Raw genomic sequence first — 72,089 nt, 5'->3', positions numbered from 1 at the left:
ATCCAAAAATTTACAAAGTAAAAAATAAATTTACAATTAATAAATATGGGAAGTAAATCATTTAAATTATATGATAACAGACATGCATCCCAGGTGTATCTGGCTTCAAAATAAGTTATCTTTCCATTTTTCAGTTCTGCAAGGTCCTGGAACAAGGTCAGAGTCCTGTTGAATGTGTAAAATAAACTGATGCTAAGAAATTCATCATACAAATTGGAAGTCAGATTACCAGAGATCTAAGCCCAGGATACTCTTGCCATTGGCAAGAAAAATTTACAGAAGTAGCTAAAGCTTTCTAAAGCATTATATACTCATTTATAACGTGGGGATAGTAATCCAATTTTTAACAGTTATAAGAGAAGTAAATGTAAACTATTTGATAAACACATGGTGGAAATAGATTGATATTAATTTAATCAATGATGTGGGAAAATAAGCAGAGCAGGGGTCTCTTAATTATCTGAGTGCTGTAAACCAGAACTTGGATTGGTAAACATACTTTGATTGCATGGTAGTTGATTAAAAGGAGGGAAAAAGCAATTCAAAGAAGGAAGAGACTGTTGAGATCATCCCACATTACCTATTCTTGTTGTTGATCAGAAATCTGAGATCCAGAGTGGAGGCACGACTTTTCTAAATCTCAGTAAGTGCCAGGGGGGAAGATGCATCTCTCTTATTTAATACCCCACCAAGTTTTCTTCAACTCCATCATGTGCTTTTTTAACTTAAACATTTAATGTAAATAGACCAAAATCTATGCCTTTTTAAGTCTGAGTACATTCTTGACGTTTCTCCTCAGATAGAAATGCACTGGAAGTAAGTGTGCTATCACTTTAAGACTTTTCAAGGTAGCCCAGAATTTTAGACAAGTTCCTGTTCTGCCTTCCCATCATAATCACTAAATACTTAGTATTCAGATAACCACTGCCTGAGGGTCTTCAGTTTCCAGCAGTAGATTTTACCTTCCTGGTGTGCAGATGCTTTTCCAAACATATGGATCACATGAATAGTAGAGTGTGCCCCTTCTCTACCCAAAAGCAAATGCAAATTCTATATAATTTCATTTTTACATTTGGATATTTTTATCTTTAAAGATTTGTATTTTATAGCATCATATATAAAATTAGTTTACGAAGGTTTATTACAATCACAAAATAAATGACACATGAGAAAACGGAATAAAGAATCTAGATATCAGAATTGAAAATGTTAGCTTTGTTTTCTGACAAGTCTGTTGCTGTCTAAATGATTGAACAGACGTGTGATCTTGAGGTAGAGGAAGGGGAGAATCGGAAAGATACTGATTTAAATGCCTGATTCCTCATTTGGGGAATTTATGTTTTTGAGTCAGTTGCTTAATATATCTGAACCTCAGATTCTACACTTATACATTTAATACAATATCTGACCTACTTAAATCTCATGTTAAATTAGAGACTCAAATTAAATACTGGATTAAAAGATACCTAATATTTTTGAGACCTAAAACTGTATATTTATTACTTAAGTCATTCCACTTCTGTATACTTTAGTTTTTCAGCAACTAATTTAAGAATAGCACATTCTGTTTATAGAAAAGACAAAGAAAAATGACGTACTCTGTGTGAGAGAGACAGTCAATGTAGATCCAGGATTTCACCTTGAATCACTCTCAGAGTACAATAGAACTGAGGCTGCAATAGCAGTAAAAGATCGTCTGGGTGGGGGGTGGTGGGGAGGTCTGGTGTGCAAATCTTTAGAGACTGTTTTAAATGAGAACTTTGGGCAATTAAACACAGTTTCAGACAAGGTCAAATTTTTCTTTGTTAATTGCAAAATTAAAAGACGTCAAGCAGAATTTCCCTTAGAGGTTGCAATAATGAATAAGGTTAAAGCTCTAGTTGTTTATCATTTTGGTTTAACTCTCATTATAGAATATGGAAAAGAGGAAAACTGACAAGAAAGAAAGATTCTCCTCTACTCTTTCTATCTCCCTAATGTGAATAAGGAGAAAAAGACAATTTACCCATTTGCCCTTGCAAAATAGAAGCAGTTAAAGACATCTTAACTTAGCAGTTACCAGAATAGTTTTACAAACTTTTCTCTCTTAATAATTTGCGATTAATAGAACACTCTGAGAGTTAAATTATAAAACCAGTGTGAAATGAATCAAAGAAAAGATATTAAGGCCACCAAAAATTGCCTCTTAAGCCTTTAAAATTAGAACTGGATCATAACTTGATGTTGATATTTAAATATCTAAAAAGAATACTATGTTGGAAATGTATAAAATAGAGAATAATCACAAATTCTTATATTACCTACTGAAAAATTGTCTAAGAAAAAATGGGTTCTGATCCAAAGGTTAGACTCTTCTGGTTCCAAATGTATCTCTACTATGGAGAAATTAATATCAAGATATCTTAGGCAGCTGAAAATAAAATTGTCAAATCATACTTCCTTTTAAGAAAGGCAATGTAACATGTTGCATATTAGTAGCGATTCCCAAACCAGATTACTGGAATTCAAATTCTGGCTCCTCCAATTATCTAGCTATTTTACTGGAAATTAACCTCTCTGACTTTTAGTTTCCTCATCTGTGAAATGAGGTTACCAAGAATATCTTCCTCATGAGATTACTGGGAGAGTTAAATTAGATAATGCCAGGTGAAGCACTTAAAACAATACTTTACATGTAAATGTATGTACATAGTAGGTGTAATTTGACTTGCCTGTAGAATTTCTGTGGGGAAAGATGAGCTTAGTCATAGAAAATCCCTCTTGTCCTGATGTCAGCCATATTTCTCACACTAAAGGAAATATTTCCACTTTCTGTGTGCTTACCTAACCTGAATGCATCTCTCACAGACAGATTCACACTCCAGGGCCAATTGCTGGCAAAGCAGATTTCTTAGCCTTTAAACTAAGGGCTAGTTTTAGACTGTGTTGAATTGAACAAGGTAACAGTATTCTGGGAGATCAGCCAGGATTCTCTGTGAAGTTCCTCTTCATTTCAAATGTAAGCTTTCTTTGAACTACATTAGGCCACCTGAGTCTCCTTTTACAGATACCTAGTCAGAGAGAAATAAGAAATAGATTCTTATGCCAGTTTACTTTCTGTTGACACAGATAATGTCCAGTAAAACCTGCTTCACAATCAGAAGTAAACACGATAAATACTCAATTCCAAAAGACATCTGACAACATCAGAATTTTTCCCTTGTAGTACTTGGTTTCTACCTTTGCTTTATTTCTGTTGCCAGATTACATATTACTTTTAATTTCTTTTTACAGTGACTTTGATTCACATTGAAATAAGTGAATCAGCAAAAAGGAATTCCTTTTATTTTTAAGTATTAGAAATCTCATTATTGGAAATCAAAATATGTAGATAGATAGATTTAAACATTCTCAACAGGCATCATTTTATTAGTTTTTTTCATCCACTGTCAAATTGGATTTATTTTGCTATATTTCATAATCATAATATTTATCACTAATTTGTTTATCTGTGTATTTATCTACCATTTATTTATCACCTCTCTTCCTCCCTCCATCCATTATCTAACTGGTATCAAAATAGCTGATATAATTACAACAAAAACAAGAAAATAAAGTATATACAGATTCATTATAGCTTAATAAAAGTACCACTTGGTTTTTGAAACACTAAAAGTAGCTACCTTCCTGGTTTTCATGAGGACAGGGATTTTGGAATCTGGGAAAACAGTGTGTTAAATTTATGATGTGCATTTTTTCTCCACTTTTCAGCATTATTCTTTGCTTCTGTTTGCCTTAAGATAGAGGAGATATTTTTATGTTTGATAATATTGATATTATTATTTAACTAATAGTTACCAAAAAACAGCAAAATACTCTGTAAAAAATGATTTTGTATGATAGTTTATTCAAAGAATGGCAGAAAGTATCATATCAGCCATCCACAGTATTTACAGACTGAAGCCATATTACTTTTTTTTCAAATGTTAGAAAATACATCAGTGAATCAGTATATAAATAATCCAAAACAAACTATATTTTCAAGATATCTTATTTTGGTGAGTGAATATATCAAGTTTTTATTTATTCTTTTTTTATCCAACAGGTTCCCCTGGATATAGTGATTGAATGTCAGTTATGTTCTACAATGTGCATGCATACTGAGGAATAAGCCATGGTCACTACCCTAAAGAGGCTCATATTCTAATAGGAGAAAGAATGAGGTAATGAATAGCTCAATGGCAAGTGCATTACACAGGCTTATAAAAGTAATACAGTGTTGTCTCAGAGGAGTAAAGCATCAGTTACTCTGAAGTTAGGGTCAAAATTAATAATAGAGAATTGAAAGTGGATCAAGCTGAGATATAATTTTTTTTCTGTTTTAAAAACTCTTCAACCAAAATATGTCCATATGTCTTCTCTTAATATTCTATCCAAATACTGATTTTTTTTTCCTCTCCTTATGGCTTGCTTTTGGTATATTCACTCCTACATTTACCTTTTTTTTGGTACAGTTTCCCAATAATGTTTGTCTTCATGGCTGTAGCAATTCCAGGATTTTTATCTGCACATGACCACATCCAAAAGAAAAGTGTTCTCTGACTCTCTTTGAAGAGTGAGATGACTTCTTCTCCAAAAATATCCATCAAAGTTCTCCTCACTTCTGATTTTTAAGATTTGGATCATTTTTATGAGCCAATCTGTTTTGCAAGCACTATGCCACGCAACAATCTGCCAGACCTGTGTGCAGAGTGAGTGAAATTAACTTTATTGGGTTCAGATAACCATGGCTCCTTTCAGCAGCTGAGAATGGGAACATATTTCAAACAGACTTGGAGTATTGGAAGCAATGTCAGAAAGACAGTCATAATATCTATCACAGAGGACAGGTAGGTAGATTTGGTGTAATCTGTTGCTTAATGGTAATTGATAAGGCCCATGGTGACTTCAGGGAGCACAATTTCTGTAAAATAGTATGTTTTTAGACATGCAGAAAAAAGGAATGTGAGAAATTGGAAATAATTATTTCACAAAGCTAGTCTGTAAAGAGGGAAGAAAAAGCAATAACATACATGAACATCAAAAAATGCTAAATAAAAAAGATGACAAAGAAAATGTCTTTGTTAAGTGAAAAAAAGAAATAAATAATTTTCTATGTCTGACATTATATATGATCACCAGGACAAAAGCATAATATTGAAATAAAATAGCAACAAATGAATTAGCATATTTTATTCTGCTATAAGTTTAAAATGTAATTTGATAAACATTATTTTAATTATATATTAGAAATATCTACAATCTGTCATTCTGACTTAAGCTATCTTGATTCAATAACTGAAAAACTTCAAGTTAGTTTTGCACTCTTCTCATGACCTTTACATTGTACAAAATTATTCCTTTGACCAGCATTTAAAAAGGATAAAAATGTATCAAGATAAAGTGAATATTAAGGAGATTATTTCATTATGTAATGAACAAGCTACACTATGCCAACCATTGTAAAGAATAGTGATGGACAAGCTAGATAAGGCCCCTCCTCACATGAAACTCATTTCATTTAATGATGATTTGCTTCTGAGAATGTTCACTGATATGGAGATAAATTTTAGGCCATCTCAAGATTAAAATGAGTGCTAAATGGATTGGTCTTTAAAATGTAAAAGCTTGCATAGGCCTCAGAAAAGATCTTAGGCACTTACAAGTTATTAATAGAATACATTTTTAATAAACAATTATCAAAAAAATGTATGTATGAATTTTAAATGTATGTATATTATATGTAGATATGTACATATGTGTGTATGTGTTTATATTTTTAAAAATGGCAAAAGTATATTTTTTGTTTTAGGAAGAAGACATACTTAATATTCTGAAAAAGAATTGAGGTTAACCCAACACAGCATTTAAAATTTCTAATTGTTAAAACACGTTTCAGACACCCCAAATTTTTTCAATTGTATCAGTCAAACGTATGAAACATACATTATTGAGTGTAATTATGAGGTGTAAAATGTATATTCTCTAATAATCAGCCTCATGATTTTTTAGAACCAAATGTAACAAAGAAGATAAATAAAACTTGCTCTTTGACCTCTCTAAGGATCAGAGAAGTGCTATGTAGGAATGATATCAGTATGCAAGTAGAACAGGCTTCATTAGTTTGCCATCTGTCATTGTAGATAGATGCTAAAATGTTGCCATTGTGAGGTTCATTGAGTGGTAAAATTATAATTAAAAATCATACATAGATTTAAAGTCAAAACCCCCAGAAACAAACCAGCTGCCAAATGTTGACAGAGATTCTGTGTCCCTTTCAAAAGATTAGATGAAGGAAATATTTACATGAGGGTGTATATGTGTACATACATACATATGTATGTGTGACGAAGAAATTATATACACACACAATCACAACTCTATGTTTCCTTATAAATCAAGATCAGCATGGCTGGTCTTTGGGATTAATTAAAAACAGATAAGAGAACAATATCTAATATTTTTCACAAGGCCTAGGAAATTAAACATATATTAAAGAAAACAAATGATTGTAGACAATTTTCTTATGATAGCTGCATTTAGTGCTCAACAGACATTTTAAAAAATAAAAGACGTGGGGCAATATAATACATCAAATCATACCAATAGGAGCTAATTTTTCAAAAGTGTAATTAACCAAGAATTTATTTAGAACAATTTAGAATATTTTAGAATAATTTAGAATGGTTATTTCACTAACAATGTGTGCATATGAGTGTGTATTTTATAGGGTTTAAAAGGAATTATTAAAAATATAATAGAAACTGTGAAGAGCTTGGATACTGGGATCTTGGATAAACCAAAAATTTGCTTTTTTATTCTGCATCTCTTCAAACAGGATTTGGCTTCCAGTGGGTTGTATATATAAAGCCCATTTAATTATTACACTTATTTTTCATAAGTATAAAAAGGCTTGGTATAGCCAGTAGGAAAAAGTTATATGTCTATACACTAACAATGAATAATGCATAAATGTATTTAAGAAAGTATTTTTATTTACAATAACGTGAAAAATAATAAAACATACATAAATTTAACAAAATGAGCACAATAATTATACACTGAAAAATACAAAACATAACTGAAAACAATTTAAAGACCTAAATAAATTGAAAGACACTTCATATTCCTAGATCAGAAGATTGTTAAGAAATCAATACTTCCCACATTGATATAAAGATTCAATAAAATATCTGTAAAAATCCCAGCTAGAATTTTCTCAGAAAATGAAAAGCTGATCCCAAAATTTATATGGAAATGCAAAGGGCTTAAGATTATCAAATCAGGCCTGGCGCTGTGGCTCACGCCTGTAATCCCAGCACTTTGGGAGGTCGAGGCTGGTGGATCACGAGGTCAGGAGATCGAGACCATCCTGGCTAACATGGTGAAACCCCGTCTCTACTAAAATACAAAAAATTAGCCAGGCGTGGTGGTGGGAGGTGCCTGTAGTCCCAGCCACTCGGGAAGCTGAGGCAGGAGAATGGCGTGAACCCGGGAGGCGGAGCTTGCAGTGAGCCGATATCGTGCCACTGCACTCCAGCCTGAGCGACAGAGCAAGACTCTGTCTCACAAAAAAAAAAAAAAAAAAAAAAATTATCAAATCAATCCTAAAAAGGAAGGACAAAGTTGGAAAGGTCACAGTTCCTGATATCAAAACCAACTACAAATCTATAGAAATACAGACTATGATAAGGATGAACATGTACATAAATGGAATAGAAGTGGGAATCCAGTAATCATCCTTCTCATTTATGGTCAATTGAGTTTGATGAGAGTGCCAAGACCATTCAATAGAATAATCACCTTTACAACAATTGATACCGGGAAAATGGGACATCTACATGTAAAAGAATTGAAAGGAGAGTTCCCTGACCTCCCTTGCAGGATATGTGACAGGGGTGGAGCTCATCTGCTCAGCCTCCGCCACTGCTCAAACTCCTCACAGGAAGGGGAGCAGACAGATGGACAGGGGCGGGAGTGGGGACGAGTAGTTCTGGGCTCTGGCCCCACGTTGACGTCTAGGGGTGTGTGCCTGTGACTCTTCAAGCCCCAGCAGGCTTGCTACAGTGCTCTTTTAGCTCTGCCATCCACAAGCAGCTTAAGTGTTAACCAGCTCAGTGCCCTCTTGGTACCCGGGTTCTTGTCTGGTGTCCAGGAAGAATCAGGTCACATACGGACTTGAAGGATGGTGAATGTGGGATTTTATTGGGTGATGGAAGTGGCTCTCAATGGGATGGATGGGGAAATGGAAAGAGGATGCAGCGGGAAGATGATCTTCACCTGGAGTTCAGTTGTCCCATGGCTGATCTCCTCTCTGACCCTCCCTAGCCGAACTCCTCTCAATATTCAGAGGTTCCTTTTCTTCTCACCTTCTCTGCTACACCACCCTTCTGCTCCTCTGCCCTTCTGTTAGTCTGCTCCTCAACTCGTCTCTGCTCATGGCGCCTGGGGTTTGGGGTTTATATGTGTATAGGATGGAGGGTGGGGGGCGCAAAAGGCTACATCTGGGGGCAAAAATAGGAATGCCTATTTTCATTTAGGGCCGCAGGTTTCCAGGCTTGGTGATGGGGCCTTTTCCAGGTAACTGCCCTCTTCCATCCAGTATTTCCCTGTTTTTGTCCATATCAGAATGCAACTGGAAACTTTGTAATATATATATTTGTATAAATTTATACATGAAATTCATAGCAGTATTATTCACAATGGCCAAAAAGTGAAAACAACTCAAAAGTATATAAACTAATGAATGAATAAACAAAATGTTGTATTTCTATATAATGAAATATTATTCACCAGTAAAAATAAATTAGGTATTGATACATGCTACAAAGTGTAAGAACCTTGAAAACACCTCAAAGAGGGAAAGCAATCAGTAACAAAAGAGCAAGTATTGAATGATTTCATTTATATGAAATGTCTAGAAATCTACAGAAACAGTAGGTACATTAGTGGTTGTCAAGATTTGAAAAAGAGGGGTTAGGATGGGAAGTGACAGCTAATGGGTATAAGGTTTCTTTTTCAGATAATAAAAATATTTTAAAATTTATTGTGGGGAAGATTTTGCAACTTTATGAATATATGAAAAACCACTGACTTTATAATCAATGTAATGTTTAAAAACATTGTATTGTATAGTTTAAGTAATATGCTATGGGAATTGCAAGTAATTGTATGATATGCAAATTTTATCTCAACAAACCAATTTTAAAAACCTATTTGAGAACTTTTTACCTTAAGAACTTATTTAAATTGTTTTGTTAAGATTTTGTTTTCTGAATTAAAGTTCAATGCAATTATAAAGTTAAAAATATTTTACAGCTCAAATTTGTTTAAAAATCAAAGATTTGATTTAAAAATTTTAACCTTATAATTAAATTATTTGAATATATATTTTGTCATTAAGTGTTGAATATATAGTCATTGGTTTGTTACAATACATTGAAAATGACAACTGTTTATTTTTTATTTACATACATTTAGTTGAATAGATGTCATATGTAATTGTGATTCTAAAATAATGATTATATACTAAAACATTTGTGTTTTAATGAGTGTATGAAAGAGATAAACAAGCAATTTATTATCTCAAATTTGTTAATCATGAGAAAATTTTGTAAATACACTAAGTTTATGTAATACTAAAAATGCCAATTAAAGTCCGCTTGTCATTGATTAGATCAAGCTAATTTTAGAATATAAAAACATGAAAGTGTTATAAAATTTAATTAATATTTTAAAATTTGTCTCCAATTTAATATTATTTATTCATTAATTTATGAATTTGCACCTTTCTTACACATATCTATTCTTTAAAGCTTTGAAGTCAGCAAGACATTTTTGAAATAATTTTTTTAAGAAAGCTGAGGTAACAAATGCTTTGCAAAAGAAAAGAAAATAGATTATGGGATGATAAATCTTTAGTATAGTATAGGATGGGCCACCAGGTCCATCCATGTTGCTGCAAAAGACGTGATCTCATTCTGTATAGGGCTGCATAGTATTCCATGGTGTATATATACTACATTTTCTTTATTCAGTCTACTATTGATTGACATTCAGGCTGTTTTCATTATCCTAAGCAAACTAAAGGAGGAACAGAAAACTACATACCACACGCTCTCACTTAAAAGTGGAAACTAAACATTGAGTACACATGGACACAAAGAAGTGAATAACAGACACTGGTGCCTACTTGAGGGCGGAGGGTGGGAGGAGGGTGAGGGCCGAAAAACTACCTATTGGGTACCATGCTTATTACCTGGGTGGTGAAATAATTTGTACATCAAACACCCACAGCACTCAATTTGCCTATATAGCCAACCTGCATGTGTACCCCTGAACCTAAAATAAAGTTAAAAAATAAAAAGAATAGGATGGGAAAGTAGAATAAAATAGAATAGAATGTGAGGCATCTCATTTGAATTGTTTGTAAACCTCTTTAAAAGTTTAAAAATTTTTAAGGCTATAACTGGTTTTTCAATCAGAACATCTGAATCCAGACCCTATATTCTTAATCCCGTTACCTTGGCAAGCTCTTCTTTTGATATACGAGAAGGAATACCAACTCAACTCTTCTTACATAGAAAGAAGGCATTCTTACATTTTCTAAGTTTATAGATGGAAATATCCTAAAATTATACCCTCTTTAAATTCTCTTTTATCAGCAGTCGTCAAAGTCTCACCAGCCTCCTTCATCATGTACCTCCATCATGAAAAAAGCCCACTGGGAACACTGTATATAGATTTATAGAGGTTCATAAATATTCTAAAGGAAGTAATTCAATGCTACAGCTTCCCCATTATTGTTCAGGTCAGATTCCCTTTGTCAATAGAACATTCTATGGTCTGGGTGATCACTGAAGAGTAATTTCTCGTAATGAAAGAGTGATGGGAGATAGAGAGTCCACCAAAGAAGGAAATGTGTCTCAAATATTCCTTAGACTCAGAAAATTAATTAAAATCAACAACAAAAAGCCCCAAGACTTATCCACATTCTCTCAATGCAGACAATCCTCTTCCTCCAATCATCTTCCCAGTGCCCAATCATTCTAATTTCCTTTCCAAGTCAGAAACTTTACTGAGACAATGTACCTAATCTTACATTGCTTTAATAGTATTTTAGAGGAGATTGTGCAAACACTTTACAGAACCATGAAGGCCAGAACAGTTCTTTAACCTGATATTTATTAGTTGACTAATTCTGTAAATATTTACTGAGGATTCATTAGTAGATAAGGCTAAGCATAGTGAATCTGGAACATGCTAGGTACAGGTACACCGCCTAAGTGAATCAAACATAGATTCCTTTTCTTTTCTTTTCTGTCTTTCGAGATGGAGTTTCGCTCTTGTTGCCCAGGCTGGAGCACAATGGCATGATCTCAGCTCACTACAATGTCCACCTCCCGGTTTCAAGTGATTCTCCTGCCTCAGCATTCCGAGTAGCTGGGATTACAGGCATGCATCACCACACCCGGCTAATTTTATATTTTTAGTAGAGACAGGGTTTCTCCATGTTGATCTGGCTGGTCTCAAACTCCCCACCTCAGGTGATCTGCCCGCCTCGGCCTCCCAAAATGCTGGGATTACCGGCGTGAGCCAACGCACCCAGCCAAAACATAGAGTCTTATAAAAGAGGCCAAAGAATCAAATAAACACAAAAACAAATACGGTACTACACATATGCAACGATCAGGAGTTATAATAACCTATAATTGTGGGGTCACTCATTCAAAAAGTTGAAGTAAAACTAATTTCCTTGAGGAAATGATACTTGAATTAACATCAGAACTGTGAGTAAGAGTTAAGTGAATGGAGGAAGAAAGAACATTCCCAGGAGGGAGAACAGCATGTAGAAACACCTTTTGACTGGAGGGAATGGGCATCAAAAATATGATGGCGGCCAGTGTGGAATGAGACAAGGGAGAGGGAATGTTGTAAAGCTGAACGGGGTATAGTGACCCATTATTAAAGGGCTTAAGGAAAAATTGGAGGTTAAATTGTCTATTTTTTCATGGCATAAATCTGGAAAACACACATACCATTTTTGAGAAAACTTTGTATAGTTGATGATCAGAGTTTGTATGAAATAGCTTATGGAAAGACTAAGGTGTGAGCAGGAGAACATCCTCCAAGAACTCCAACATTTGAGAGACTTATAAAGTAGCATGATATTTTACAGAAAATGAAGAAGAATCTATTAGTCATGCAGAAGTAAAATAAATCAATACTGTGTCATACACGTCAAGAAAAGACCATGCTTCAAAAAGCAGGGAGAGGTAAGCAGTATTTAATGCTGCTACAAACCTTAAAAGTAGGACTGAATTCCTTCCCATGGATGTAGGGCCATGGAGGTCATCTGTCACTACAGCAAGATTGAGCCTGTATTTGGACTCAACAGGGCTGAAGAGTGAGTAGGAGAAAGAAATATAAATACTTCCAATATTTAAGAAAAAAACTCTATTGATAGTACACGTCTAGGTTTGGAAATAAAGTATATTCTTCTACAACGTATGGTTCTTTAATGTACGTTAACTCACTGTTGACACAAAATGAAATATTAGATGTTTCATTTATAATTTATATTCATTCATATGTAATTTTTATAGCTCTTTAGTATTTTGCAGTGTTCAGGGGTAGCTTTTTCCCACAATTAAAACAAAAACCTTACAAATACATACAGGCCTTTAAAAAAAGATGAAAATCCTGCAAAATTGTGGGTTTTTTTTAAATGTAATTTGGTGACTTACAAGATCAGTTTCAGTTTCTGCTATATTAAATTATCTGCTGTATCTAAGAGTGATTTGTTTTCCTGTACATGTATCTAGAGTTAAGTTTAAAAATAGATTTTTAATTTTATTGGAACTGTTTTTTATAAGAAACAAATGCATGCTTAAAGAAATAAGCAAGAGCTCTGGGATTCAAGATTGCAACAGTCCACTGATTAGAATGCTATGTACAAATACCAGTGGAGATTTTAACTGTGCTATTATTGGCATTGATATTATTTTGGTTACTAAGTCTAAATGTATTGAATTGTTCAACACTAATCCCATTTTTCCTATCTGCTGTATTATTTTTGGCATGTGATTTCACATAATATATTCCAGGAATGCATATATGATCATGTAACAATAACTGTATACAGATGATCTGACAGCATAATAGCTAAAAATTATTTAGTATTTATTATGTACCCATCATTGTTCTAAGCAGTTTACATGTAACAGCTTATTTACCCTTCGTGGCAATCATCTTAGGTACTGTCACTACTACCTTTTTATAGGTGAGGAAACTGAGGCACAAACATGTAATGTGTTTCTTTAACGTTTACATATTTTTGGAGATCTTTAAAGCCCAAGACTCATTGTAAGTTCCATGTGTGTGTTTTTGTTCAACTGGCTTCTCTGCATGTAATATCCACTGCCCTCCACTGCCTAATATCCACTTATCTTTTGAAGTTCAGCATGAATAACTGGAAGCCTTCTAAGGCAATTCCATTCCTGCACCCCAAGACTGGTTAAGATGTCACTAAATATCAATTTAAACACAACAAAACAGCATTCTCTATGTTTAGCAGAACATAGGAAGGTACATATAAGTAAAAATATAATTTTGGATAATAAAAACCATCATGAGACTATCACATTGCTTTATTATTTTTAAAAATATTGCCTAAAACTGTGATATTTATCTGAAATTTTTAGCCCTTTGATAACCCTAAGATAGCATTGACAGAAACTGCATTTCCTTTTTCAAGGGTGAAACTAGCTAAATGAGATCTGAGAAAACAATCAATGTTACAACACTGAAAAAACTAATAGAGGGCTGGAACAGTAAGCAATATGGTGTATTTCTAAACTAAATACAATTTGGGAAATTGAAATAGTGAAATTAAAACCTACTGAGGCATAAAAAAGGAATTTCCACAGTCTATCAGTCACAAAAACATTCTAATATTATACATTTCCATTATGCCGTGATCAAAGTAAAGACAAATCAACCAAAGTTTGCAAGAAAGGATAAAGATTTTTCTTTGTCCTAAAGAAATAATGTAAACCTCCAATTAAAAGGTAAATTAAAGGGTAAATAATATGTCTAAAATAAATTTGAATTATAAAGCTATTTCTTTTATTCTCAGAAATTATTTATACCCTTAAAACCTCTGAAATAAATTTAGAAAGAAGTTACTTCTATCACATTTTTAAGGAGAGATGCAGGGTTGAAAATGTTTTGTGCAATGAAAATAGTATCAGTCTTGCAATTTTAGAAACTTGGTTTTTGTTTTTATTCCATGCCTTAATCACTCCCTGACTTTAGGTAGAACACTTGAAAGCTTTTGATCTAAATTATCCCCTATTGTTAACAGAGAAGGATACGTGCCCTGAAATTTTCCTACAGTGAGGATTAAGCGAGTGTCACTTTGCAGGTGAAAAAGCACTCCACTGAGGTCAGGCATTGCTGTTAGAAACCTTCAATTTCTCCCAGGTCTCTTTTGCCCATCATGCACACATCATTTTACAACTTCAGACTCAGGGATTTGCGTTCTGATTATATTTTTATTGTGAAAGCAATCTCTTATCTCAAATCAACCTTTTTTCCTCTGGTAATTTGCTAGGTAAGAAAAAAATTAAATTTAAATTTAAAAATTGGTGAGTTTTTCTTGTATAATGCAAGAAAGACAGATTCAAATGAATTGTAGCAATTCACCAACATTATTATTCACAATTAGGAAATAAAGACTGTTAAAAAGCACTATAAATAAATGTTTAAAACTGTCTAATTTGACAAACATTTCTATGGATTTAAATTAAAAAAATTATTCCTTGGATTAAAAGCCTCCTGGTGGATTTTAACTTGTAGAAATGTAGATTCGACTTGTAAAAACAATTTTTTCTTTGTTGATCAACCCTAGTTAGCTTTTGTTATTTTAATATACTTTTGCCTGTTTGTGATGAAACAGTTTGTGTATTTTTATAAAAGAATAATCATATTTATAGCATCAACATTTTTCCCTGAAAACATTTGTTTACATTCAAACTAAAAGGGAGTTTCTTTCTGAATTTATGTTTGGGAAGTTCTTGAAGGTATTTGCATCATAGAGCTTTGAATTGAAATTTAAACCTGAGGTCAGAAGCGATGTTGACATATATTAAAAATTAAAATACTCAAAGCACACAGCATGGCACAACTACAGTAATGAAGAACACCATGAAACCAAAATGTTATATTAATGACAGTTAACCTTAGTGATGTTAACTTTTATTCTGTGCATTTTAATGTTTGCTTCCATTTTCCCTATACTTTGACACTGACTAAAATCCACATATTAATGCATTATAATTTATGTCTTGGACCTCCTAGAGAAGGAGAGAATGTTATCTTCAGAATACATTTTTTTTCCAGTGGCAATTAAACATTAACTAATTAATTCAATGTCAATTAAACATTAACTAATTAAAATTGCCCTATTGAGATATCATAACTCTTATGAAAAATCTTTACTTTGAAATGCATAACTTTTGTAAAAGTTAGAAGTGGATGTACTTTTTGAGAGTTCTAAATCATGTTCCCTAATTTACCAGAATTATTGCAGTTTTAATTACATGAAACCCCAAACTATGGGTATCCAGACTAATAAAGTATAAGAAAAATTATGGAAATGAGATAAATATATGACACCTTGTACTCCACATACTGTACTCAGTGACAGAATGGCACAACATATGGAAATCTAAGTATAAAGCAGTGTGAGTATAAATTTGAAATTAAATAAACAAGTAGTTCTGGGCAAGGAACTGAACTTGAGAAATCTGACTACAGATGTCATTATAGAAACAAATGCAGCCCAGAGCTGTAGAAATTCAAAGCAGGCAGCTCCAATCCGATGACTATGTGAATATATGTATGTATGTATGTATGTAATATACATTTGTTTTCAAACAAGCATAGCAAAACCTGTCCATAAGAATTTTTGTTGCAGGTCACATTGGCTGACCTGAATCTCTGCGTTATTAATGAAATTTCAGCAATTTTTGTTAAGTAGAAGTTGTATAGATTGAATGTGTTCTGTTTTTCTCTTCTTCCCCCACCCTCATTACTCCCTAACTGCTCTGCCTATGTTAGCAGCCCATACTGTTTTTAGGCAAATGTGAGAAAAATCTGTAAGTAGTTCACAATCTCACCCCCATACCAACCCTGCTCAAAAAGTAAATTTCTATTGGAATCAGGAGATAATGAAAGGACACACGGAGAACTTGGCTTAGCAGGTGACCATTTATGGAGAGATTAAACTTTTATTGGAAGAAAGCAGTTTTAAAGTTTATGATTGTATTTTTAGCAGAAAGAAGAAAATCAAAATAAATTTAGAAAACCTATATTTAAAAACTCAGTAAATACTAATTCTTCAGAATAAGTGAAGCAAATTTACATGTAAAAGCTGAGTAAGACATGATACTAGAATAATAAGATATGAGGCTTGAGCAGTAAATTGAGTTTCTATTTTAAAGAACTTTGAACGTTATAAAGAAACATTCACATCTAATTTGGTACACAAGTCTGAGCCACTGAATTTACTGAATTTACTTTGTCCAGCAGATTAATCAGGCAACATTACCTAGTTTGGATTGAAGAAGAAAGGGGTACAAGTAGAATAGTCACTGAAGATATTATTAATATAGGAGAAGAATACATTGGAAATTTTTATTTTTGTTAAGACACATTCAACAATAGCAGAACTGACAGTTCTCAACAGAAGACATGGAAGAACAGTGTAAAAAGACCCTGAATATCTTTTCAAAAAAACGGGGTATGATTCAGGTCTCATCTATAGAGAAAAGCTAAGGTCTCTAAAATGGACACCTGAGCAATTCTGCATTAAGTCAAGTAGCTCAGAGCAACAACAACATCAGAACTGAGTATCTGAGCATCATGGGTACTGCGATTAATGTCATTAGTTCTATTAGGTTCTGGGCTTTTGCTTTTGTTTCACTGCTGAAACGGGGCTTGACACCTGCCGCCTGTCTCTTTTGATGCCTATTGTCTCTAAGCCCTTGTCCTGGTTTGGATCTTTGAGTACTCTCTGCTCTGAGGCTGCCTGCTGGAATGCACTGCCTGCTGGAACCCATCTGGACTGCCAGATACATCCTGCCACTGCACTGTCTGAGCACTGCATGCTGTACAACTGGCTGGGCTTTCTTATATTTCTTGTAACTAATTAGTCTCAGTGTACAGAGGCGTTAAATATTCACTTCCTGCATATTTCCAGGCTGCCTTTTCATCCAACCTACCATGTTCTACATTGCTGTTTTCAAAGCTCCTTGGAAATCCCTGAGATGTAAGAAGTAAAGGGAAATAGGATAATAGAAGCAAAAGGGTAAAAATGACTCCAAGACTCCATTTTATTCACTGGATGAAATAAATAGAAAAAGGAAGTCAGAAGGAAGAACTGGTTTCAGAAAGTTTTATGAGAAGGGGATTTATTATTTTAAAAAAATTTAGTAAATGTTAAAATACTGTGACTTAGTTGTGTACAAATTTTCACAATGTTTTCACTAAATTGATTATTATTAAAAGGACATCTTTTCATTCCCACTTCTTTCCAATGCTATGATTTTAATAAAATGGCTATTTTCTGAACCAGATGCCCACAGAGCATTTTGTATTTGAGTATATTCTCACAATTTTTCTACCCACTACTATAATAATTACGTGAAACAAGTGAGACTCTGTGCCAATTTTATCAGCATTATATAATAAATTTTAAAATATTAAATAATTAAAAATAATTGATGCTTTTTTAAAACCCAAATCTTTCTGATATACTATTAATTTATAAATCAATCAACATTTCCTCTGTGTGTATATAAGTGATTATTTCAATGAATTACTTTTAAAAAAATCACAGTTAAAGATAGTTCAATTTACTGGGCTTTACTGAAATTCTATCCTTATAATGCAGCTATCTTAATCGATCCATTTTAAAACCTTTTCATACAACAGTAATTCAACTTTTAATGAATTAGATTTAAATGACTGGAGAAATAAGCAAATTCTATATAGATAGCATATATAACATTTTCTAAGAAGATGTTAAAATATCTTTCTATTATAATCATAGGTCTTCAAAGAATATAGGCTGTAATAAAGTCAATGAGTATTCACAGCTGACCACAATAAAATATCTTAAGTTCTGATACTTACCTCGGACAAATATTTATTAAACTTACCCAAAGCTTTAATAAATATAAAACAATGACTGGATTTATTTTATTGTATATATTTTCACTTCTATTCCAATTTTGTGTACTTACATTCCACGTTTAAGCAGCCTCAAATCTAGATAACTTTATTTTCTCCTAAAATGTAATGCCTGACGAAAGAGCAATTTTGGACACAATTTCCTTAGGCAGCATAAACTACACAAAAAATGATCATAATGGTTATATCATGCTCTCTATGAATTGTTATTTTTGCAAATTTCAGACAAGCTTTTTGAAAATATTCTTTTAAACATGTTACACCCACAATGGTTGAAATTTGACTTTATTTAAGTCCTCTATCTGAGCATAAGGTGCACCCAAACAGAAGAATCCTTCATGTCTCCTCTTAATGCAGATAATCGCTAATCAATGTTAATGGTAATTTCAAGAACAATCCAAAAAAAATACTATGAAATGTAAGTTATGTGTTCACATACACAGAGACATATTCTAGTACACATTTGCAATTGCTTCTTCAGAGTATGGAGCAATAATTAAAATGACAGAAGACTTGTGTCCTGTAATGATAATCTTATAATATTTTTAACTATTACTCAACCTCTCAGAAATTGCTTTTATTCTAATTAATAGAGTTACTTTCATTTATTCAGTATTTAGCATCTTCTGTGCAATAGATACAATTTACTTGCTTAGGTTTCAAAGATTGTTCTATGATAAGTACTCTAATAATTGAAAGAGCATTATGGTGTATTGTGAAAATGAACACTAACAACTATGATTTTTCACAGGGAGAGGAATACTCTATATGAAGTTCTGAGATAGTTTTCACAGATGAGGGAAACACTTGAATATAAAATATTTATTGGATAGACTATTACATGGAAAGAGCAATTTCTTATTTTTTTAAAATAATAATTACATTGGAGTCTTGAAGGACAAGAGAAATTTTGCCTGTCAGAGAGAATGGGAAAGTACTTATTGGTAGGAAAGTCCTTTGAGAACTAAAGCCCAGAGATATAAAGCTAATACTTCTGTTGAATTTCAATCACAATTAATACATTTTCACCTCTGCATGAAAATCAGTAGATCTTTCTTTCAAGATAGTTTCTCTAATAAAAATGTACCCAACTAAAAAAAGCTACCCCAAGGTATTAAAATAGTTTATCTAAGATAGTCTTCTATTCTGAGAAAGAACTCTTACGGAATTCTGTTACCCAAACACCTGTCAACTGATCAAATGAAGTTGAGATATCACCTAGACTGGGTTACTTGGTTCATGGTGGGTTTTAAGTAGAACTTCTCACTTTACTGATTAATCAACATCAAAAATTTAGAAACTCCATAAGAATTTCCATGGGGGTAAGTTAAACTAGAACAATACCAGAAATGAGAAAATAATTATTGCTTGACATAGAGATATGTAACTCTACTTGGAAAGTGTTGGTGTGTGTAAGTGTATGTGTGTGTTTGGGGCAGGGGGGTGGTTCTGTACTGGCTATATCAGAAACAAAAGCTAAAAATACCTTACATACTGTAATAAAAATAATATGATGATTTATTAAAGTGATGAACTTTTATGAAGCAAAATGTGAAATATCATGTGTCCTGACTTCAGGAATCAGTTTAGGCAAACCTCCATTTTGTTTTGATCTTTATAATTTATTGCTAAGATCCCAATGTATCTACCATGTCTTTCAACTGATTTTGACAAAAAGCAATACAATGCCCTCACTTGTATGATCCAGTAATTAGTATACTGACAAAATTTGGTAATTCTACAGATCTACTCATTGTTTAGGTTATACAGTGCTTCTATAGAATTTAATTTTATACTCAATCTTGAATACAGTCTCTTTGGAAAAACAAAGTCAATAAATAAAATTCACAAATTGCTGAACTACAGTAACAAGACAAAGGTGCATGCAAATGTATGTGTGCCTGTGTATGTGTATGTAACAAAAAAACTGCTCTCATAAATTTAATGTCTTTACATTAACAAACTTTCTTCTTTGTATTTTTATTCCCATTTTGTAAGTTTATTTATTCATTTATTTACTTATGTTTTGAGCATCATCTCTTCTGAACATCATCAGGTTTTCATGTGATGTCTAGAAATACTAACATTCTGAGGCTGAATTCAAGGCCAATAATAGACAACAAGACAGATGAAAAAAATACCTGGATTAAATCAGTGTGGTAATGAAACAATCAACTCTGTATCTTGTGACACTTCAGAACTTCCTCTTATAAAGTTAATGGGTTTTGTTATTGTTTAAGCCATGTTAAATTCAGATTTCTGTTATTTGTACTCAAAGTATCTTCATTAATACATTGGATTTGGCTCTAAACATACTTGCATTGGGGTCTTGGGTCCTCCGCTTACTAACTGTATGACTTGACTTGCAAATAATGCAATTTCTTTAAGGCTTACTTTGTACAAAGAATTATTTTGGCAACTAAATGACACAATATGTATGAGCATGTATTGACATTGCAAAGTTGTACATTTGAGGACTAATGATAATAAACTGCAATGAATAACATGAGTCACTATATTTTATCTTATAGGCATTTGCATTTGTCAACAATCTGCCTCTATTCAGTATTTTCAATTTTGTCTTTTAATATTTATTGAAAAATAATCGTAATTCATGAATAAATCCAAGCTAGTCACTGCCTGTAAGTAAACCATGATTCGATTTATTTGAAGTATGTTCTTTTCTTTGCATGGAATAATCTCAAATCATGCTATATCTATTTAAGTCATAATTGACTCAATTACAATACTATTAAGATACCCCCAGCCTTCATGTGACACCCACAATGATTTCTCTCTCAACTGAACAAATCTTAGGAAAAACACATTTGGTCCTAATTACTTATTTTCCTGTAACATTGTATGTATATTGTTAAATTATTGTATACAATAACTTAAGTCATTTTAATAAATTGTCATCTGTTAATCTGTTGCTTTTTGTATCGATACTCTACAATTTTAAACTATCGAATGTCTTAATGTCATTTGAATATTTACATTACATGTGCACTTTACATTTATGTCCACTTATTCGAATCTAAATCATTTTTGGAAGCTTTTTCAATATTATTACCTTAAAATATCTATCAATAATTCAAATTTTTACACTCTTCTATACGATAATCTACTTTATGGATTTTTGGTTTAGTTTCTATCCTCACCTAATTGTTGCATTTTGAAATGCTGTTATTTCCAACCATATTTTGAGTTCTATGAATAGAATTATTACGCGTTATATATTTTGCATTTTCTACACTATACTCTGCAATTGGTACAAAGATTATTTTCCTTAAAAATGCCCATGAAATGATAAAATTGAGAAATTCAAAACTTTCTAAAATATTTAGATTGCTACACTGAGATTGGAAGTGAATACACACCTCCAGTAAATATATAAACTGATAAAAATGGCATGTTAGACTATGAATATTTTTATTAGTAAAACAAATACTATAATATATACCTTTTTAAAGTTTAAAACAATAAAATGTATTATTATAAATTTACATTTATTTATTTTTATTTATTTTTAATTTTATTGAAATTTTAAATTCAGGGGTACATGTACAGGTTTGTTATGTAGGTAAACTTGTGTTAATTTTAGCCTCCCCTTCATTGTTGCAATGTAAATTTTATTTATTATTCATATTATACCAGCTAAGAAACACATTTTTCCTTTGATCATGATTCTTCAGACAAGTTCAAGAAATGTCTTTTGAATTTTATGATTCTGAGTTGATGACTTTTACAATCTGGGCACCGCCAAGGTTCCAAACAGAATAATATAGATGCTATGTGCAACTCAGTGAGAAAAGTATTTCTCAGCTCCTCTCGTAAAGTATAGGTATTTAAATATTTCATGTCAAACAAAAGAAGACATGTATTTTATCGGAGTTTGATTTTCCATCTTACCTCTTCTCAGATAAGAGTGTACTGCTGTCCAAAGGCTCAGGAGCACTTTAATTCAGGTTTTCTTATTCATGAAGGATGAGAACAAAGTATCTACTTTACTCCATTATTGCTGTAACTTAGTTTTAAAAATCCTGTTTATCTCTTAAACATGGAAGTGACACGAAACTTGTTTTAACTGTTTCTGAAATGAAAAGCAGAACAAAACAAACAAAAACCAAAAATCTATATGCACAGACATGCCTGCTATATACAAATAGGGCAAATTAAGAAGAGCAAGGCAATGTATGTTTTCAAGTGATGTTAATTCTGAAAACAAAATGTAGAAAAAATAAAATATTACAGGGAATCAAATAACTATTACTCAATTGAATTTAAGGAAGGGAATTGAAAGATTGCCAAAGTAGATGAGTTAAGTGGGCCTTTTGAGAATACTGAATTCTGGATGGTATGGCTGTGTCAGAGTGCCCATATTTCTATAATATTTCATTGATATATCAATCACATGATTAATGTGTGCTATTGGTTTTTAGTGATTCACTTCCCCAAGTAATCTGTTTGTTAAAATTATTTGACTTAGGAGAGAAAAATACAACATGCTGTCATTAATATAATGTCATTTTCTAGATCAAAAGTAATAAAGTCATTGTTGACAATCAAATTTGAGGCACACAATATTTTAATGGAATGAAATACACTAATAATATTAGTTCATAATTATTAATGTTACTGTTTATTTTAAATAGACAAAAACACAAACAACACAACAAGAACAAAATGTTGTGAGATGAATGAGGAGAAATCCAATAATTACCCATTAAATTAGTTGAGACACCCCTGAGTAGGAGATATTTGAGCTGCATATTGAGAGACAAACCTAAGAAAACAATTGGGAGGGAAAATATCTTTAAGTTGTCTAAGAGTACATGACATTTAAGAAATCATGTGCAAATCAGTGTGACTGGAGCATAGACTTCCAAGAGAAATAGGTTCAATGTAATTTATGAAGAAGTCCTATACGACACATTTATTTGAGGGTTTAAAAGGATTTTACATTTTGTTTTTATTGATAAAGTAGACCACCCTCACAATAACAACTCTCAACAAACTGGAAAAATATAAAGACTCATTTTTCAGAGCATTATTTCTGGCAGCCTTAAGAAAAATAGAAATTGGAGGAAGTAGGATTCCTAGTTATGGGGAAATGTCAAATGCTCCATAAGTACTCAGGGAAAGCTGTAAGTACACTAACATGATACTTTTTAAAAAATTTAGGCCAGGCACGGTTGCTCATGCCTATAATCTTAGCACTTGGGTAGGCTGAGGTGGGTGGATCACTTGAGCCCAGGAGTTGAAGACTAGCCTTGGCAACATGGTGAGACCCTGTCTCTAAAACAAATACAAACATTAGCCAGGCGTCGTGGTGCACACCTGTGGTCCCAGCTACTCAGGAGGCTGAGGTGGGAGGGTCACTTGATCCCAGGAAGTTGAGGCTGCAGTGAGCTGAGATCGCACTGCACTCAGCCTGGTTGCAGGAGTGAGACCCTGTCTCAAAAACAAACAAACAAAAGCCAATAAAATAAAAAAATAAAAAATTTAAAGTAACTTAGAGTATAAAAATATTAACATACACACAGGTATAACTAAAAATCTCATGACAAAATTTTTAACCTTACTATATTTGATAAGCTCTGATGAATTTTTCTATTTTGTTTTATTTTTATTAATAGACAAGGTTATCATGACATAACTAATTGATTTCACAGCCAGCTCATGGGCTATAACCCACACTTAAAAAATAGGGATGCTATGGTTTGAATACGTCCCTCAAATTTCATGTGTTGGCAATGTAATGCCCAAATACATATGTTGATGATATTTGAAGGTGGGGCCTTTGGGAGGTAAGTAGGATTAGATGTGGTCATCAGGGTGGGGTCCTTAGCTTGGAACTGGTGGCTTTATAAGAACTCCAGCCCGGGCAGCAGAGTGAGACCCTGTCTCAATTGAGGTAGCAGGCTTGTTCTGTCTGGCCATGTGATGGGACTCCCACCATGTCACCATGTTGTGATATAGCAAGAAGGCCTTCACCAGATGCTGGTGTTGTGATCTTGGACTTTCCAGCCTCCAGAACTAGTTGGAAGAGAAGTTTTTATTTATATATATTTTAAAGCATCATACATTATATATGTATATTAAGATGTTTACATCTTTTTTATTAAGAATTGAATGACAGATGCATAGTTCTGTCAACCCACTGCTACAGCATAAAAGTTAAATTATAGAAGGCTAAAGTTACTCAAAAGGAATTCATCTTTGTTTTGGAATGGATAACCTATAAAGTTAGAAAAAACGTCTTAAAAGTTTTTATAGTCAGATGTCTGTCATATGACAGAATAGGACACTACAGGCCCCTACTGGCCTAGATCTGGCATTGCTTGTGTCACTTTGCAGGCAGTCTCTAGTCATAAATAATTATCTACTCTTTATAAATTACCCAGTCTGTGGTATTCGGTTATAGCAACAGAAAATGGACTAATACAACAGGGAAACTAATAATGAAGTTCTGAATTGAATTATGGAGGTAAGAAAAACTTTCAAAGTACAGTTGGTTTAAGAATAATAGCTAACATTCATTAAGTACTCGGTTGTCAAGCTCATTTTATAAAGCATCTTACTCAATCATATAAAATTCCCAGGAGGTAGTTGCTATTTTTATGCAATTTTACCTATAAGAAACACACACAGAGAAAGAGAAGTAAGTAACTTATCAGAAATCACAGGTTGAAATATTAGAGCAGAAATTCAAACTTAGATTGCTTAATTATGTGTTTTACAATTAAATTGTACTACTGCAATAAGGTGATTAAATAGTCATGAGAGATAGGAGAAGAGTAGAAGTATTCAGAGATACATAAATTTTCCAAATATAACATTATAAAATTGTTATCTTGAAAACATATATATATTATATTGCGTATAGTCAAAGCCAATATTAAATGGGCAGTTGTAAAAATAATAAAAATTTTGTATAACTTTAGACAATGTCTAAACCTAAATTTTAATAAGGCTGTTAAATATATTTATTTAACAAAATTATGAGTTTTGACATGGCATAAATTAGGACTTTGACAATGTCTCTATCTACATAGCTATTTCTGTCATCTGTCCATGTATCTTTCTATGTATCTATCTGTCTATCTATCTATCTATCTATCTATCTATCTATCTATCTATCTGTCTATCCTGTTTTTTAAAGAAGCATAAACACACTGAAAACATGAAGGGATAAAATATCTAGGTAAATGAAGCATTTAAAATCAGTACTGCTTGGTAAGTTTTCAAAGAAGAGAATGAATTAAATGAATTTGTCATAAGTGCTTTTAACTTTCAGCAATCAATTCTAGGAGGAAACAAAAAATGCTACTACATAAAAAGTATATGCATTATTAAGCAAAAGAGTCAACATAGATTTCCTGGGAAGAAGGTCTTTAAAATAGTTTTATTTCTTTTTATACTGAAATAAGGTTATTTCAAGACTCCCCCTAACAAAAACAAAAGCAAAAAGAAATGATTTTTTTAGTAGAATACTTTTAAGGAGGCATTGACTTTAGCATAACAAAGTGCAATAATATTTCTTGGGTGACATGTTAGTTTATTAAATTACAACTTGAGTAATTGAGACCCAACATTCATTATGGATCCTAATTAATTACATAACCAACCATAATAAAAACATGAAAGAATGTCATTTATAATGGTGAATGATAATATTAGTACCTTGCCCATGTTTGGGTTGCATTCAACCTATACCAGGCATTTTTAATATTTCTTATACTGATAATGTAAAAATTGTAACATCCTTCAAGGTCCAATGTGAATTGTATGTCCATGAAATTTCTTAGTATTATTCGTGTATTACATTTTCAGTTTGTGAAGGAATTTAGAGGAAAGGGCAAAAAGCCACAATAAAAAGAAATTTTGTAAAATTAAAGTGAACCGTGTTATTTTTGTGTACTCCATGATACATAAAACAAAGATTATCATAGAGTAAGTACTGATTGCATTTTAAAAACTACTTATTTTCATAGTAAATCATACAATTCCTTGTAATCCTTGCTCACTAGACAAAATTCTTCAGTGTGGCCAGGCATTACTATCCAGGCTACGTTGCCTTTACCATTCGAATGAAAATGGCCAGAATCATGAAGACTGTTTTCGAGGCTGTGGATAAAATTTACTTCGTTTTAACAATGATGCTTCAGATTACTAATGCCTGTTTCAGCAGTTAAATTCATGCACGCATTGGCCCTCTTTGGTGAGCAGAACCATTTGTCACCTCTTCTTGGTAACTACTCTCTCTACCTAGACTTCCCTGCCAGCACCTCTTTGAACTTGTGATAAAGAAAGTTTGACATTAAATACTATTGTTCAACTACAAAGCACCTTTTCAGTTAAATATAACAACAACAATGCATTTATGTATGTGTCATATCGACTATAAATTGATGGCTTGTTAATTATGTTTTTTTCCTAGACACCGTAAAAAAGTTACTGGGATAATATAATTTTGTCCTTGCCACAACCCAAGGCGGGATTGTATTATGATTATTTTACCTAATTAAATGATGAGCAAATCAAAATTTTGAAATGTTAAGTAACTTGTTCATGGTATTCTTACCAGTAAGTGACAGAACAGAGATTTGAACCAGGGATTGTGCTTCCAGGACTCAAGCTGCTACAGACAGAATTGAAAAGTAGAGTATTAAACAAACAATCCATAAGCATATATAGCTAACTTAAAGTTGTAAAAATAAAAATAAATATTTTGAAAAGGAAAATTATGCTTTTTATCTCATTTCTTTATTACTTGGCTCATTGCTCTCTTCTAATATACTGTTCTCTAAATCCATTGACTAGGGGTCAACATCTAAGTCTCTTCTGGAGTCAGAAAAGAACAGGCAATAAAGTTCTATAAAGTCAATCACTGTTAGAATGATATCTACAGCTAATAGATTCAATATTTGGTTGAAAATATCTTGTGGTTAATACATCGTAAGATATAAATAGTAATAAAAATATTTTGGAGATAAAATACTTCTTTAGTGTGTGAAATTAAATATAAATACTACATAAATTCAAGCCAAATAGCTAAATTCAATTTCCCATGTAGAGCACATTTATCGTATTAAGTATGGAGCAAAGAAAGGGAGGTCAGTGTCCATAAATGGTATTTTTTCCGAAATAATGTAGTCTCTGCTCCCATAACAAACAATATCTCTTCAGTGACAGGGCCAACTATTATTTTTATTTATTTATTTATTTATTTGTTTATTTATTTATTTAGAGACAGAGTCTTGCTCTGTCGCAAGGCTGGAGTGCAGTGGTGCGATCTCGGCTCATTGCAACCTTTGCCTCCCAGTTCAAGTAATTCCCCTACCTCAGCCTCCTGAATAGCTGGGACTACAGGCGCGCGCCACCATGCCTGGCTATTTTTTTTTGTATATTAGTAGAGACGGGGTTCCAACAGGTTGGCCAGGATGGCCTCGACCTCCTGACCTCGTGATCTGCCCGACTCGGCCTCCCAAAGTGCTGGGATTACAGGCATGAGCCACCGCGCCCGGCCCAGGGCCAACTATTACTAACTACAATGAGCAATGTGTCTTCTTGTACCAGGTACAGATCAACAGCTCTGATTCTCTATCTTACAGCTAACGCCTGTAATCCCAGCACTTTGGGAGGCCAAGGGGGCCAGATAGCTTGAGCTCAGTTGTTCCAGAGAAGCCTGGGCAACATGGTGAAACCCTGCCTCTACTAAAAATAAAGAAAATTAGCCGGACATGGTGGCTTATGCCTGTAGTCCCAGATACTCGGGAGGCAGAGGTGGGAGGATGACTTGAGCCAAGGAGGCAGAGGTTGCAGTAAGCTGAGATGGTGCCACTGCACTTCAGCCTGGGCAAAGAGCCAGACCCGTTCTCAAAAAGAGAAAAACAATAGGAAAGAAAAGAAAAGAAGGAAGGAAAGGAGGTAATTTGTGTAAATGCTCAGGTAAAATTTTGCTAGACAGCTTATTTCAACTATAGCTGACTTGAATTCCAGTGAGCCCCAGTTCCTTAAATGCACCAAATTTCTTCTGAAAATTAAGGTCTCCATGGTTGCCAACATCTTCCATGACAGGCAGGTTTAGTTTCAAGGAGACTGTCTTTACTGAAATTGTCCTTAATAGTATTGCTTTTATTAATTCCTATAGGTTTTAAAGAAAAGAATTACTTCTGATATCAGTTAAACACTTTGAGTTTACCAAAGAGTAAATCTCAAAATAATCAATTCAAATACTCAGAGCCCTTGTTATGCTTACCGGAGGAACCCTTAGGAAGATTCAGAAAATTGTGTAATTGCTTATGTATAGCCCAAAGGTTTCCTCCTGAATCATTCTGTATTGTAGTAATGTTTTCATTTATTATACTTGCTTAAAATAAATATATATATGGAATTATATAAACATGTTGTATTTGGTATTGTATGAAAAAGTTTATTCTTTCAATTTTAACTTAATAATAACATTAAAATAGAGGATTTGTGAAGTCTATTATCAAAAATATTGTATTAAAATTTATTCCAGTACAGCATTGTATGGTGGATATCAAGAGGAGAATCAAATTAAAATGCATAGGTGTTTTTATTAATAGAATGTATTGGGCTTTCAAAAAAATAGCATCTAGTAAGGCCCTCCAGGATTAGTTTCAGGCCCATAGCTATTTAACATATTTATTAACAATCTGGATAGAGTGCTGAAGAGCAGATGATTCAAAATTGAGAGGAAGAGCAAATACTACGCTAGAAGATTTAAGATTCAATGAAATCTAAAGAGATTAAAAGAATGGGCAAAGGGGTGCTTAAGTCAGCTTTAGTACATGCATTAGTAAAGAAAGAAGTAAACATTTTAAATCAGAACTTTAAGCAGATTCCTCTTTTGCAATGGAGAGATTCGCAACAATGGGTTATGCCAAGCAGCATTCAGTATGTATATAATTAAATTATCCAATTATGCACATTATTGTTTAAGATCCATGCCTATGTTGTGCCAAAAGGAGACTCTCAGATGCAAAACAATGAATGAATCACCACCACAGAAGAACTATGGACAAAAGGTTAATTTTATCATAAAATGATAAAAAAATTCAACAGTTGGATATAGAACAGGAGACATGAACTTAAATCATAATGCAGGATTAAACCAGAGCAGGGGCATTGTTCTCCAGTTTTCTATAAAGAACATACTGACAATGTGGAAAACATATAGAGAACACCCAGAGAGAAGAAGAGTCATAAAATAAATCACAGTGTGGAAAATTTAAAGAGTAAAATGTGAGTGATGCAAACAGAGATTATGATGAATTGAAAAAATGAGTAGCTATTAAGAAATCATTTGATTATTATACAGAATTTCCTGAAATAATTTAATTAAAACAAAGAAAATACAGATAGAATTGTTGAGGCATTTTAAATTCAACAAAATCCTTCGCTGTTCATAATGATAGAGATTCACTGCTCTGGGTTTCAAGACATGTTTTTGTGCAGTTCAGACAGTATATTTTCCTATTATTTTTCAGACATTTTGCTTGTGTTTTGTTAACTAATACTTTAGTTGTCCAGTAAACTCATTGTGGGAACTTTAGTTTTGAAATATCCTTTTAAGGATCTTCTCCAGTATATTTTATTTGTTTTTTTTTAATAACTGCACATTTGATTTTATTTAAAGGATCTGAGAAAAAGAGCAGGAAAAATAGGACTAGAAAAACTAGGACAATTCATTGTAAGGTTATAGCAGCACTAGCCTATATTATATTCACACATAAGATGTTATAAACAATGAAAATGTAGATGTAACTTTCAGAAGAAAAGCATGTTGATATCTAATAGATGTCTAATGGAAGTATTTAAAATTAGCTAGATGTTAGAAATTGCATAAGCATGCACTGAGAATATTCAGGACTAATTAGGCATAGAGAATATTAGGGAGTGATTAGGAAGTTAATGTGATGTATCAATTATTTTAAAATGAAGAGGGATATAACTGCATTGAATATAAATTGTGATTTCTAGACAATATAAAAAATTGGTACATGTAGACCTAGTAGGGTGCTGTTTCATTTTAAAAAATCACATTACTTTTCCAACCATAAATTCCATGTTCTATATTAATTATCTAAAGAAAGTTTAGGGGAATATAATACTAAATATTTGCTGATTTTAAAGTAACACCTATTTTTAAAGGGACTGGTTAGCCCAGAATATGCATAACATTTAATAATAGTGTTTAAATAAATTTAAAGAAACTAATTTGTACCCTAATGGGACACACTGACAGGCAGGAAATGAGAGATGTAAAGATGAAATGGTGTTAAAAACCGGGAAAAAATGGAGAAAGGCCCAGGAATTACTGAGAAGGTTGTGTTTTGTGTTGGTAATGTGTTAAAGCCTCCAGTTTAACTGTTTCAGTGGTTTGGAATGATGCTTCCTTGGAAAGGCTTTGATAAACCTCAGAGGAAGACCAGTGATGCTTGGTGAGGTATCTGTGATTTGTAAAGGAGAAGTGAAGGCAAGTAATTTCAATTAAATATTAATTTAATGAGTTTAAAAACATCAGAAGTATGTTTAAAAAGTTACTCTGGACTTACCAGTGTATTAATACTGGTATTCATCCAGAATATCAGTAAAGACAGGATGATTTCTGTCACATCACATCCATTCTCCACAAAATTATCTCATGTAACAATTACGGTTTTTATTACTTACCATGAATGCTGTAATTTTTACCTATCTTGTCTAGAGTTTTCTAAAGGTTTTTTTCCCCTTTTCAGAATGACAATTCCCTTTCGTTGAAGCCTAATCCTTTATAACTTTCTGTTAGAATGTAGTCTTTTCTTATAATTATTTTTTTCCTTCTTTTCTGGTTGCTAGTTAGCATTAATACATCAATGCATAATTAGGTTAAAAATACTCTTTAAATGTATTCTGCTAAAGATATTACCACCTATTAAATTTGCGACAAATCTCATTATTAAGCACGCAAGCCCAGCCTCCTCCTTGGTATCTAATAGAAATATGAGATTATGATTCTTAAAATATCATTGAAATGAAACAAACATTTTCTATTCTCATTAAAATCTAAATTTTTCCCTTAGGAGTTTAATTTAGTGACATTTTCTGATCTCATATTACCTTTGGTTGCTATTCAAAAAATAGAACTTAGCTTTAATGTTGTTTTTATTACTTAAATTAAGAACAAGCATTACTAAGCACAGTGTTATGCATTCTAAGTGAAAGTTGCTTTTAAAACAGATACGCGTATTTTATACGTCTTTAATTTTTAAGGAGACTTTTTAAAAATTCAGACTTTATACAATTATGTTGGATGACAGTAGTAGTGGATTTCTCAAAATTATAACTGATGTAAGTCCAACTATATCAGTTAGTGCCAATAATAAACTACTACTAAATAGTTTTTGTGTATTTAAAGTTATGTCATTATGCATTTAAAAAAATTAGAATGGTAAGACCTATACATGCAAAATGCAATGGGATTTTCAAAAATATAGGAAGAAACTCTAATAATAAAAAATATCTTGAACAAAATAAAAGGCAACATGAATTGTGCTTTAGACACACATTTTCTGTGTCTGTGTACATATGTGTAAAAAACTGAACTTATGCTCATATGAAGTGCATAAAATTATGTGTGATTTTTCCTCTTGGGCAATGTGGTGATTGGAAAATTTCTGAATTACTTTATATGTTGTTACAACTTTTAAAATACAGTACTTAAGAGTTCTGATCCAAAGATAAAAAAGGACTTTATTTACCTTCATTTTACTAACTTACAGAAAAATATAAAGGAAAAAGTATAATCGGACTTCTATTGTTACCTCTTTTTTTTTCCACAAACACATAAGCTGAGCTGACTAGCACATAGGTGCTGGACATGGAATAGTAAAAATATGAACTCATCAACCATTTTCATGGCTTTTGTTTATGTATCACTTGTTAAAAGTTTAACACCTTTACTACATGAATTTTCTATAAAAATTTTTTCAAATATTAAATTTTTAGAATTGATTTTATTTAGTTATGATTAATAAAAATTAAACATAGAATGAACTATGAAATTCTATTAGAATTTATAAAATAAACCTAGGTTTTCTTGACCATAACTACCAAATTGTCATCAGCACACTACATCTAGTATTATAGAAGTTGCACATGATGTGTTTCTCAAAAAAAAAATTAGTAAATAATACTCAACAAATATGTGTAAAGAAGGAAAAAGGAGCTTTTTTCTAATAGTGAAAAAATGCTTCAATGAGTATCTATTCATACTCATCTATTTTTGATTCTTGCAAAACTTTAATATGGTAGGACGATATTTGAAGATGTTTGAAATGCAAAATTTACTCAATGAGACTTACTCCCCAAGGTCATATGTCTTGCAGCTTTGCAAGATGCTGTTTTTGGCACATAGGAACCAGGGCTCTGGTACCAGTGCCTCATTAGTTTCCTCTACAAAGGGATGAATTCCCTTTCAGAAGAATTAAATGAAAAGTCAGATAAAACTAGGGCAGAAATTGCTGCCATGGATACAAAGCTGGACCCAGTACTATAGTTGCGTATCTGAACAAGTTGTTGCACAAAACTGCAGGAAGAGCAAAGGAAACAAATAGAAGTGCTGCTGCCAAAAGAAAAGCATTCCAAGGACACAGTGGCAAGCATGACCCTGGTTTAATTTAGCTCTCTCCCAGTCAAAGTCACCCTCACATCATTAGCATGAAGAGACTGGTAATGAAGGAGGCTGTTGGGGGTGGGGAGTACATCAAAATCATTCTTGAGACAATCGATAGTAATTTTTACAATACTTAAATGAGGACTAAAATCAATACACCCTAGAAAGATATTCAGGCTGCCATATAGCTAAAAGAATGGGAATGACAAAACTGATAAAAATTAAATACAAACTGTCAGATTTAAAAGATGAAGATAAAATAGCAGAAGTTTGGCCAGCAAAAGAAGAGAGAAATTTCAGTAATATATTGTCTTCCTTTAATGTAACACCTTCCACAAAACAGAAAAAAAAACTTATGCTTACACAAAATAAAATAAAACAAACAAAACTTATTGGATTAAATAAAAAGTAAAATTATTTTATAATAAAGGGCATAAAACACATTTTATACCCTTTATAGCTATTTAAAATATTCTGAATAAGTTTTTAAAATTATGAGAATGTCATGTGATAAAGTAAAATAAATTGAATAAAAATACTAAAATAAAACTTCTTCTGAATGGAGAGAAGAAATGGAAGTTGCATATTAAGTTTCAATTGTGTTATTCACTGAAGTACATAATGCATGCATTTGGTATGACTATGATGAGATCATCATTTGTAACTTCTAGAATGTCATATATATTCTCTATCTATCCATCTATCTATATACACACTATATATATATATATATATATATATATATATATATATATATATACTAAGTGATTCAGAAAATGTGGCTGAGAGAGCATTAGGAAGTTACAGGATAGAAATAGTAAAGGTGGTTTTAGTGGGATACAACGCTTTCAGCCATAGGGCAGTAGGGAATTCTAGAGAAAATCTCACAAATTTTAAATAATTATAAGGTGTTCCTGAGAGACCTATGTAAAAGATATGACAATTGAGCTGTGTTGATGAATAATTGTGTATTTACCAGATGGCCAGGGGTGGAGTAGCATTCTAGTTGATGTGTCCTAGCAAAGTCTTTGAGGTATGAAACAGCAATAGTGAGTTCAGGGAACTGCAAGTGGTATTTTACATCCAGGGCATGAATTGAGGCAGCTTTAGTAACACCATGGAGGAGGGTTTTAATTCACCTGTAACTACAATCACCTCTACCTTCTGAGACATACCAAATAAACCTACATTTTAAAGAAAAGTATTTACTATGCCAAAGCCTAAATCCTTTAGCACCACTTTTCAGTCAATGTGCCATTTTCAATGTTCTACCAAATAAAAATTCTACATCTGTGCCGTTTAATAGGGTAGCTACTAGCTCCATGTGGCTCTTTAAATGTAAATTAAATTAAATTAAGGATTAATTTTCTCAGTTGCCCTAGCCACATTTCAAGTGCTTAATGGTTAAATAGCGACATACAAGTGGAAAGTGCAGATATAGAACATTTTCATCACCTCAGAACTTTCTATTGGACAGTGCTGACTTGGAGTGCCACCCTTGATGAGAACAGAGAGAGAAAGGAATGGAGTGAGAAGAAAAACTGGAAATCCATTAATGACTGAGAAAATGGAGGACTTTTCATGACAGATGAAGGCCTCAAAACATTGTTCTTTTGACAATACAAGACAGTAAAATAAATTAAACTTGGTAAGCATAATGAAAGGATTCGTATATCAGAAAACTTAAAAAGTGCTGTAATTTATTGAACTTCTATATGTATCAGCTTTGTGCTAGGATTTTAATCCATTTTCCCACCTCCATACTCTGTGATGCCATTTCCCCACCTCCATACTACTCTGTGATGCAGGCATTCAAAACTACTGTCAGATCTATGATAGGGACATATAGTCTCACACCTCTGACACTAACTTTCTTCATCTCTCTTCAATCCCAGTGTCCAGTTACTCTTCTGTCATCACCAAAGACTTTAGTTCTGTTGGAAAGTTTCTCTTTTTTTTTTTTTTTTTGAGACGATGGAGTCTCGCTCTGTCACCCAGGCTGGAGTGCAGTGGCGCGATCTCGGCTCACTGCAAGCTCCGCCTCCCGGGTTCACGCCATTCTCCTGCCTCAGCTTCCCGAGTAGCTGGGACTACAGGCGCCCACCACCATGCCCGGCTAATTTTTTTTTTGTATTTTTAGTAGAGACGGGGTTTCACTGTGTTAGCCAGGGTGGTCTCGATCTCCTGACCTCGTGATCCTCCAGCCTTGGCCTCCCAAAGTGCTGAGATTACAGGCGTGAGCCACTGCGCCCGGCCGGAAAGTTTCTCTTACCTGCCACCAAACTTACCTTAGGTGTCTTTCTTTGTTCTTTTCTTAGATATTTTTCTTAAGTGTCCCTCACACATGATAATATTTATTATTTCCCTTCTTTTATTTCCTCTCAGACTATATTATACATAACAGTATGAGCCATATTTAGACTATTCACCATTTTATTCATACCACATTCTGCAATGATGGATACAAAATAAATATATGTTTTTCAACCTTAATTACATGTAGTCTTAGTAATGGTTTTAAGGTAGCTGTTACTGTGTCTCATACTAGCAATCCAAATCTTAAATAGGCTAAGTAATTTACTCAGGTTCAGTCAACTAAAAGACCAAACAGGGAAATTTGAAACTAGATAGATCTTTTAAAATTCTATTTGTCTGTGAAGACTGGATTATAGTAGGGCTGATAGTAGACTTTTGGAAGCTATTTAAAAACTATGGTAATAGAATGTTTAATGATTAGAGTTTAACTAAGGCAGAGATATGATAAATAGAGAAAATAAAAGGGTCATATGAGATATTACAAAGAACATTTGCCCAGAATTTTTTCACCATTGGGATGAGAAGATGGCAGTGCAAAATCTCAACTCAACGGTTACTCCTAGATTTCTGGTTTGGGTAACTCAGGAAGTAAAGCTGTAATTTGTAAATACAATGATTATAGGACAAACAAAAGGTGTGGAGAACAAATTATTGGTGTGTTGTCTTTGAGCTGCGTTCAGTACATTCAGGTGGACAAACTTAGTAATGAAAGAGCAGGAGAGACAAAGAAAGAGACAGAGAGAACGAGGGATAAAGAGACAAAGAGAGCAGAGTGCAGCATTTTTTGAGTCAGAAAATATTTTAAAATCATTGGCTTATAAATGCAAGTGACCAAAATCAGTTAATGATAGCTCCTAGAGTGAACATTTAAAGTAGGAAGAAAAGTCACTGAGAACAAAGCAAGACAGAATTGAATATGAAGCATACCATTTAAGTCTGAAACAAAACAAAATCTGAGAATCATATGCTTTGAATGTTAGAGAGGAAAAAGATGAAAATAAAGAATTCAAGGAAGAAAGACTGTTAACTCTTAAAAATGATGGAAAAGTTTCCGGTAAGATATCTTAAAAATCAATTGAATTTAATTATGCAATAATTACCAAGGACATTTCCAGAACATCATCAGGGATGTGATAGTGCTATTGTAATTAATTGACAATTATGATTATGTAGTGTTTAGTTTTGTACATTTTGTAGCCTCAAAATTGGGTTTTACTGCCCAGTAAGGAGATACACACAGATGTACACACACAAATGATAAAAAAAGGTGAGAAAAGTGTTTGAATAGGCTTAATCATAATTTTTCTGTCTTTGTAACTTTCTGTTTTTGTATTTTCAGATTTATTTGAAAATGTTTAAACTGTAATTCTTTTAAATTTTATATTTCATATATGCCATTTTAGCAAATTTTCTTTGTGTTAAATGTTCTGAGTAACAATATTTACATATTCAAGAACTGAAGAAATCTGAAATATAAAATAAAAGAGAAACTAGTTTTTTAAAAAATGTAATTTCAGCAAAATAAATACTTTATTGTTGATGATGTTATAAATTTTCTCAAGAGAATAAAGAGCAATGAGTATAATGATAATATGTGAAAATATGCACACAGATTTTGCCTATTTCCCTTCTGCTTGACTTTGTATACCTCTTTTGGACTTACTGTCATTCATGACTAGAGAACAGTCCTTCTTTGCTCATTGTCTTCAGTTGCCATTATCTGCATTTCTAAAAACAAAACAAAACAAACAAAAAAACCCACACACACTTTTTCTTAGAAGCCCTCTAACAGCACAGTACATAAAACTTCTTCATAGCTGCAATTTCCTCAAGGTTCCTCTATTTGTCTGGTTTTGAAGATTCTCCAAAGAAGAGAAAATATATTGATATAGACAGATATAAGGAGATATATGTGTATATAGACATAGACAGATGTAAAAGTAGACACAGACATGGACATAGGAAAGGACATATCCTGTTTGGGAGAGCTTGCTCAGCAGGGTTCAAGAAAGCCTCCGCCCTCTCTCTCTTAAGCCTCTTATTATTCCAAAATTAATTCAAGAATCCATGTATTAGGCAAGACTATGAGACTCTTCTATGTGAAACAGATCACTTTAGAATTTAGATCTCTCTATTTTTATCTGCTGAGAAAAAAAGCTTTAAAAATTCTATCATGAAAACTTATTTAATTATTATATATTACTATATTTGATCTGATAAAAATATATCAAGATGATTTAACAGAAGTACTTTGTTTTTATGAAGAGAATCTAAATAAAATATACTAAACTAATATCACAATGATCTTATTATTAATTTGATAATGCAAGTTCTCTATGATCTGATGCCAGAAAGCTTTGACCCTTGGAAACCTGACAAAGACCAAAAGTCTTAAGAACAGCAACCTGTCACTTACAATTTGATATTATATGGGGAAATATCTCAAGCTCTGGCTGATGAAAAGTAAACTGCCCAGCAATATTGATTTTTCAAATAACTAAACTAGACAGATAGGATGACATTGTCATCAGCTTTACATAGCGGTGGTTGAAGGTGAGAGATGTGTGGAAAAAATTATTCCCTATTCTATCGTTTTTGTGTACAAAGAAATACTACAGTGAAATTGATGATGTAGTTTTTTACTTTTTACTTCTGAACAGAGAAAGAATACATTAAATGACTTTTTTAACTATTCATATTTTATAGTCTAAAAACTGTTTACTGTTCACAGGACTTAGCTTTTAACTTGTTGTTCTGAAAAAAAATTTCCCTTTGTGTTCTCTTCACTTATAATTCTACATTTTTAGTCTTACCCATCTCTTTTATTCTTATGACTTTAACTATGATCCACATGCTTTACGGCTTTATACACAAAAGCTCAGACACCTCCTTTGAGCTCAAGGTCTAAACTGAGTATCCTCACTTGATATTTTTCTAGCATTATTTACTATCCAATAGTATATATTACTATTAATCAAGATAAAGACATTTAGCATGAGATATTAGAGAAATATGAAGAATGGAAGGTGGAGTTATAGATAGAAGAGAAGAATTGCTTTCCTCATGATGGTGGGTCAATTATGTGAGATGTTTTTGAGAAATTTAGAATAGTAGCTTTGGGTGTCTTCCTTCGCATTTGGAAATACAGAAATCTTGGCTACAGCCAACAGGTTTGTGTAGGTACAAAGTTTAGGGCTTTAAATGGTATTACTATGGATACTTTCAACAACACATAAGCTATGTACTATTATTTCTGTTTTGCAGTTGAGAATACTGAAACAAAGGGCAACTTGCCTATCCTCAGCAACTAATGTTTAGATAAAGGCCTTTCAGTGAAAGTCTATTAAACATAAAAGTCCAGTTTCATAACCATGAGACAATATATACTTCTATACAACAAAAATCTGTTCTATTATTCATACATTTTATTTGGACTCTCAGTTTTAATTGCTGTCTAAATGACTTACAAAATATTCCAGATACTTTTGAGAATGTGTACATTATGCTTCTTCCGAAGGAGGTATCTGCCTTTGCTATCACTGAAAATTCAACTCAAGAATCATCTCTCTTGAAATGATTTAGTGTAACTGTTACTTTCATCCTCCTCTGTAATTAAACTGTTCTTTTTCTGTCCTTACATAGGCTGATACATATCTATCTCTAGAATTATAGCCATCAACATGTAATATGTTATTCATTTGCCTACTTCCCTTCCAGTCTATATCTTCTTGTAGTCAGAAACTATATTTTATTTACATTATATTTTCACTACATTTTGTGATACACAAAGTCCTCATCAATAAATTAATGTGTCAATGAAGCCCTGAAATTTTTCAGTATTTTTAGTGTTAATTCAATGCATTGTCTGCCTTCTGTATATTTATTCACTTATATTGATTCCAAGAAGAAACTATTACAAAAAGTTACTATAATTAATTTTTCTCCCATATTTAACAGTATTTGGGGAGGAGAATGCTTAGAACACAAAACTGAACATAAATATAATGTGGCATTATATTGGCTTTATTCTTATGTCACATTTCAGGTAAAACTTTGAGACTGTAATGACATTTGAGGTCTTACTTCCTTACTTCATGTTTACAAATAGGAGAGAAAGAATATAAGGTTGCTTTTACCTGTTTACTAGAAGGTAAGTTTCTGTCTTTTTCTTTTTTTTTTTTTTTGTTTTCTTTTTCTGCTTTCTTTTTTATTATTTGGTATTATTTAAATAGACCAACATAGCAAGTAGAGAAGAAAATGTTGAATAAAAGTACAATTATGTTTATACTTTTAGGTTGTCTAGTAAACACATAAGTTATCCATTAAAATTATATTGCCTATATAGTTTATACAGATTCATTGGAATAATATTTTAATAATTGTTATTTTATCCCCCTCACTGTGCTCCCATCCCTGGAGTTTTATTTGTTTTTAGGATTATTTAAAAAATTAATATGAAACAAACAAAAAAGAAAACACACTTAATAACTGGTGGAATTAGTTTAAGTTTGTTTCTTTTCTTTTCTTTTTTTTTTACAGAATTTACTTTATTACAGAATTTATTGTGACATTGGAGAGGTAATGCTGGGATACAGCTTCATATCTGCCCAGATTTCCTCTCATTGTCAAAAGTAGCTGTAAAATTTGGCAAAATATAATATATTTAGTTTTTAAATGTATCAACATATTTCATCTTGAATTCTCTATTAAGGATGACACCTAATTCTGAAAATTTATCATGTGGAATTTATGTGTCACTCAAAAGATTTATTTAATGGTTTTGAGTCAGGAGGTTTCGTTTTGGTCACAATTCTAATGCCAACACACTTGTGATTTTAGGCTATATCAACTAATTTTTACAATTCTATTTCCTTTCTTATTGATTTTTAAATGACAAAATTTTTGCTAGACTATCTTGTAATCTTTTGCAGTAACAAAATGGCACGGCTCTACATATTAGAGGGAAAATTGCCTTAGATATGGCCAGTATAGTTTTTCACAGGTATTATGATATTAAGCAATTCCATTTGGTTTATACTTATTATGTTGTATTATTTTCTTGCCTGTATGCATATTTAAGGTTAATTAATTTGGGCTTGGGCAAGTAAAATCAGGTTTAGTTAATGACTTCTATTTTTATATTTCCTTCTTTGTCAAGCGTTATGCACATGATGAATGACCTCTTTTTCACTGAAGTTGCATCCACAATGAACTGCCTCCACAATGCAGCTGGAATATTTTTATTCGTATACCTTTTATACTAAAATTTGAATGACTTAACTGCATAGTTCTGTAGACCTACTGCTAAGGTGTAAAGGTTAAATTATAAAATGAAAGGCCAAAGTTACTCAGAAAGAATGCATCTTTGTTCGGAATGGATAATCAATAAAATTAAGAAAAATATCTTAAGTCTTAATTATAGTCTGACCTCTGTCATTTGACAGAATAGAACACTATTATGCCCCTACTGGCCTAGACTGTGTCACTTTTCAGGTAGTCTCTAGTCCTATTTGTTAGACCTCATAAGGCAGAATGAGAAAGTAATGAAAGAAGATGCAAGTAACAACTATAAAATTCAAAGGCAGACATGGGAAAAGAGATGAAATCAAAATCCTACTAGAGTAAGGGTACCTGCCTACAATAGAAGCTGTGTGCATGTGTGTGCACTAATGTGCATGCATAGTTTTGAGGCTCTAGCTGAAGGCATGTCTATATCCCAAGAGCATATTGTTCTTACATGCAACGTGTGGTACCTGACACAAACTCTCTCTAAAATATGATTATGCAAGAGAAAGAAAAATGTGTACCTTTAATGCATAGACTTCCTCAGAATGATGTATAACAGAATTTACGAAGGAATAAAATTGACAACTCATGAAATAAATATATATATACATATGTTATTTATTGTTTTCAGTAATAGGTACTGTGGTACTTCCAATACTTAGAAATTTTAATTGAAATGTTTTTGGTCATGTGCGCTGCCAAGTGTTACATGTGCTGTTAATTATGACACAATAATTTTCCTTTAAAACAAATATAGCTACAAGAGGCTAAAAATTTAGTGAGTGACTAATAAAAGCTCAATTTGATGAACATACATGTGTTGAATACCCATAATATATGACATTCTGATCCCTTCTATGTGCAAGATTTCCTTTACTCTTGCTTCACCTAGAGTTATCTTTCTTCTTTCAGTTGTAAAAGGAATAATGATGTAACTTTCAGCTTAGTTATTATTTCTGCGTAGTGAAAGATAAAAACATAACAGCAACATTAACCATAATTATACCTAAAATGTATATTTATTACAAAAAGAATATGAGAAATTTTTTCAAAAATTGTCCTAATACCCATAGGCAACTAGTATTACGAATTGTTATAGTTCTTTACCACTTAAATTTAGGTATAGTATCATCAAATACACATGTATACACTTTGTATAAAGGTGTGATTATGCAATAGCATTTAGAGCTTGGCTTTTTTTACCCAGTAGCAGTTTGTAAACTTTTCGCAATGTCAAATATCTGCTTTCATACAATAATGTTATGTTTACTATAATTTTATTCTATAAATTTAATCTGTCTCACTCCATGTGTGCTACTATGACAAAATATCTGAGACAGGGTAATTTATAAAGAACAAAAGTTTATTTCTTACCTTTCTGTAGGTGAGAAAATCCAAAATTAAGGCACTGGTATTGGTGCTTGGTGAAGGCTGCTCTCTGCTTCCAAGATGGTGCCTTATTGCTCTGTCCTCAAGTGGTGGAAAGGAAGGCAAGAGAGAGTACTTTCTTCAATCTTGAGCTATTTTATAGGGATGCTAAGCCCAGTAATGAGGGTAGACTTAACCACTTCCCAAAAAGCCACACATTTTAACACACACTGTTGCATTGAGGATTAAGTTTGAACATGAATTTTGGAGGTCACAGCACCATCTTTTTGGATCTATATAAGTATCTACCATCTTTGCAGTTAAGTTTCGGCAAATATTGTTAATAACTTACTTCAAATCAATTCTTAACAGTGAATCTTTTGGTAGATAGTGCTAAACTATGTTATGATTTCAATAGCATTCTAAAAGAAAATTTGTTGAATTTTACACAAAACCAGTTTCTATGTTGTGGTTCTTAGAATCAGAGTCACTACACTGTGATATGATTCCCTTTCATTGGGATTTCTATTGACTTTCTGCTAAAACCAGAACTATTTTTGAGCTCATCATGAAACTTGGTAAAAATAATTTCTGAATTTGACTTTGCCTCAAAGTCTGAATACCCAAAATGTTGACATCTTGTGCTGTCCTCTGACTATATTTTAGATGCTTTCTTGTAACACTCAGGCCATAACTCACTGCTAATTTATCCTTATGGGCACCAACTCATTCTCTGGAAGTGACCAGATGATGAGGATTGAGTTGTACTGAGCTGCTTGTGTTTCTTACTCTGGGAGGATTAGATCACTGCCTGTGGAAGTGCCCAGCAAATTGAGTGCCTCCAGATGAGGCTCCACATGAGGCTGCATTCATTTATAATGATGGGAATGATGGCCTCTGTTTACAGAAAGAACTCCCAGATTGCAAGAAAAAGTGGGATGAGCTGAGTCATTTATTTTTATTACAAAACTTAAGCAAACTGCAAGTGGAATACCAACAGAATATATGCTGTAATAGTAAAGAGAAACAATGCAGGTCTGTGTATTATAAAATAAAGACAGTTAAATTCACACACACACACACATGCACATACACAAACACACATGAAGTGTTGGTGAAATATGATTTACACAACTGACCAAAAACAAAAATTAAAAAATGCCAAATACTTATAAGGGAGATACACTCACTCTACCGTGAGATTTGTTTCCTGCTCACCCAACACAACTTGAAGAGAAGAACTTTACGTAGGCTTGTTTGGAAAATAAGAGATTGGACTGGAGAGAAGCCAATAATTTGCATGATCAAAGTGAGCATTGTTGTGTAGTCTGTGTTCAGAAAAAAAATAGATTGTCAATATGAATAATCTGTACAATAAATCTTAATTTTTCCTTAAATATCAGTAATAGGAATATGAGACAAGTGTCTGCATGACTAATTGAGAAAAAAAAACTTAATGACAAAAAGCCTCATTACTTATTTTAAGGGTACGTTGTAAAAGTTTACAAATTAAAAGAAAAAAATGTATTTTTTTAGTATGTCTGTGTATTTGATTTCTAAGTAAACTTTTAAGTTCATTAACTTTTTTATGGTTAGTAATCTCAGAAAGGTATGTTGCTTATTCAAGCTGACTTCTATTTCTGATAATAAAAGATTATAATGAATAATTTGAAGATATTTATTTAGTAGGTAATGATTTTTCTAAAGTTATTAACATATATTAAAAGGATAAATATATTTACTTTTATAAATAAAATAGTTATAAATAATTTCAAATGCAAAATATTACCAAATTTAATATAGTAGATATGTATATCTATATCTAGATACACATACATATTCATAACCACAATTTAAATGCTTGATAAATAAATAAGAATCACACACACACACACAAAAAAAAACAGTTTATACCATTCTTCCCAGGAAAGGTTTTATGGAACTGTCTTTAGTGCAGAATTACATAAACCTTAGCACTTTCTCAGTATTTAAATTAGATTACACATTTATTGTACACTAAATACATGATATTGTAATAAACTTAAATGAATAAGAGTGAGTTAATTTAGTTGCCATATAATTATCTCAACAAGAAAAAAGCAAATGTGTTTTATTACCCTAATTAATACATTAAACTTGTAAAGAATTTGAACATTTAACTGGTATTTAACAAAATAACTGTAGTGAGTTGATTGGATATCAATTAATTGCCCAAAATTAGCATGTTAATTAGCATGTATTCTACTATAATGGTAATTATCTAGGAGATTGTTAATTGAAAGACTTTAAGCTTTTGTCCTCAAAGAATGGAATTATATTGATATTCTTACTTTTTTGGAAAATCTATATAGTAATAAATTGTATATACGTTATATAATAAAACTCAGGAACTTGTAAATAAATTAGTATTTAATTCCCTGAATGCATTAAATCTACTTAAACATATGTCATACGGTAAAAAAAATAAATTAGATCTCCATTTATTTTTTCTAAGGCAAGACACTTAGCTCAGCTTTTTCTAATGTTTCTAATGTTTACAACACTTTGAAAAGTGTAGTGATGCGCTAGAGTTGAAGAAGGACATCCAGCTTGGATAACTTGTCATATATGCTTATCAGTTATTTCAATTTAATTTTAGAATTTAAATTATCACACAAATTATTATCGCATGTAATTACATTATTAACTAATCGCTACGGATATACATACTTTAACAAATATATGAGAGATGGATGGAGTCCTTTTCTTGGGCAAAATGGTTCTAAAATCTATGTAGAACAAGAAGCAAAACAAAGCAGAACAAAACAATCATGCTCACATATCATCTAGTTACCACAGTAACAATAAAAGTCAGGCCGACAGTTTTGAACCATTCAATGACACCCATGTAGTAACTTGACTATGTGTTTTTTGTTTTTTTTTTTTTTTTTGAGATGGAGACTTCCTCTGTCCCCCAGGTTGGAGTGCAGTGGCTCGATCTCGGCTCACTGCCAGCTCCGCCTCCCGGCTTCACGCCATTCTCCTGCCTCAGCCTCCGGAGTAGCTGGGACTACAGGCGCCCGCCACCACGCCCGGCTAATTTTTTGTACTTTTAGTAGAGACGGGGTTTCACCATGTTAGCCAGGATCGTCTGGATCTCCTGACCTTGTGATCCGCCCGCCTCGGCCTCCCAAAGTGCTGGGATTACAGGCGTGAGCCACTGCCCCCGGCGACTATGTGGTTTTATAACAACCATATGTTACAGTCTTTTTGTTGTTCTTGAAGAGAATAGAAAATAAGTTGGAATTTATAATCATTATATCATCAACATACTTAGAAAGGAAAAGAAGAGAATATTTATATATATTGAGGTATACTGAGGTTCTAATACTTTCCTCTAGTTCCAGTATTTTACACATTTTACTTTAGCTTCATATTAGTTCTAGGAGCCATTGAGCTCCTAGATCCATATCTAGGATCTGGTGAATTTACTCCCTTTTCTGAGGGCAGAAATACTGTATCTCAGAGGGGTTAAATGACTTTCCCAAGGCCACATATCTATTATACTTATTCACTGCATGGCTACATTTCTGTCAACAGTGGACCCTATATGCAGGAGAGTGCTATCATGAAATTGTAATGAAAATTTTCTACTGCATAGTGATGTTGTAGCCATCCTAATGCTGGACAATGCATGACTCACGGGTTCTTGGTACTGCTGTTGTAAACGAACCTACTGCATTGCTAGTTTTATAAAAGTATAGCACATACACTCATGTATAGTGCATAATACTTGATAATGATAATAAATGACTATGTTGCTGGTTTATGTGTTTACTATAGCTTTTATCATTATCTTAGATTGTATTCTTTCTACTTATTTTTTAAAAAGTTAACTGTAAAGCAGTCTTAGGTAGGTCTTCCAGAAGATATTCCAGAAAATGGCATTATCATAGGAGATGACAGATCTGTGTGTGTTATTGCCCATGAAGACCTTCCAGTTGGCCAAGATATGGAGGTGGAAGACTCATGTTGATAATCTTGACTCTGTGCAGGCCTAAGCTAATGAGTGATTGTGTCTTCATTTGTAAAAAAAAATAAAAAGAAAAAATTCAAAAATTTTAAAAATTGAAGAAACTTGTAGAATAAGGATTTAAAGAAAGAAAATATTTTTGTGCAGCTGTACAATGTGTTTGTGTTGTAAGCCAAGCGTTATTACAAAAAAAGTCAAAAGGTTTAAAAAATAAAATATGTTTAAATTTAAAAAGTTAGCATAAGCAGGATTAACTTATCATTGAAAGAAAATATTTTCATAAAGTTAGCATAGCCTAAGTGTACAGTGCTTATAAAAGTCTACAGTGGTGTACAGTAATTTCTGGTGCCCTCACATTCACTAACCGCTCTCTTACTGACTCACCCAGAGCAGCTTCCAATCCTACAAGCTCCATTCATGTTAAGTGTTCCATACAGTTTGCATCTTTTATACCATATTTTTACTGTACCTTTTTTATGTTTAGATATGTTTAGACACACTTGTCATTGTGTTACAATTGCCTATGGTATTCAGTAACATATTGTACAGGTTTGTAGCCTAGGAGCATTAGGCTATGCGATATAGGCTAGGTGTGTAGTAGGCTATGCCATCTAGGTACTCTATGATATTTACATAATAATAAAATCACTAGACAATGCATTTCTCAAAATGTATCCCTGTTTTTAAGCAACTCATTACCCTAATTGGAAGAGCCAGTGTTTGAAGTTAGGTCTGCCTTGTCCCAAAGCTTATTGCTTTTCCCACTGAAACTTATTGTCTTCTTTTATTTACCAAAATTCCTTGAATAATACTTCAGTAGAAATATTATCTCTCACAATCAGTACCTCTTACAGTTTCTGATGTAGTTTTTCTCTCAGAGCAAAATAATAACAGCAGTAGCAAAAAAAAAGACATATATAGAGGATTATTAATAGTCAAGTGATGCAGAGTTTTTGTTGTTGTTTTTGAGATAGAGTGTCACTCTGTCACCCAAGCTGGAGTGCAGTGGGACGATCACGGCTCACTGCAGCTTTGACCTCTCAAGCTCAAGCAACCCACTCACCTCAGCCTCTCTAGTAGCTGAGACCACAGGCGCGTGCCACCATGCCAGACTAAGTTTTCGTATTTGAGACGGGTTTTACCATGTTGCCGAGGCTGGTCTCAAACTCCTGGTTTCCAGGGATCCTCCCACCTCAGCCTCCCAGAGTGCTGGGATTACCCTGGTGCAGAGTTTTACTCTTTGTGTAGTGCCTTAGTATAAGAAACTCCTATCAGACAAAAGAGTCTAATGACTGATTTCTAAATAGGCATATACATTCTAATGATCGTAGGTGAAACTAAATGTAATAATAATAAAAATAACAGAATGGTGTTTAGAATTTCTACTAAGTAGTTTGAGATAGCAAAAGGACACATTATACTTTTACCTACCTTTCTGAGCTACTCCCTTTCATGACCTATTTGCAGCCAATCGAGGAACCTGGGATTTACAAAGCATTTGCCCAAAAAACTAACTGAACTAGTGCCAACTTATCTAATTTCCTTTAAACTTTATCCAATATGTGCTGAATTGGCACATTACAAGACTTTGAGTAAGTAAGGAAAAAGCCCCATTCTTAAATGCTAACCAACTAACATATTCTTAACTTGCTACTAGCAGTTTCTTATCTCTGAAAGGTTAGCAATAGATAAGAAAAATAAATTATTTTTAATAATAACACCATTGATGTATTTTGCACCTATCAGAGCCATAACTATACTAATAAAATAATTATTGTTTTGGAAACTTAAATCACATTGCTCACCACATATCTTCACACTTAAGTGAAATTTCTCATCATGGTCTTAACCCAAGGTGAAGATTTGAGCAGTTCTTTTATGCTCTACAGGGTTTAGCCATATGCCAGTTTAGGCTGATTCAGTGAGGCTTAAACACCTAATCTGAGTATAGACATATTGGCTGTCAGAGACTGATACTGCCTAGCTAGGAAAGGGGAGATGGGCTGAAAAAAGTTGCTCTTGGAAGATTATAAGTATCTAGCAAAAGAAATTATAACTGATACAGTGGCATCTTCCAAAAACCAGAATTAAAATAGGATTTTTAATATTGTTTGTTTTTGTATAACTCATTAAAATATTTCTCAGGATCTCTTTAAAATTTTGGACTGTTGTGTGGTGGGGGGGAGGGGGGAGGGATAGCATTAGGAGATATACCTAATGCTAAATGACGAGTTAATGGGTGCAGCACACCAGCATGGCACATGTATACATATGTAACTAACCGGCACATTGTGCCCATGTACCCTAAAACTTAAAGTATAATAATAAAAAATAAATAAATAAATAAATAAAATTTGTTATGAGATTGAAAATAAATTTTTGTAGCTATTGAAAATCACTTTAATGAATTATTGGTAATGGCTACTATAGAATTCCTTCAGCAGAGCTTCTAACATTCTTCTAGTGTGTTACTTAGGCTAGAAAGCTAAAACTACATATCCCAGGCACTCTGACAGATAAAGACTTTGGAGGAAACTAAATTTGGTCAACTATAAATGGAAGACAAAGTCAAAGAAATACCATCTTTCCAAAATTTTGTTTCTTATTTCTGGCAAGCATATTCCTAAAGACGTGGAGTTTTCATGCAGAGGAATTAAGTGTTGAACTACTTCCTTTGTGAGTGCTTACGGTCAGTTGCTATGACAGCAGTTGCCAGACTAAAAATCTGGGTATCAAGAAGCAGCTTCAGAATAGTGACAATAATATATATACTTTTTAGCTTGGAACATGGCAACCAGAATATTTTTTAAATTAATGTTTAAATTTACCTACAGTATAATTCACTCTTTTTGATATCCAGTACCACCATGAGTTTTTACAAAAGCAAAGAGTTATATAACATCACTACACTCACTATAGATAATGGTTCCATGTATTTGTTTTCTATTGCTGCTGTAACAAATTACCACAAAGTTAGTGACTTAAAACAGCACCCCTCATTTTGTTAAAAAAATCTCACAGTTCTACAGGTCATAAATCTAGTGGTCCAGCTGTGTGTTCTGCATAGTCTCATAAGGCCAAAATAATGGTTGAGAGAGTGATCCAGACTCTGACCTGGAAGTGCCAGGGGAAGAACTGACCTCCCAACTTCTTTAGGTATTGACAGAATTCCATACCTGTGGTTGTAGGTCTGAGATTTCCATGGTGGCTTTCAACCAGGGATTGTTCTTAGCTTTTAAAGGCTACTTACATTCCATGGCTTGTGGGATCCTTCATGCTAAAGCCAGTGTTAGCATGTTGAACCCTGATCATTTTTTAACCTTTCTGACTCTTCATCTGCTTTTAAAGGTTTATGTGATTATATTGGGCCCACTAAAATAATCTATTATAAACTCCCTATATAAGACCTGGTGATAAGTAACCTTAACTACATCAATAAAGTCCCTCATGTCATGTAATATAACTTATTCACAAGGTAATTAATAAGTGGCAAATGTAATTGAGGCTAAACTTCTACTTAACACATGCCATCACCCACAGATTTATCTCCTCCTTTTTCTATTATTTTCTCTATAATTTCATTGGCTGGGTTTTCTAGCAAAATGTTGAATAGTAGTAAGGATAGCAGATATTTCATCTTGTTCTGATAATCAGTAATATCTTTTTGAATTTGGTCAAATGTATAAACTGTCACTGAAGAAAATAATATTCATAAATAAATATTTTTATTCACTTCGCAGAGATCAGGATTCATAATGGTATGAAGAATTAAAATCACAGGAGACATTTATTATTGTTGTTCTTATTGCTATTATTTGGCCACATGGCATCCTACCTGTGACAGGAATAATAATAGTGATGATGATGATGATATGACAATAATAATAATACACATTTATTGGGCCTGTAAAAGAGATATTTAAAGATCCCAGCACAGTGTCTTGCATATAGTAAGTACTTATATAATCATGAAGATAATTGAAAGATACTCATGCCTCATAGACATTTAGTTTCAAAATAATAATTATGTGTATTCCTTGAAAAATTAAGCAATTATTTTTGGGATGATCAGTTAACTTAGACACTCTGCCTATTATATTACCATCCAGTTTTTTCAAGTAATAAGCATTTAATTTTTCTGTGAGAGTGTTCTATATAATTTGAGGTTTTAAATACACCCTAATCACATTACATTCAATGTCAAAAATATTTATGAGTTGGTAAAAATACATTTAGAAATATTCTTATTAAATACCTCATCTAGATCAGAAATGACCTTTATTGATTAGCAGGTAATTGACTTTTGTCTTTCTATCCAATCAACAACACTGATGACCTTTGGAGAATAAGGAATAAACTGTCAAGCATATTCTTGATGTCCCTTAAACAATGTTTTTTTCAAATAATCTGTTTTAGTGAAAAGGCAATGCCCCAGTAAAACTCTATAATTAACAGAAGAATTGATTTACTATTTATTTTCTTAGTCCTTGAATAATGTCCTTTTTATGTACTTGTAGGCAGGCATGTTACATTTTTATCCCTTTCTAAAGCCTAGGAAATTAACAGTTTGGTGTGCTACATGACCTGAAATTAATTTGTGTATCGTCAAACAATTATTACCTAGTGACTTCCAGTACAGTGAGTAATTGTTTGTTTTACTGCGTATCCAGTAATTACAGTGTTAGCGAGCCTTTAAAATGATGTTTCATTTTTTTCCGTTCTTTATCCTTTAAGAAAAAATGATTTCAAAAGAAATTATTTACTGGATCTATGTTGTCAAAATACTTAGATAATTTTTCTGGTCACAGATCATTGACCCAATATTCTGGAGTCATTATGCTCATTGGACTCTATTAGATGCCAGACATATGTGGTAATAGCTCAATTCAGCCCTCAAAGTGAAGACACAAATTTTCAGTCTGCCTGTAAAGATAAAGTACATAATGGGTTGAATCAAACACATCAAGTGATCATAGCCAAAATCATGTGCAGTCCTTCAAACTTTAGATAAAATTTTGAGTCACCTTCTACTTCATTTACACCTTCCCCTTCTTACAGCTAATATCACATAGTTTCAAACTTACCAACTGAAATAGACATTCAGCATTTATTTTATATATAAAGGAGAGTATTTAGCTCCTAAACAGAGTATTTAGCTCCTTTTACTCACAACTGTTGCCTGAGTTAGGGCTACATCCACAGTATCTTGCAAACACACAATGAATATGGAAAACATATGGTGAGTTAGGTGTATGTATCAATTCTGAGTGTGTCAAGAGAACTTTATAAAGATCTTATAGTAGAGATAAACCCAAGTGTCTCCAAGCTCTGATAGCCTGAAGATATTTGGATGGATAAAAGAGGTTCACATTAAGTCACAATAGTATCTTTTCTTGTTCTGCTTTTGCTTCCAAATTATGAGACCTCTTTTTCCATTGAAACACGGTTTGAATATTACAGATAGTACTCAAGGACATATTGGTGATTATTCTTCCTAATTAATGCTCTCTGTCCTATACTAACCAACTTTCATGGAAATCTTTTCTCTTGGAAAGTTATCGCCAGGAATTTCAGATTGTTGATATAATAGCTCTAGTTCCTGCTGCCAATGTTTCACCATAATGTCCTTGGACTTCCCACATTGCAATATATTTGTTAATCTTCCGAGGGCAAGAATCATATCTCCATATATATTAAACTATTATATCCCCAATGCTAAGTACAATACTTAAACAGTATTTTTAATGAAATTGTATTAAATTGAGATTATATGTTTTATTTTTAATCAAGAAATACAAATCGTAATTATGTTATAAAGCATAATGGTTAAATATATGTAGACATTGTGGAATGGCTAAATGAAGCCCTTTGATATATGCATTATCTCATATATGTATCCTTTTTGTGGTGAGAATATTTAAAATCTTCTCTTAGTAGTTTTCAAGTGAACTGTATACTCTTATTAACTATGGTCAACATGACGTAAAATAGTGCTCTTGTAAATCAACATTGTCTATCTTCTGTTCTTGTCAATACCAGGGTGGATTATAGATCTTATTCCTCTGCTTGTGCTGTATTCAGGCACCTGGATTTCAACCATCCTCTTAGATTCTATGTTAATAACAAATATCCTGTGTTAATAACAAATATCCAGGAGCAATACTTCTTTATTTATTTAATTTTTTTCAGTCTCTCTTTTTAAGGCCTCTGGCATAAATATAACTGTTCCATGTTTGATCTGAAACATTTATTCCATGAGGACAAGAGGGAGGGACTATTTATAAACATGATAATGAAAGTTAGGTTACAAATGTTGCTTCCAGAGAGGGAACACTACTTCCTTCACAGGGGTAAAGACAGGCTTTGAAGCAGCCCAAATATATAAAGTGAAACTTGTCTCTGGTTAAAATTTCATGAAGATTCTTGGGCTCTAGAACATCAAAGGTCATTGAAGTGAAGAGGACCATTGCATTTCACTTTTGGATTCCTTAAATATATTAAAAGTATTTCTCTATGATGTAATTATTAAACATTGTTTCTATTCTATAAAATATCAAAAAAATACTTTCATAGTGACTTGGAAAATGGTGAGTTATACTGCTTGACAGATTAGAGTTAGCTTTAGGATGTTACTTAGTATCTATGCATAATTTTCTTACACATCAGTGGAGATACTTGTGAATGTAGCAGACAAATTGAAAAGCATAAGATCTTTATATTGCCCTTAAAAGTTATAAAAGGTATACATACCATGTGATGTTTATATAAGCATTGGGAAACTAAGAACAGAAGATTTTTTCCAATTTTCTTATCCGACTTCTAATGAAAAATCATTTTGTTTCTGTTTTTAAAAATTCTAGCAAATGCTGTTTCTTTGTTACGTGTTTAGTTTTTATTATTTGCTTTTGTAACCATTATTTGACAATTTTCAGAATTATTCATTGGTGTTCCAACTAACAGTTGGAGCAATCATCATTATGACCCATGAGGTTTTTTGTTGTTGTTGTAGCTGAATATAATAGACAGATCAATCTTTTTATATTTTAAAGTACTTTAAACAATTACAGTCTTAACAATTTTTAATGTCCAGAATATCTTATCTTTTATCTAATAGAAGCCACTTAAATTTGGCTCCTAGATACCATGGATGCAATCCCATTAGTCTTGTTCAGCTTTCATTTTGCAAATGTTCTGATCCAAACCTAGAATCAGGTATTGTTTGTAGTGGAAAATTGTACTCAGAAATATCTAAGGCCCTCAGCTTTCTTGTTTCTTTTGGGTTGAAATAGCTTGTAAGATTTTTCAATAGGAAGATTTATGAAATCTCTGTAATGGCGACATCCCTTTCTTCACTATGTTGATCCAGTTTATGGACATGTCCTTGCTTGAAGCTGAAGATGGAGGTTGTGGAGTAGAGTCATGAGTCAGCAAATAAGTTGATAATGAAAGCAAGCCTTACATGCTTTGACAGATTCAAGAGTCCTGTCATGCTCCATCATATCAAAATCGCAGCGGGAGCAACATAGTTGACACTGAAGCAGCTGGATATAACTGTCTTATTTATAAGATCATATTGATGAATGAGACAATACTAATAAACACACTTTATGTAGATGAGATAGGATTGTTTTAGCAGCACTGTCCATATGGTGCATTTATATTAAAGGAGAAGAAATGCTGGGTCTCAAATACTCAAAGGACAGGCTGACATTAATGTTCAAGGTTAATTTTAAGACATTAGGTTAAAATTACTAATGCAATATTAAAAGTGTCTAGGCTGTCAAAGAAATGACCAAACAAAAATTGCCAATTATTTTGAGGTTAAATTCCAATGCCTGGGTGAGGAAAGAGGTTTTTCTTGTCTACGTAAAATAGTGTTTATTTCCTTCATAGTTTGTTGTTACACAACAAAAAAGATAAAAGAAAAAGGCCTTACTCAACGTTGACAATTCTCTTAAACACATGGCCAGTTTCATTCAGTATAGTTATATTAAAAAATATTTTCTTACTCTGAATATGGTATTATAATCCATGGACCAGAAAGGTAAGGAACATTTTTGCTTATTACTAAGATGCTATCTTCCATTATGTGTGTGCCAACAAAAATGCCACTGAAGGTCTTTGGAAAATATTTGACTTGTAAACAAATCTCTAGGGTTTATTAGGAAGGCTCAGCAAAAGTTTTCTCCACAGATAATAAATGCTCTGTAGAGGAAATAATTCCTGTGCCCTATCTCCATTTCCAAGACCCTAAAAAGACGGCAAACACAGGGATAAAATGTTGTTTTAGGTTTAAAGAAGTTGATAAAAAAGATGTAGACAGGTTCAGAAAAGCTCATCTCTAAGAAAGTAACAACTACTGAATTTGTCTCATCAGAATGTGAGATGACAATGAAGCCAAAAAGGAGCAGACAGTCAAACTACCTAAAATTTATAAGAGTGCCTGAATTGTATTATGCATTATTACATTTTACTTGAGAGGTAACAGTATATTTCATTAACAGAGTAATATTTACTACAGGAAATTTTCTTTTTTTAAGTTGTAATTTTTTCTGCCCTTAAAAAAATGAATTTATTGATGACCATTATAGACATGCTATATTACAAATGTAATATTATGAGACTGAGTACAAACAGTACATGTAATTGCATATACCACAACTGTTTATAACACTCATTTATTTATTGGCTAGAGATATCTCATTTTATATGCAAAATTGATTAATTACATTTATATGTGTGTATGCATATGTGTGTAAAGATAGATGATAGATAGATGATAGATAGATAGATAGATAGATAGATAGATAGATAGATAGATAGATAGATGCTGTTGTATTTTAGTCATGTTCCAGGGTTTTTCTTGGTGGGAAAAGAATTAGATACATATATTCTTTCATTTTACAATAGTTGAAAAAGGTTTCTGGTCATTACGTGAATACAAATTCCTGTTTTTTTTTTTTTTAAGATTTAATTGCTGTTTAAGTGAAAGGTCTCTAGTATAATCTGAAATTATTTGAAACATTTTCCTGTCTAGTTATGTTGTGAAGTAGCTATATGATTAAATTTGTTTCACTTAGTGTTTCTTTAATGTTTAGGATTTTAGAAACCCTCTTGGCCAGGCTCAGTGGCTCATGCCTTTAATCTCAGCATTTTGGGAGGCCAAGGTGGGAGGACTGCTTGCGGATTGTTGGACTTCAAGACCAGTCTGGGCAAAAAAGCTAGATCCTGTCTCTACAAAAAATGAAAAGAATTAGCTGGGTGTGTTCACATGTGCCTGTAGTTCTAGCTACACAGGAGGCTGAGATGGGAGAATTACTCCAGCTTATGAATTCCTGGCTGCAGTGAGCTATGATTATACCACTGCACTTCAGCATGGGTAACAACATGAGACTCTGTTCCCCCAGCAAAAAAAAAAAAAAATATATATATATATATATATATATATATATATATATATATACACACACATATATATATGTGTGTGTGTGTATATATATATATTTTTTATATATATAACTTTTGCTTTTTACTCAAATCAAAATCGTTAAAGTATATTCACAGAAATTGAATATATTAACACTTTGCCTACGTGATAAAAATCCCTCTAATTCTCCCTCCACCTTATTCTCTCTTTTATATACATAGATTACAATTTTAAATTAATTTTTGCTTTACCTTTCCACGGTTTCCTTTTGAGACCATATCTAAGCAAATATGTTTGATTATACCTCTATTTAGAACATATGATGTAGTATGCTATAAAAAATCCTTGGCAATATTATTTTTTTGCTAACTTATTTTTTTGGTAACTTATGTTGTGAAAATCCTACCTAACAGAATAGAAGATTATCCTCATTCTTTTTTTCTTAAATATTTGCTTTGTAAATGTATCATAATGTATTTATTAACTTCTCTACTTTTGCATATTTGCAATGTTGCTATGTGAGCAATTAGGCCATTAATTACAATCTCATTTTATATTTTTGGTAGTGTATCTTTGGGGTAGATTCCTGGAAGTGAGATTTCAGTTCAAGCAAATATAAAATTTCTCTAGTTACTGCAGAATTTCCTTCATCTGAGTGTGCACTGCTAACTTGCAACCATTGATGATAACATCTATCACCTATTAGAAATTCTATGATGAGCACAATTTGGCTTCTGTGATTTTATTCATGACAACATTAATGTAAAGATCACCTTTTGAGCAAGAAATTAAGACTCTTTTCTGGTTTCCTCAAGTTCCATTTTCTGCCATATCCGTGATCAACCAGCTCTAACACATCTTAGATAAAGCTTACCTTCAAAAGATTGACCTTTAAGTTTCTTAACTTCCTTTAACTTCTTTGACTTTCTTCTTCCAATTCTCTCACATTCCCCAACCAAATGATTTTGTTACATTTTCTTAAATGTTAATTTTTTTCTGTTACTTCGAACTCCAAAATCCTTTAACCTCCATCAAAATATTTCTCAAATCACCTGACTGAATTCTCTGTATTTCACACAATTCCTAGGTTATCCTGATATAAGTCACTATAGATTTGTGTTATACTATCCCAACTGGATCTTATAAAAGTACTCAGCATTACTTCATTTTTATAAATTTGCAACATTGTGTAAAAAGTGCATGCCTTGGAGTTGGACAGCTGCCTGGGCTTGAATTCTGGTCCCATCTACTGACTGATTGCCTTGTAGTACTATACTTAGATGTTCTAAGCCTGATTTCTTCTTCTGCTTGTTGCTCAATGTCTGTCATTTTCATTTTTAACTGTCTCTAATATTATTTTCTTCTGCTGCCTTGATTGTTTACATGACAATTAATTTAAAAAGCAAAGAGGATAAAAACAGTTATTCCAGTGATGATTGAGTTAGTATTACTTTCTAACCCCATAATTATTAGTCAGAATGTTCTCATATCATTCAAAAAAGAGAATTTTTTCTCTTTATATCCTCTATGTTACACTTTAACTTTGTAATGATATTTGCTTCTAGAATTGTCTATTGATCCAGGCTTCCATACTCTACGTTCTAGTTCTGCATTCCTAAGTTTTGATGAGTATTTACACTTAACTATATAATTTCAATTTAAGTGTCCGATTCTTAAACTGGAATAACTATAATTTCCTATAAATTATTTTTTCCCTCACATCCCTGTTTTTATATGGTATCACTATTCTGCCTGTCATCTTAGATTTACTTTTTTTCTTTATATCCCATACAATCATTTACTGTGTTCCTCAGCTCCTTTATTCCACACAAATTTTTCATCCATTTATTAATCAATTCATTATTAAATAAATATTCATTGTGAAAATATTATATTCCTATCATTTATATTAAAAATGCTTTAGGTATTAGAGGACCAGTGATGCAGATCCTCCATCATAGAGCTTAAAACAGAATGCAGAAAACAAATAAGCATTGACATGAATACAGTAAGTTCTACAGTAAAGGACACACAGGATTTAGAGAGAACAAACCAATACTGCCAGCATAGGCTGTGAGGGAAAGGCCTTGTGAGAAAAAAGAAACTAACTTTTAAATTGAGAAGTGAAAGTTTAGTAGGACTTAACCAAGTGAAAAGGAGAGGAAAAAAGTGTCTTAAGCAGAGAAAACTTCACTTATAAATGTGCAGAATCTAAGAGGAACATGGTAATGTTGAGAGAAAATAGAACAATTTTTAATGATTGGGGCATGATAGGAAAAGGGAAATGGTAAAATTTAAAGCTAGATAGGGGTTGGAGAGGGATGGAAGGGATAGAAAAACCAGATAAAGGGGGACATTATGACTAGGGTAAGATTTTTTTTTTAAGTTTATATTATGGCAGATGCTGAGAGATGACTTGATCAGCTCTTTATATTTAAACGTATCTTAGTCTCAGTAAAATGCAGACTATAAATTAGGCAGATCAGTTAGGATATTCTTGGAACCATATCTCAAAGAGTTAAAGAAGCCAGTGACTAAATTTTGGGGTTTGTAGGGTAGGAGATAAGAAAGAAACAACTTGCTGAAAATCTGACACTGAAATTGTGCCCCAAAGAGTAAGAAACCAGTAACTAGCAGAAACTCTTGAGTGTGCAAGATAGCAGACAATGAACAACTTGCAGAAATGTTAAAACTTCCTCTACTTGGCCGAGCGCGGTGGCTCACGCCTGTAATTCCAGCACTTTGGGAGGCCAAGGTGGGCGGATCACAAGGTCATGAGATCGAGACCATCTTGGCCAACATGATGAAACCTCTTCTGTACTAAAAAAAATACAAAAATTAGCTGGGCATGGTGGCGTGTGCCTGTAGTCCCAGCTATTCGGGAGGCTGAGGCAGGAGACTAGCTTGAACCTGGGAGGCGGAGGTTGCAGTGAGCGGAGATCGCGCCACTGCACTCCAGCCTGGGCGACAGAGCGAGACTCCATCTCAAAAAAAAAAAAAAAAAAAAAAAAAAATTCCTCTATTTGTGAGATCAAAAGAAAATTGGTTGGAATAAAGATGGCCAACAAGAGTTTGCACAGAATGAGCTTGCTGATGTCACAGCCTGATATCCACTGCACGTTTCATATTAATTCTCCTCAAATTTGGACAAGCAACCCATGAGGTGGTATGAAGAAATAACTGCACATGCCCAAGGACTTTCCAGGCCTCTCCTTTCCTTCCCCTAATCACCCACTCATCTCAGAACCCACCAGCTGAACGTTTTATAATAAAAATACTGCCATGAAGCCAGCCCAAGGAGACAGATTTGAGTTTGACTCCTTCTCCTTGTGAATCGACTTTCAACATAAAGTGTTTCTTTTCTCAAAAAACCTAGTGGCATAGTGTTTGCTTTTGGTGCATTGGGCACTGAGTCCCTTTTGTTTAATAACACTCTTAACAGTAACAAAGTGATAAATGCTACATGAAATTTATCTGAAGTAAGGTAGTAATACTTAAGATGTAAATATAAACAAACAAAAAATATAACAATAAAAAGATTCCCTTGAATTAAACTATGAGCATAGGTTGTCAAGTGATGTGTTGGGGGCCAAATTCAAAGTTTTATAGGAACACAGGGCCACTCATTAGTATATGTATTTTCTATTGTTGCTTTCACACTTCAATGGCAAAGTAAAGTTGTTGGAACACAGACCATAAATCTTAAAATATTTACTATATATCCCTAAGGAAAATGTTTACCAACTTTCTTAATCCATTTTCTGTTACTTGTAGCAGAATACCTAAAATTGCATAATTTGTAAAGAAAAAGAATTTACTTTTTACAGTTCTGGAGGTTGAATAGTCCAAGGTTGAAGGGCCACATCTGCTGACAGATTTCTTGCGGGTGGGGTCTCTCTTCAGAGTCTAAAGATGGCATAGAATAGGACATGGAAAGGGGCTGAGTGTGATAGCTCAGGTTTCCCCTTCTATTTTTTTCTTTTTTTTAGTTTTTTTTTTTTTTTTTTTTTTTTTTTTTTTTTTTTTGAGACAGGGCCTTGTTCTGTCTCCCAGCTTGGAGTGCAGTGGGACGATCACAGCTCACTGCAGGCTCTTCCCATTTTGAATAAAGTCACCAGTCAAACAGCCATGATATTCCATTAGTGCATTAACCCATTATTCCATCAATCCATGATTGGATTAATGTATTCATGAGGCCAGAGCTTTCATGACACAATCACCTCTTAAAGGTCTCACCTCTCAATACTGCTACGTTGGGGATTAAGTTCCAACAGGAGTTTTGGAGGGGCCAATCATTCAAACCATAGCATTCAGCCGTTGGTCCTTGAAAACTTATGTCCTTCTCATATACAAATGTATTTATTTATTTTTATCTATATTCCCATAGCCTCAAAGTTTTAATTCATTCCAGCATCAACTCAAAGGTCTAAACTCCAGAGTCCTATATGTGATATCAAAACAAATTATCTAGTTTCAAGACACAGTGGCAGGATAAGCATAGAGTAGATATTCCCATTCAAAAAGGGAGAAATGGGCCTAAAGAAAGAGGTTCAAGGTCCCAAGAAAGTCCAAAACCTGAAGGCAGACACTAAATCTTAAAGCTGGAGGGTGATCTTTCTTGATTCCATATCCAGCATCCTCCACACACTGGTGAAGCATTTGGGTCCCGAAGGCCGGAGGCAGCCCCACCTCCACAGTTTTCCTGAACTTTGCTCATGTCTCAGCTTTCCCAAATTAGCATTGTACCTTTGTAATTCTACAGTTCTGAGTTATTGGTGGTGGTCCAGGTTCTGCAGCTCCACTCAGCATTGCCCTGGCAGGGGCTCTCTGCGGTGGCTCCACCCCTACAACGAGTCTGCCTGGGCCCACAGCCTGTTCAATACATCCTTTGAAAGGCAGAAGCTGCCATCCCTCCATAGCTCTGGCATGCTGGGGAGCTGCAGAATTAACACCATGTAGACACCTTCAAGATTTGTGGCTGGTACCTCTTGGAGAGGCAAGTCGAGTGGCACCTCGGGCCTCTTGAACCACAGCTGAGCTGGCAGAGGGGTGCTGCACTGGAGTGCAGGGGGCAGAGGCCCAAGGGGGCCCTGGGTAGCAAGATAATTTTGTATTCAACTTTAGTTATTAATAATATAAAGTTGTAAAAATCTAAATAATGTACATTATTTTAGACTCACAAATTCAAGTAAATGGATAAATAACAGTAAAATGAATTTTATGTGAACAAACAAAGGAGTTTTACAAAGTTTGAGTCAGTATTTCTGGAGCTTTGATGAGAGTTTTCTGTTTTTGTTTTACTCAGTAATTATTCCTTACGACATTCTACAACTTGGCAAACTAAGATTGTTATTCTATAAACAAATGCAGTAGATTATTACTCAGGCCATTTGATTTCTACTTTGTAAAATAGGGAGAGAAATGTGTATATGTTTGGAATATGTTATCAGTAGTTCCATGTTAACTTTAAATAATAGTTCTGCATTTCTTTATTCTTGCCAATATAACATCCTTCATGTGATGTATAATGATAAAATACATTTATCATCTATTTTTATTTGTAAATATTTCAGAACACACTTGTTAGGTAATCTTCTTGCAATTTCCATGTACAAAATGCTTCTCATATACCTGGTGGATAAAACATTGACTATGATACTTCATTTATTTCCAGGAGATCTTAAATTAGCAAGAAAAAAATTCAATATAGATAAATAGTTGAAGTGATTAAATAGATATAGAAGTGTCATGAAAAAAGAGTAAAAATTAAAGTAACTATGGATGGAGACTAATGTTTAGAGAAGTGAACTCTGATCATTTTCCAAGATTAAAAATTTCATCAAAAGAGAATTCAAACATTTTCCTTTCCTTCTCCCTCAATGGAACTGAATGTTTTTGCTATCAGTGTAAGTCACAAGTACTATTATTCTACCTTAAACTCTAATCTGTTTTGAAGTGGATACTGCTTTCTCATTTGCCCCTTGTAGTGCACAGCTTACAAATTCACCACCTGATTTAAAGGTAAGAAAGGCAACGTCATCCTCATTTCCCTCCATCTGTTGTTTCTCAGGAAACTTGTCTCAAATCCTGAATGCCTTTATAACCTGCAACTTCAATTTTTTTTTTTACCTTTTTATCTCTGTAATATTGTTGCAAGCTTTATTGACTTCTCTCTTTTCTGCCACCCTCTATCTTCTCAGTCACCCCTGAGATTCACCATGTGCCAAAGTAGGCAAAGGCACAGAGAAGAAAAACATGACACAAAATGCTGGGCTCACCAGGATGGAGTCGTCTGCTCCCTGGAATCTTGGCTCCTCAGGCTCTGGCTGCCTTAGCAGCACTTGGAAGCCTCCAAACGATTTTTATTTTTTGGATTTGTATCCAGGTTTTCTGGGGAAACTTTATCTACAGTAAGCTCGTAGACACATAAAAAGGTATAATTCTTGATTGAAATTTAAAATCAACTCTTCATAGTGTACAGATTTTGGTCACAAGCCAGAACATTCATCCAACACATGCATGCATGTTGCTGCTCACTCCAGCATTTTTGGATATAGTTTGAAGGTAGAGTCAATGGGATTTGCCCAAGATAAGGTTGCAGAGGGTGCAAGAGAAGAGCCAAGGATGATAAAGCTTTTGCACTCAGCACCTACAAAGTTGGCATTGCATTTCCTTAAAGGGGCAAGTCTACAGGAAGAGCTCTTGATAGGAGGAAATTATGCAGGTGAATGTGTGAGTCTGAGATTAAGAAGACAGATCTGGGTATAGGTATGAATCTAGGAATAAACTAATTTAATTTCAATTGATGAGATATATAAATGAATCTCCTTATTGATTTTAATATCATAATACCCCAGGTACATGTAATCAAAATACCCAGAATTGTGAGACTCCTTTCTCTGAAGCCCTCATAAATAATGGCTGTTTTTTTAAATTTTGCAAACTTTATAACTTTAAGACTAAAGATAGAGTAGGGTATTTCTTAATTCTCATTGTTGCTTTCAATCAGTTTTTCTTCCTTTAAAATATGTAACACAGCCTTAGGAAGAGAGTTGTCATACAATAAACTTTAGATGAGATCACTAGAAAATGAGAACAAACTATCTTTACAGAAAATTTTTATTGCTATCACATTTTTGGTTTTTTGCCCGAGGGGTTCTTTTTTGTATCACCGTACTCTGCTGATTTTCAGTAAAAATCCAAGTCATCAGATTAACACTGGACATACAACACGTGCAGCCATCTATCCAGTGACCCCTAGTGTTACTTTCCTTCACTTCTCAATGATTTTTAAAAATCCTGACTCAATGTTATTCTCTGAAATCCTATTCTATCTTAATATTTAGTGATTTTAACATACATGTAGACTATCCTTCCCACACTCTCGTCTCTTGAGTTTCATGAAATATTGTCTTCCATTACTCTTATCCTTCACCATTTCATAGTCATTCACCCTGTAATTTCTAGTGGCTTCAATGCTTCCATAATTTAATTTTTTTTTTTTTTTTTTGAGACGGAGTCTCGCTGTGTGACACAGGCTGGAGTGCAGTGGCGCGATCTCGGCTCACTGCAAGCTCCGCCTCCCGGGTTCATGCCATTCTCCTGCCTCAGCCTTCCGAGTAGCTGGGACTACAGGCGCCCGCCACCATGCCTGGCTAATTTTTTCGTATTTTTAGTAGAGACAAGGTTTTACCGTGTTAGCCAGGCTGCATAATTTCATTTTTAAGCTTCCCACTATCTGACCAAAATCGGTTACCTCTTATCTTTTCAACTCATCACCTCTGTTACCTCTAATCCATTCTATAATCTCATTATAGAATGAAAATTCTATAATCCAATGTTTCCAACAACTTTTCAGTTTCTTTCACCCCAGAGTGTCGTTTATTTTTTCCGTATGTGCAGAAAGGTGTTAACAATAGCAAGTCTGAGACCACTTATCCTCAAAACCATCTGCTCTTAAGGTTGGCCTCTGACTGGTATCTGGGAACTGATTTTGAGTCAGTTTCTACTACCATAATTGATAAAAGCGGGTTATTATGCCTAAATTGCTTGTAGAAACAATGTAGTTTGTGCTGAATGCCTGCATAACTTCTGAGAGTCTGTCATTTTTCTATACACCAAACAGAGGGTACTCACATGTCCAATCTACAAGAGAAACCCTGGGCACTGGGTCTGTAATGAGCTTCCCCGGTAGAGAACACTTCATAGATGTTGTCACAGCTTCTTTCTGGTAGGATTATTTATGTCCTGTTTGACTTTATTGGAAGAGGGCCTTTAAAAACTGGTGCCTGGTTTAACCAGGACATTGCCCCATGCAAATCTCCCTGTAGATTTTGCTTTGCATCCTTTCACTGTAATAAATCATAGCCATGAGTATGACTATATGCTGGTACTGGGAGTCCTCCTAGTGAATCATGGAAACTGATGGCAGTCTTGGAGATCAACATACATTCTCAACTTAAACTTTATTATCAGTCATCACAATCATCGTTCTCTTGCATTTTCTCTCACTTTCCTTTGCCCAGCTCTCTTTTTAACTTATTGTCAGCATCTAATTCTGGCTAAGTCAACTCTCCATTTGTTTTATGGTAGCTCCCACGTGAATAAATGGTGGGCGGGGGTGGGGGGGGAAGCACAAACCATAATAACTGACTTTGTTTTATTTCATGATCATACCACAAAAATAGGCTGCTATTTATATCTAGCAAAATGTAACTACATTTCTCAAGCGCAGTGGTTACCTATTTTCCTAGCTAAGCATTTCAGTGTATACTCCCTCAATATTTTACTCCTTCCTTATCCTAATTCTCTGATTTTTAATTTGTCTGAGAAATTGAAACATATAGCAGTGAATCACCTATACACTGCCTAAGAACATATGCTTTCCTGATTGTTACTATATATGAGCTTCTATCCAAGGCACTCCTATGTTTTTGCTTGTGAACTAGGTTGCATCTCCTCTTACCTTCAAATGTATGGATCCTGTGATTTCATAGTTTCTATTCTGTATCTTCAACATTCCAACACCCCAGTATTCCCCCTCTGAATAAAAAGTGCTCTTCTTTCTTGTTTTTATTTAAAATCTTTCTTAACTGCAGTTCCTAATTTCAAAAAAATTGCCCTAATATTTGCTGTTATTTTGATGTTTCTTCCTGCTCAATCTGCATGAAGTCTCTAACACTTTATTTTCCTTTCTATCTAAATCTGCACTAATCAGGAATTTCTCCTCAAACTCCAGTTAAATTCTTCTTGTCAAGGTCATGAATGACCACCATATTGCTTAATCCAATAGCTAATTCTTAATTTTCGTCTTAAATGAGCTTTCAGCAGGTTTTCAGATTGTTGTCCACTTCCTCCTTCACACATATTCTTTACTTAACTTCCAGGATACCATGTCCACCTGGTTTTTCTCCAACTTCAGTGGCCACTTCTAAGTTCTGCTATATATTTCTCACTCTTTACCTTGATCACTTTATATTGTAGTGATCCATGGATCAATGTTGAGGGCCCATGTTTTTCTCTGTTGAGCTAGATATTTCCTATGCGCTCATCCACATCCAATATTCATCCCCCAGCACTCTGCTCTGTATCCCAGAAAGCCAGTATCTATGAGTGGATTTGGTTCCTTTGCCATTTAGGTTCTAGCTGGATTTGGCTAATGGCAGGCGAGCTTGAATATAATGAGGTTGGCATATTTACTCACCTGGTGTTCTCCCTCCAGATTTTCTGAGTTAGCTGCCTCCATCCACCAAAGGCCAACACTCCTCTAGGGAAGCTGATATCAAACACCTATTCTTCAGACTCTGGTAATTACTCTATTCCCTTGTTATTTGTGGTCTATCTGCTGATAAACCTTCCCAATCTTTCTAGCTTCAATATACTGTGACATCTTTGCTATTTCTTCATACTTTGCCCACATTTTTTAAGATATCATTTTATTTCATTTTCCAATTTTCTCCTTGAAGTGTGCCAAATTTTGCTTGTTGAGATCCTAGCTGGCTCATAGTAGCTGCACACACAAAAGAAATTATAGAATGAAAGGATGAATCAACAATTGAACCAATAAACAAAATATCTCCAATGCACCAAGGATAGAAATACAAAGTGGCCTCAAGAATAACAGATCCAGAAATTGGAATACGATTAGAATGTCACCCAAAGTTATCAGTCCTAAAGTGTTACAAGCTTCTCCATTGCTTCATACCAACTTCATGGCAGAATGTATCTACTGAAATATATATATTTTGTGAACTTTCAGCAACTAAATTGTGATATTTTCAGTCTGGAATCAAAATTTCTGTAACTTTTTATTCCTGGGAAATTAAGGGAGGTAAGAGATGTGCACATATTTTCAGCATCTACACAGGGTAGCTGCAGTCTGAAAGTTAAAGTAATGCCTAAAATATTGAGTTATTAAGCTGCAGAATAGTATAGGGCAAAAAATTGATTTGGCAGTCAAATATATGAATTTTTCCAACAATACGAAAGGGTATTGCATGTTATATTAAGGGAAAATACAAACATTTTCTCAAGTTTTTGATATTCATACATTTATCAAAAGGAAAAGAAACTAACCTTAATTTAATGCCTATTAACAGGTCAACAACAGTATTTTTCAAATAATCCCTTCAAGTTTTAGTATTTCTGTCTGCCAAAGTTAAGTTTATTTATGCACTGAGAAACTGAGAATACGTGGCATACTGAATATTTGTGGAAAATAAATCTACCTGTATGATTTACCATAATAGAACAGTATATTTGTAGGAATATATATTAAAATTAGAAAATTTAGCCAAATTATTTATTATAGAATAAAATGGACTTTTAATGTATTAAATACACAGGTCTTTAAAAATTATCTTCATAATTTTATGTCTAGTAAACACAATTTGCCACACAGCAATAAATAGAATAATTAGTATTAAATTTAAGTTATATGTGAATTGAAATAAAATCAGTGAAATTTGAGTATTTTAAAGAAGAAAATTAAATTTTAAAAGTGTAATTAAATGCTCAAAATCATCCTCAAAGAGTATATCTCTATTGCATTTAATTATTTTTTAAATAAATATAGAAAAATAATTCATAAATTAAGAAAATTTTTTATGTGATAAAATTAACTTTAGTGTATATGTTTCCATGTAGATGAGTAAGATAATACTAAAATATACAACTCTGATGTCATAATTATAGAAAAAATTAATATCAGTATTGGAATTATGATTTGATAGTAGTAATTCTACACAGTAACAGGTAACATACATATCAAATCATAACTTTCACATTTAACAAACAATTTAAACATTATTTGAATAGGGGTGCATGTTTTAAGATATCACAGGAAATAAAATTCAGTAAAATAAATTCCAACCCATTGTACAATTATAATACACTTGCTCTTCTGTAATTGTATAATTAAAGAAACACAGAAAGAACAACTTTACAAGTTTCCAGAATCAATAATTCCAATGTTTGTATAGCCTTACCAAAATGACACTATATACTCAGCAAATGACTGAAAAACAATTTAGTTGATAGAACAGATATCTAATTCACAAAATGCAGACTCTAAAGTAGAAAGCTGATATTTATTGAGTACTGACAGTGCTATACTTTATTAATTACGTTTAAGGATAGGAAGTGCAGGTGAGTAGGAACTGAATATCAAAGAGAGGGAGAAAAAGATATTTGTGACTTTAGGAGTTTTTCAATGATTGTATATAATCAAATAATATTTGTAAAAAGACAGCATGAGATGTTTCTAAAGTGTATTCAAATAGTGCTGGGATAACTGGTAAGCCACTTGCAGAAGAATGAAACTAGATCCTCATCTCTCACGTTATACAAAAATCAACTCAAGATAGATCAAAGACTTAAATCTAAGACCTGAAACCATAAAAATTCCAGAAGATAACATTGGAAAAACTATTCTAGACATTGGCTTTAAGCAAAGACTTCAAGACTAAGAACCCAAAAGCAAGTGCAAGAAAAACAAAAATAAATAAGCGGGACCTAATTGAACTAAAAAGCTTCTGCACAGCAAAAGAAATGATCAGCAGAGTAAACAGACAACACACAGAGTGGGAGAAAATATTTGCAAAGTATGTATCTGGCAAAAGACTAATATCTAAAAGATAAAAGGAACTCAAATATATCAGCAAGAAAAAAACAAATAATCCCATCAAAACGTGTGCTAAGGACATGAATAGACAATTATCTAAAGAAGATATACAAATGGCCATCAAACATGAAAAAATGCTCAGCATCACTAATTAGTGAAATACAAATCAAAACCACTAATCAGGGGAATTCAAAAATCCCACTAATCAGGGAAATGCAATCAAAACCACAATGCAATACCACATGCAAAAATGGCCATAATTTAAAAATCAAAACTAACAGACGTTGGCATGGATGTGGTGAAAAGGAAACACTTTAATACTGCTGGTGGAAATGTAAACTAGTGCAACCACTATGAAAAGCAGTATGGAGATTCCTAAAAAACTAAAACTAGATCTACTGTTTGATTCAGCAATCCCACTACTGGGTATCTACCAAGAGAAAAATAAGCCATTCTATGACTAAGACACTTGCACAAGCATGATTATAGCGGCACAATACACAATTGCAAAAATGTGGATCCAGCCCAAATGCCCATCAATCAATGAGTAAACAAATAAAATGTTTATATATATATATATACACACACACTTAGAATAAGGTAATATTCTAAGCTAATATTGGTATTAGAATATCATTATTCTAAGTATATATATATACTACACTAAGTAGTATATATACTACAGTAAGTATATATACTATAGATAGATAGATAGATGATAGATAGATAGATAGATAGATAGATAGATAGATAGGTGATGGAATACTACTCAGTCATGGAAAGAAATGAAATAATGGCATTTGCAACCTGGATGGGGTTGGAAACCATTATTACCATTATTCTAAGTGAAGTAAATAGGGAATGAAAAACCCAATATCATATGTTCTCACTTATAAGTGACAGCTACTCTATGAGGATACAAAGGCATAACAATTACACAATAGATTTTAGGAAATTGGCAGGCAGGGTGGGAGAAGGGTGATGGATAAAAGACTATTCATTGGGTACCGTGTGCACTACTGGGGTGAGGGGTGCACCAAAATCTCAGAAATCACCATTAAAAATATCCACGTAACTAAACACCACCTGTTCCCCAAAAACTATTGAAATAAAAAAAAAAGAAGGAAAGATCATTTACTAATATACTACTTAAAAAAGAAAAACTTGAAGAAAACTATACCAAAATACATTAAAATACAATTGTTAAAATCATGGTAAAAATAAAATAGTAACAGTAGCAAGAGGGATAAAAAACCACATTAGAGGAATAATATAAGAATGACAACGGACACCTTATTGAAACATACACACACACACACACACACACACACACACACACACACACACACCCCAAAAGACAATGGAGAAAAATCTTTAGTACATTAAAAGAAAAAATAAAACCCATAAACTTAAAATGCTATACTCAGAGAAAATATCTTTCAGAAAAAAATATGAAAGTAATATATTAGGAGAACTATGAATGCTGAATTAATTTAGCAGCAGCAGACTTGCACTATAAGAATAAGAATGTTAAACAAATTCTTAGAGGTAATAGACAAATTAAACCAAATAGAAACCTGTATCTACAGAAAGAAATAAAGAAAAATAAAAGTGGAATTCTGTGAATTAATACAAAGTCCTATTTGAGGGCTCCTTAAAAGATAATTGACTGCAGACAGTAAAAAAATATAATGACCTATGGTTAGGCTAGTAACATACATAGAGATAAAATATCTGACAACAGTGGCACAAAATTCAAGAGAGGATGAAAGAATTATGTTGTGAGTTTTTAATAATACATGTGGAGTAGTATAATGTTTATGAAAGTTGGAAGATATCAATTTAAAAGTGTAGTCTATGAAATTTAAGGAACCACTGAAAAGGTTAAACAGTGATTTTGCTAAATGGTGAATAAAGGAGATAAAAATAGCATCATGAAAAAATATACAACTAATTCAAAAGAGGTTGTTAAATAGGAAAAAGAAAAAAGAGATAAACAAAAAATAACAAGATCTTAGGTTGAAACCCAACCATATCAATACTTACATCAAATATATATGCTATTAACTTCCAAATTAAAAGGCAAAGACTGTCATATTCAACAAAAATATGATTCAACTGTATATTATTTACAAAAAATATCATTTGAAATGCAAAGATACAGGTTAAAATGTTAAAGATGGAAAGAGATGCATCATGCTCTTACCAAAGTTAAATTCCAGTAGTGGTATTTTTTTCAAAAGAAATTTGAATTGGCTCAAACAATGAACAGCTGAAACTTTAAGTAAAAATGCTAGTGAGATATGCAAATGTGAAATTCTTAGAAATATATTTAACAAATATATTGGGATATATTTGACAAAAGGCATGCAAGACCTGTGCACTAATTACTACACAACATTGCTGAGATAAACAAGACCTAAATAAATAGAGAGATATACCATATTTGTGGGTCAGAAGGCTCGATATAATGACTTTTTCAATTCCTTCCATATTGACCCACAGATTCAACTCAGTCCCAGTGAATATGTGAGCAAGCTTATCTTTAAATATTGAAAAGTTGATTTGAAAATGTATATGATAAATGCCACGTAGCTAGAATACTTCAAATAATGTTGAAAAGAATAGTTAAAACCTATAACATCTTACCTCAAAACTTCTTATAAATAAAGTCTATGTGCCATTATATTAAAAGTGCACATGTATATCAGTGGAACACAATGGTTCCACACATATATGACCAACCGATTTTTGGAAAGCATGCTGGGTAATTCAATTTGGAAATCTTTTTTTTTTTCAACAAATGGTGCTGGGACAATTGGAGAGACATATACATTAAAAAAAATCTTGGCTCTTGCCTTATACCATATTCAAAAACCAGTTATTACAAATGTATCATAGATATAAAGGCAAGAATTAAAATCTTAAATATCTAGGCAAAAATTTAGGGGAAACTTATAATGACGTTAAATTTGGTCAAAATTTTAAAAATATGATTTCAAAAATATGAACAATTTAAAAAATCAATAAACTTGATTTCCTATGAAAATGAGAAGGCAAGGGACAGACTGTGCTGTTTGCAAAACATAATTTTAACAAAAACATTATATTTAGAACATATAAGGAATTCTTATACTCAATAATTAGGAAAAAAGCAGCCAAATATTGTAAATGGGTAAAAGATTTGAGTCATGAAAAATACATCAATTATACACAATTACATATAAAGATACTCATCATCATTAATCAAAAAAAGAATTATAAATGAAAATCACAATGAGTTACCACTGGACACATATTGGAATGAAGGGTAGGCAAGGCTGAGGGATACTAGAATTTTCATACACTGTTGCTGGGATACAAATTGATACAACCACCTTGGAAAACATTCTCTGACATTCCGTGTCTAGGTATTTATCCAAGATAATGAAAGCATATGCCAGCACAAAGATGTGCACACAAATGTTCATAACAGATTTGCATGTATTATCCAAAACCTAAATATAACCCAAATGTCCATTAGTAGGCAAATGGATAAACAAAGTTTGGAATACTAATATACGAAGATGCTATTCAGCAACTAAATAAATTAAATATTCAATCTATGCAACAATATGAATGTATCTCAAAATAATTAAGCTGAGTTAAAAGGAGATAGAAAAAAGTAGTATATATTTTCTTATTCCATTCATATAGATTTCTAGAAAATACAAATTTATTTTTAACAAAAGAAAATATATCAGTTGTTGCCTAGGTACGGGGGAGTACTTGGGAAGAAATGGTTTTGAAAAATCATAAAGAGGCATGAGAAAAGTTTTGGATTTTGTGTATATGTTCATTGTCCGTATTTTGATGATGTTTCCATATATGACTATGTCAAAATTTATCATTTTGTTTACTTTAAATATGTACAATTTGATAGCTTGTTAAATATTCTGTAATAAATTTTTTTCAAAATGTCAGTGGCTTATATTTTACATATTCTCACCAGAAACAATAAGTATGTGAGGAAACACATATGTTACATAGCTTGATTTAGCTTAATTTAGCTGTTCCACAAGGTACACATATGTCAAAACATTGCATTGTACATCATAAATATACATAAATTTTACATGTCTATTAAAAAAGAAACTTAATATAGCCTAAAAATTTCAGTGGTTTAATTGAGGCTAGATTGTTAAATCTGGAGAAATGTTCTCAAAGAATATTGTCACTAGTATTAATTTCATTTATAAATGTGAGATTATATATTTATACACACACATCACTAATTTTAGATATGCAAATGTGATCATTAAAAATTATAATTTAAATAGTTTAATTAGAATATAACCAATTTTAATTTCTCTGACAACTCTTCTGCAACCTGAGAAATGCCCTATGACAACAATGACCCTTTTATCCGTGGCCATAACTGAGGGAAGAAGGCACCTGATCCAAACTAGACCAATGAGCGCCTGTCTTAAGAATTTGTATTAAAGTCTGAGACATATCTATGGTTCTTTCTTAATGACTTCTTTGTGGGGTCCCATGTTGAGCTGTGCATGTAGAGAACTGAAGAAAGCTAACCTACAGAGAAAGAGACAAATTGAGCTAT

The 72,089-nt window shown here is 33.0% G+C and overlaps 1 long non-coding RNA gene across 1 annotated transcript; it reads left to right on the top strand.

Annotated features, from left to right (window-relative positions):
• Positions 1-20,808: 20,808 nt before the first annotated feature.
• On the top strand, positions 20,809-34,511 carry LOC105370238 (uncharacterized). Its single transcript, XR_942028.1, has 3 exons — positions 20,809-20,915; positions 26,307-26,497; positions 34,437-34,511. It is a non-coding gene; the product is annotated as an uncharacterized LOC105370238 (long non-coding RNA).
• Positions 34,512-72,089: the final 37,578 nt, after the last annotated feature.

This window comes from Homo sapiens, chromosome 13, assembly GCF_000001405.40.
Source record: "Homo sapiens chromosome 13, GRCh38.p14 Primary Assembly".
NCBI classification, from domain to species: Eukaryota; Metazoa; Chordata; class Mammalia; order Primates; family Hominidae; genus Homo; species Homo sapiens.
This window is presented reverse-complemented; position numbering and strand designations above follow the sequence as displayed.